The 61519-nt window shown below is 35.7% G+C and overlaps 4 protein-coding genes across 9 annotated transcripts in view; 3 read left to right on the forward strand and 1 right to left on the reverse strand.

The window, feature by feature from the left end:
• Positions 1–493, forward strand: part of LOC101901005 (protein late bloomer) — an 18498-nt gene extending 18005 nt beyond the window's left edge. For both annotated transcript variants that reach the window (XR_009342870.1, XM_059126225.1), the window contains exons 4-5: positions 1–98; positions 168–493. The exon at positions 1–98 is cut by the window's left edge and continues 100 nt beyond it. Coding sequence is in view for 1 of the 2 variants with exons in the window: in XM_059126225.1 (XP_058982208.1) it covers positions 1–98; positions 168–242 (173 nt within the window). In the remaining variant the exon portion in view is untranslated. The remainder of the gene's footprint in view (positions 99–167) is intronic.
• A 4783-nt stretch (positions 494–5276) lies between these two features.
• LOC131804026 (polypeptide N-acetylgalactosaminyltransferase 3-like) lies at positions 5277–39142 on the forward strand. Of its 5 annotated transcripts, none has more exons than XM_059126239.1 (8): positions 5277–5386; positions 7506–8003; positions 13676–13776; positions 18189–18369; positions 34780–34949; positions 35010–35461; positions 35516–36307; positions 38090–39142. In XM_059126239.1, exons 2-8 carry the CDS (start codon positions 7870–7872, stop codon positions 38249–38251), a joined length of 1992 nt encoding a protein of 663 aa, XP_058982222.1. In that variant the 5' UTR covers positions 5277–5386; positions 7506–7869; the 3' UTR covers positions 38252–39142. The 5 variants fall into 5 exon arrangements, with proteins under 5 accessions (XP_058982222.1, XP_058982216.1, XP_058982214.1 ...); XM_059126233.1 differs by having other exon boundaries at positions 5296–5541; XM_059126231.1 differs by having other exon boundaries at positions 5296–5496.
• A 161-nt stretch (positions 39143–39303) lies between these two features.
• Positions 39304–44798, forward strand: LOC101900477 (protein late bloomer). The gene is made up of 5 exons (XM_005179639.4): positions 39304–39461; positions 43712–43885; positions 43947–44102; positions 44161–44352; positions 44439–44798. Exons 1-5 carry the CDS (start codon positions 39402–39404, stop codon positions 44577–44579), a joined length of 723 nt encoding a protein of 240 aa, XP_005179696.1. The 5' UTR covers positions 39304–39401; the 3' UTR covers positions 44580–44798.
• Positions 44799–50891: 6093 nt separating this feature from the next.
• LOC101900832 (protein late bloomer) lies at positions 50892–60029 on the reverse strand. The gene is made up of 5 exons (XM_005179641.4): positions 59737–60029; positions 51615–51788; positions 51388–51543; positions 51124–51321; positions 50892–51057 (listed from the first exon to the last, which is right to left on the reverse strand). Exons 1-5 carry the CDS (start codon positions 59794–59796, stop codon positions 50986–50988), a joined length of 660 nt encoding a protein of 219 aa, XP_005179698.1. The 5' UTR covers positions 59797–60029; the 3' UTR covers positions 50892–50985.
• Between the last annotated feature and the right edge of the window lie 1490 nt (positions 60030–61519).

Consider the following 61519-nt stretch of genomic DNA (forward strand, 5'->3'; position numbering starts at 1 on the left):
ATCTCCTCGATGTGGGTTGCATTGACAAACTTAATGCAATGTTTTCATCCAATCAACGAATTGAAGAAATAAGTGATTGGACTTTGGCCGGTTTGGAGGTAAGACGTAACATTGTCAAATCATTTGTAAATCTAATTAACATTAATCTATTTTCACTTCTTTAATAGGGAGTATCGGCATTGGTTGGTGGAATGCTGGCAATAACATTACAAAATATCGAAAGACGAAAATATTATCACTGAGAAGTGGGTACTCAATCGACGAAACTTAGTTCCTAAAATAAAATTGTATTTATTTTCAAAACACTTTCGAAGATATTTAGGCAAAGCATTTGATTGCAAATCACAACAATGTATATAAAAAATGTAAATTTAAATTATACATATCTAAAACAGTGTATGCCAGAAAATTAGAACAGTATTTTGTAATTATTATATTTTGTATTAATGCTAATTAAAATTTAAATAAAATGTACAGTTTGTTCCATATAAAATTTCTTATCACAAATATTATTTGAAGAGTGGGGGAAAGTTCAGAGTTATCATAGTATTACATTAAATTATATGAGGAGACTGGAAGACTAAGTGCATGAAACAATACTGCCGAAAAAAAGGCTCCTATATCTGTAAGTGTTCTTCCAGCACTCTGGTCCAATTAGGCTGCCAACGAAACGCACTCCTAAATTACAAAAGTTTGGTATTACAGCTCAATTTTTCTCGATCTCTCTGAGAGGGGTTAGTAAGCCATTTTATAATTAGTTGAGGGTACCAAAACTTACTAAGGACAACCCATTATTTGGCAATGCGCTTTTGCTAGTATTTAAAAGTGAAATAGATAGGTTATGACACCATTGATATTTGGTTGAATGTTGTAAAATAAACCCTCATAACATCAAAAAATATAAAATCACAACTTCAACCTGGGCCTTTGATATATATACTTTTTTAATTTTCTCATAAATTGCTGTACACAAAAATTGTATGTTAATATTTACAGCGAAGCAATTTTGGCCGATCTATCCACACACATATGGAGCTATTGAATCAAAGAGATCATGATATTAACCGACAACGCAAATGAGTTGGTCAAACTCAATATGCCTAAAATTATGCTCTAATGTAATTCATTAGAATAGTAAAGCTATTGTCCACTAGATGCCGCCGCCCATAAACAATTTTATTTATATTATTGATTAACCCATTCACAATAGATTTCTAATTGAAAATACTCCAAATCCAGGTGTATTAAATGAGGTGTATGCATTATATGAAAAGCAGAGGCTCTGAAAAAAGTTTGTTTATATCGTAGCCGCTCACATTAATGTAGTAGTATGTCCTATGGCCATGGCACTATAGTATGGTGTTACAACAATCAGACGATATGCCAAAATTTGTATATGTTTTGTTTAGTAACTTTTTTTTTGTTTAAGCGTTTTAACAACCCACCTGCATGCAGCGAACGAAAACAAACGAAACCAATAAGGTACTGCTCCCACGAAGTCACAAACTTTAAAATTATTTTCAATCGTTTTGTACTTCAAACAAACAATACCAAAAACATTTCAATGCAAGAAGTACACAAACAATACGATTGCCTTATTGTACTTCGGCTGTGATTTGCCGAGCTGTATCGTTTGCGAACGAATCGCCGGAAAACGTTTCCAAACGTTTGCTGAGCGAAATGAGGACTGCTATATTTATAGTCGTCATTGTAAATATTGTTTTTTACACTGTTTCCATTGTATTATGGACGTAATAAATAAATAAAAAGACACGAATTTAAATTAATATTAGGTTTTACTTTTTTGTAATGGGTAAATATACAGGGAAACGTTTGCAAACGTTTGCAATGAGTTTTGTACTGTTCCGTTTCCAATGTTGCCTCATCCAGCAGAGTACATTTCAGTTTTGTTTTTGTTTCCACTCATCTACACAAACAGAACAAAATACAAAGGAAGTCCCGTTATCTTAATATCAGCTGTGTTCCGTTTCGTTCTTCAAGAAAATGCGGAACAAAACGATTGCAAACGTTTAGTAAAGTTTATTTTCGTACGCTGCCTGCATGAACAACTGCTGCAAATCCAGAATCTACGTATAAATTATGGGCCGAAATTGTACTCTGTCAACCTAAAACTATTTCGCTCTTTTATTAAGAAGCCAGTCGATGACTTAAGCCATTGAAAAAAGCTCTTAATGTGCTGCACGTTATGGTTTATGTCTATTAGGCTTGCACAGAAATTAAGCACTGACATTTGGACGTCAATTATTTTTCTATGAAAATGTGAAATGAAAACTTTTATAAAAAAAAAGATATGTCAAATGAAAATAGTATAAGGGATATATTTTCATTTCAAGAACAGGAATCCAGGTCCTGGTGACCTCTTTGTAAATAAATGTCTATTGAGTTATATTACTTTTTGTATACCGAGATGCATATGCCCATGGCTCAATACGCAAGGTTGTACAACTTCAGAGACGTGCAAAATATATATTTCTGTTCCATCTACATTTGAAACAATTTCAAATTATTTTCATTTTTATTCAAAATGTTTTGACAAAATAGGGGCACCAAAAAAAGAAAATTATATTTTTGAGGAAGTTTTGTTCTACATTCTGTAATTGTGCCATGGATATTCCCATGGTAGAACAAAGAAGGTTAAGTCATGCAATCACATGTTTACATTTTTTTTTCAAAATTATTCATTTGACAACATCTCATTATCAACATTTATATTTACAAATTCATTGTATACACACAAATCAGAGGTGGTAATATGCTTTCTTTTCAGTGAAATTTAAGAAGGTAAATTACAGAAAATACATCTATGGATATGCTTATTTGAAATGACTTTTACATTTGGTTTGTCCCAAAACTGGAAGAATGTAAAAGTTTTTACTACGATAACCGATTTTCCCTTTATGATATCGGCCAAAATTGCAAAACTAGTAGGTTCTTGCAGGTTCAGGAACAGAGAACAATTTACTAATTTTGCATTTTTTCAATATCCTAAATGAAGGATTTGTTATAGCAGTAAATATTCTTGCAGTTCTGAGATACACCACAGATTAGCTCTGTTCCAGAACCTGCATAAATCTATCAGATTTCCAATTTCTTTTCGAAGAACTCGGTTAACATAGTAAAAAGTTTTACATTCTTGCTGTTCTGGAACATACCAATTGATTCGGGCGTATAGCATATGTCTCGCAACAGATTTTTTTAAGGTGCAACACCCGCAAATACTTCAAAAATACTTGCCCTGATCCATAAAGAAATAAAGGATATCATAAAGAATATATTTTTCATTTTTGAAATTCCGAATCAGAGCAATTGTTGTCGCACATCAAAACAACACGAAATCCAATCAAATGTGTGGTTTTAATGTACATATAAAATTGAATTTTAATATATAAAATGGAATTTCAAAAATTAATACAAAACCAGTAAGGAAAGCTCAAAAGTCGGGCGGGCCGACTATATGATACCCTACACCACTATGCATATTTAGTAGAGCTCTCGTAAAAAGGTTTATACAGGGCATTTCAGAGCTCTATGAGATATTTGGTACAAAATCAAAATCTATCTAATTCTATCTAATTCTATAGCTATCTCTGAACCGGAGTTCTCCAAATTTTACGTATTAGCTTCTAGACTGAATTCGGTCTTATGTACGAAAATTCAGGTGATTTGGGCTGATATTGACCATTTAGTGCACATTTAACCCTAAATCGGATGAAGATATATATGGGAGCTATATCCAAATCTGAATCGATTTCGATAAAATTTAAAACAGCTATTCCTGTGCTCCATCTAATACCTGGTACCAAATATCACGGTTGTGGAATGAATATTACGAATGTATGGGACTAAAACACTAAATCGGATGAAACATATATATGGTTGCTATATCTATATCTGAACCGATTTTCACTAAATTTGATATACTTGCTTCTAGGCTGAATTTGGTCCGATGTACTAAAATTCAGTCCATTTGGACTTATATCGGCCATTTGGTGCACGATTAACCCGAAATCGGATGAAGATATATATGGGAGCTATATCCAAATCTGAACCGATTTCGATAAAATTACAAACAGCTATTTCTGGGCTGTATCTTATATCTGGTACCAAATATCATTCTTGTGGAGTGCATATTACGAATGTGAGAGGCTTAAACACCAAATCGGATAAAACATATATATGGGAGCTATAGCTGTTCCTGAACCGATTTTGTCCAAATTTGTTGTATTTGCTTTAAGGCTAATCTCGGTCACATATGCCAAAATTCGGGCCATTTGGGCTGATATTGGCCATTTGGTGGTTAATTAACCCGAAATCGGATGAAGATATATATGGGAGCTATATCCAAATCTGAACCGATTTCGATAAAATTTAAAACAGCTATTTCTGTGCTCCATCTAATACCTGGTACCAAATATCACGGTTGTGGAGTGCATAGTAGGAATGTTAGGGACTTAAAGATCAAATCGGATGAAAGATATATATGGGAGCTATAGCTATATCTGAACCGATTTTCTCCAAATTTGATATACTTGCTTCTAGGCCGAACTCGGTTGGGTGTGCCAAAATTCAGGTAATTTGGACTGATAGTGAACATTTGGTGCTCATTTAACCCGAAATCGGATGAAGATATATATGGGAGCTATATCTAAATTTGATCCGATGTTCACCAATTTCAATAGGGTTCGTCCTTGGGCCAAAAAAATATTGTTTGGAAAATTTCATCTCAATCGGATAATAACTGCGACCTGCATTTTGTTCACAAGAATACATGGACAGACGGACGGACGGACAGACGGACGGACATGCATAAATCGACTCAGAAAGTGATTCTATGAAGGTTCTCAAAAGTAACTATGGGTCTATCTCGTTTCCTTCTCCATGTTACAAACAAATGCACAAAGACATAATACCCTTACCACTATGCGGTGTAGGGTATAAAAAAGGCTATTGAGCCAATTATAGAACATGAATTTTTTCCGGTGCCATCTTAACTCGATTAAAATCTACGAAAAGTGAAGTTGTACAAAGAGATTGTACACAAAGTTTTATCGTTTGTGGCCGAAGCATACAACTTGACAACTCTCCAGGTTGTACCAACGGTTGTATTGTGTGTAGCTTGCATTACATTCAAAAAAAAATTTGTAATAACGAATAAATTAATAAAGTTATGTTAAAAGTCGCATGTGAACAATGTGCGAGCTACACAAAAATATCGATTATATAAAAAATCGATTATTCGATTTTCTAACGACCAAAATGACGTTTGTTGTCTGAAACTCAAGTCGCATTAGTTATCCCTAGTTGTGAATATTTTGTTTGTTTTGCAAAACAAAAAGAATTATAAATAAAAACCTGGCTAACTTAAGTGCGTGTTCGGTGTGTTTTGTTTATATGCCCTTGTGGCAGAAAATTAAATAATATAAAATGAGTGTTATGGTGGAAGAATTACAAATTTGATTTTATTGCTCATCGAAGGTGTGTTAGTTGTGTGGGTGTTATGAATAAGTTAGAAGAATTAAAGTAAGGAAAGCTCACCGCCTTGCACATATGGGACAACAAATCACTCGAACAGAGGGGGCCTATTTGCCTAACAAATTGTTCTTCTTCTTCTTATTTACTTCAAAGAGATGTTACCAAATTGTCTTCTTCTTGAAATTAAAAACCTGTCTTGAGTGATAGCACGGATGGATAAGGCCGATAAATCAATTTTATTAGGATGGCAATCTCCAAAGTTACCAAGTTCGGTTATAACAAAAATGCTTAATAAAAGTATTGTGTGGAGAAAATTTGATGTTTTTGTAATTAATGATATATATAACATAAATCTGAAAAGAAATAAGTCCTTTCACCCTGTTTCCGCATTTTGTTTATTTATTCAAATAATCAAGCAAACATACCTTGTTGCATACATATTTCTGGCGATTTTCAGGGTACAATATTAAGGTGAAACAGCTCCGTAAAATATTCCGTAGATGTAAAAGGCTTTTCTCATTTGTTTTCATATTTTTCCTCATTTTTAATTGTGTTAAAAAGCACGAAAGACGAATGCATTTTCTTTCAAAAATTTTAAAATTGCTTTTTATTTTCTTGGCTTAATATGTCAACTTTATTTGTTTATGTGTATGTTTTCTTTTCTATAATAAAAAAAATTGTTCTGAAAATATTCAAATTCTGGTGTTTTGAAAATTCTTTTTGGAACGTATGTATCGAATGTATGTAGCGAAATAAATCCTTAGATATATATGGTACATGATTTTGAAAATAATTTTGACCTTTCATTCAGTTTTTAATTATTCAAACACAATGCAACAAGTTGTTTGGATTTTTAATTTTTGATTGTTTTGAAAGTGATTCTGACATTACAAGCCAAACAACCAAACATATTTGCTTTTTTTTTTCAAAGTTAGCCTACCTTGTCCTCATTATACCATAGTTTTTGCACTATTGTGAACTGACTCTCTTTTAATTCAAATCTCGATATGTTTTTTGACAACAAAATTAGCTGTCAGATGGACTTACTGGTCGTTTTATATAGGCCATGCATAGGTGAAATTTTTTCAACAGAAAATGTTCAAATTCTCATTTTGAGGGATAAACAACAAAACATGTATGGCTATGGGATTATTCAACGAATTGGATCCAAAATACAAGTACAATATTTGGTCGGTTCCAGAACCTGCCAGAAGCTACTAGTTTGACAATTTTTTTCGATCCAATAAAAAGAAAATTGGTTATCGTAGTAAAAACTTTAACATTCTTTCAGTTCTGGTCAAATGTTTTATCCTAAAATTGTACAGATTGTTGTCCAATTGAATTTGAAATATTTTCAAATTGTTTTCTTTATACATGTTTTGAAAAAATAGGGACAAAAAAAGAAAAATGTATTTGAGATGTAGCTTTGTTCTACCTTCTGTAATTGTGTCATGGTGTCTATAAAATTATTTTTTAGAAATTGCTAACTTCTTTTGACAGAAGTATGCCACACATTGTCGACATATTGCCAGATCTATGACTCCATGTTTTTGACGTTCAATGCTTTTATTCACTATTATTTCCATAAACCATTTCCTTACTATGTTTGAACGCAAATTGAAACTTATAGTTCGTAACGTTTGCCATAAAATGGCTTTCGCTAACAATGCCGGTACAAGGCGAACATACAAAACCCAAAACAACCCCTTGGAAGAAAACCGAAAATTTGTTTTTTTTTTTTTTAGCATAGAAGGATTGAGTCTTCTATTTCAAATTATATTGCAGAGGCTTATAATTCTATATCAGATTCAGATTTGCATAACCAATTAATAAATTAATTAATTGTAGAATAACATTTTTATGGTCACGTATTTTAATTTTTTCTCGTGTTTTAGGGTAAAAGACATTCGACTCGTACCGTTATAACTCCACTATTAACAGTTTATTTCTCTCTTAATGTTTGGTAACAACTCCTAAAGAAATTATAATTTTTTATTCCCAACCATTTCTAGTTTGTGAAGCAACCTCTCTGGAATAAACATAGAACTACTGCCGGTTATTGAGAGCCACTTACACTCTCATCAATGTTGTGACTGAAGAAACAAAACACACCGAGCGAACCATATCAGTTGTATAAGTGAGCACGACCGTAAGATAGTCTCCCATTCCGCAGTTAACGGTCATTGTAAACACATCTCGCCCAACACTTTGTCGGTCACCGGTTAATTTATTCGTGGCTACGTTTTAAAGTTTTATGCCGCGTTTTAACGGAACGGGTTTGTTGCTTGCCAGTGGTGATCATCGTCGTCGTCGACAAATAATTCGTCCAAAATTACGCCACTATCGACGCGAAGAAGTCTTTTTAAACGTAACATAATGGGTCTACGTTTCCAGCAACTCAAGAAGCTATGGCTATTGTATCTCTTCCTGTTGTTTTTCGCCTTCTTCATGTTTGCCTTCAGCATCAACTTGTATGTGACGAGTATGCAGTCGATTAACCAGGAACAGTTGTAAGTGTCCAAACGGTTTGGAAGAAAAAAAAGAAAACACAAGAATGCATGTAATGCACCAGCAATATCTTTGCTGACCAGCCAATCTATTTACCAAAATATATGCCATATGGCAATCACGCTTGAGTGAACAACAGGGGCATTAAGCCATCACCATGCTATGACAACAGCAACAACGCAACAACAACAAGCGTTAATGCACATTAACAATGGAAATACAAATGTAAATCGTAGACATACTTCCAAGTAATAACAATGGATTCATACCTATAAAGCTTTATGAATTTTGAAAGTGATCAATCTCTCGCACCCAGCCATGGTCAAACGATTGGCACACGCACATATTGTTTATATTTTAAAATCTTTGTGGTTTTGAAATAATGAATTTAATTTTGTAAAAATGTAAATGATTTTTTTAATAATTGGTGATCCAAAAATGGTTAAATTGTTAGAATTTGTGTTGATAGTCGTAAGAATTTCGAAAAGGTCATTAGAACTTGATTTGTTAATTATGTTTTTGACACGAAGAAGAACTTTCCACTCTTCCATTGTAAGATCAATGATTAGTGGTGAATGGTAATTTAAAATTAATTATTCTCATGACTAGTAAATATTATTGTAATTTAAAGTATCATAATTTACTCAAAATCTTAAGAAATCATTGGACTCCAGTGAAGTTATTGTGTTTGGTTGAACGGTTTTAATATTCTACATTGTTTTCCTGGTTGTGATTTATTGAACATGAGACGATGTGAATCATTGTCAGTACCAAGGCAAATACAAGGTCGGGCAAGAAGACTATTTTTGACAACAGCTTGACAATAAAATTAGTACTTCGATATTATTGTGAATATTTTCCTGTTTAAAAATTCAAATAAGGTTCAACTTTTTTATAGATCCCACAGAAATCTATTCAAACTTTAAAATACCTCCTATTTCGATTACCAAATCGAATTAGTTTCCGTTACATGTCAGATATGCTCTGTTTACTTATTTTAATTTAGCCTAAATTCCAATTTCAAATCGATCACTTTGTTCTCTGACCAAATTTTTCTACATCTGGTTTATATCCGTTTAGATTTCATTTTTTGAGAATAAACATTTTTTATATAATAATTTTTTCTGTTATTTTTCTTCCTTGTGTAACATAATGACAAGAAAGAATGTTTCCTTTTTAACATCACCATCAGCAATACACATTGTCCAGGATATCGCATTGGGTATCTTGATATAAACTAAATTTATATCCCAACACTAACTGTTCAGTTTTCGTTAAGGCATTTTGTTGTTCAACGACTTTTACCTTAATTGGCTTTGGTATTATTTTGCGTTCAAGGTCATTTATTGTTTAAAAAAAATATTGTTTACATCTTTTTTTATTAATTTGTTTCGGGCAGCATCCAAAGCCATCTTCAGGGACGTCCATAAATTTGTGGCTTTTATGATGTTAATTGGTGGCTAAATGCATGCTGAAAAGTTTTCGATTGACAAGATCATCAACTTAGTAAATGTTCGTGGTTAATTAGTAGTTTATACGAAAATGTGGTTTCATTTCATATAGATCGAATGCATATCGTAGCCATTTTTAAATATTTTAAATGCAAACCTTTAAAAATAACTTGCTCATAAATATTTAAAGAATGCATTTACAAATTACTGTTTAACAAGTCCCGATTTTCCATTTTCAAACCTTGGAAAATAATTTCCAATTCAATGAATACTAATAAAGGTTAAAAGTAGGAAAATATAAAAATTCTAAAATTTACAAGTGCATTGCATTCCCAATGTGCATTGTTTTCCCATGGAGAGTTTCATCTCCTTCAATTAAGTTTGCATGTCATGCTAAATTAATTACTTTTGTTATTCTAAACGGGAGAGTTTAACGTAAAGCAAGTCATGCCAAGAAATTTGGTTCCGCAGAGATAACATCAACATAGAAATAAAATAGAATTCATTGTTGGAGACATTCTGAAGGCGGGGACAAATATGTATGTAATTATGCACTTATTCATGAACTGCATATTTACACAGTTATATTTAATAGAAGAAGCAAAATCAACTTTTATTTAATAAATGGATTTTTTGTTTTTTATTCTTCGAAATAGCCTATCGTCTATTTTGAAATTTTGATTATTAACATTTTTCGCTCGAAAACCAGTTTGTAGTTGTTTCTTCGTTTTGTTTGTTATTTGTTGATATGCTTTAAATATGCAATACAGGTTAAAAACCTTTAAAGACTTTTGATGATAAAATGAAGGTAGCATGAAGAGAAATCGAGAACAATAAGGCCAAAGTTTGGACATGACTGTCTTACCAAAAATGATCAGCATAGGCAATTTCAATTCAATATTGCAATTTACTACTTGTTTACTTCTTGCTTTGCCACTTTGTAGGCATGTTTGTACGTATATCAAGCGTATGTATGTACATCGGTGCACAAGTTCCTCAATCGTTCAACCATCCATAGAGCCGTTCATTGAGAAACACTGAAAAGTGTATACCTACCTCTGACTTATACAGTTGTATTGCAGTGTTTTGCATTCAATTTGGTCTTCTTCGCTGTTGCGGGCATTATCATTACAATACAGTTAACTTGAGGTAAGGTGTATTCAGTTCCATATGGTCGCACAGTGATTTTCAATGACATTAAAATTTAAAGTAAATTTAATTATTTGAAATTTCGTTTAATAATGCTAACCGCCAAAAATGATACATAATTTGCCGAATCAACATTATTTAATGAAGAATTTTTGTCAGACATTAGTAGTTTTGAATACTTGAAGCAGCTCGAGGTCTTATAAAGGGATGCCAGAGCCACCCTCGAATCCTGTCGTCGTTTTCCTTATAGTTTGACATTAATATGCATAGCAATGATGTCGTACTGTTTAAGTACCCACACTTTTATGGTGCCATGTTTTGGAAAATAGCAGTACCGCCAGATTTTTGTTTCAAATGTTCTGGTTTTAAAATTTCTAACGTAGATGGCTCTGATTAAGAATTGTGTTTTTTGTTGGAAATAACACCCCTGAACCAGAAACGTTATGTTAGCACGTCTGTTTTAAAAATACATTACTCGAACTTCTTCAGAAACAGAACAAAAACGAGGTTGGGATTACTTGAGTACGTTTGCATAGGCAGTGTCATGTGTCATGTGAACCAGTAACCCATATCGGGCAAATGTTTGGCATTGTGCCTGAAAAAACCGATCCTAATTATGCTAAAACTTCTTTCTTTCTTTGTTTTGCTAAGATGACTGACATGTGATTTTGGCTGACATGTGATTTCGCTTTGGAGTCCCTCTGGCTAACAGAAGAATGACTGCTGGTTCGATGTCGGAGAGGGAGGACAAGTCTGGCAGAATTTGCTTACCCAGTAGTCTCTGCCTCACTCCTATAAGAGTTGGGCAGTGGCAGAGTAAGTGCTCCACCGTCTCAGTTTCTTTCTCGTCCTGACAAAGCCTGCAGTATTCAGTGTCAGGGTTTGACAAACGATTTAACCTTTTCCAGAGCATTCCTGCATTCCAGAACTGCCATAGATTTGATTGTAAATGCATTTGGATCCTTCAGGGCTGCTTGACTATAGACTTAGAAGTCACTGGTCCGTCCATTGATTCTATTTGCTAGCAGCTCTTTGGCCTTCCTGAAAGCAAAGATTTCTGCCTGAAAAATGCTACAGTCGTTGTTAGTTTGAAGGATCGTTGGATACTTAGACTTTCCAAGACCCCAGCTCCCGTTCCACTTTCCATCTTTGACCCATCAGTATAGACAGATATACCGTTAAAAGATGGAGTGTCGCGTGTACAGGTGTCTCTGTTAGGTATATGGATATCAAGTAGTTCAAAGCTGTGCCTAGGTGGTATATAATCGCTAGCTTTAGCCTGATTTACTATGCTTCCCACATATTTGGGAATGACGGAGTGTTCAAAGGGCTGACTCGGCCATTGTCCCTGCTCGTTGAGTCGCAGGGCACACCTAGCAGCTTGTTCCCCTACAAATAAACGTAACGGTTTTAAATTGAGTAGGGTGTCTAGTGCGGATTGGTGAACTTTATCAATGCTTTTACTGAACGTGGTTTTCCCTAAGGACTGCCACCAAACAAGCCTCACATAGGTTAGAATTGGTCTGACGACAGACTCATATAACCATTTGATTATGTGAGGCTTGAAGACCTCAGCTTTTTGCTATGGAGTTTTTGAAGGAATAAAGTGCAATTAAGCCCTTCTTCGCTCGCTTCTCGATGTTCCTTTTCCTCTTTCTGGTCTAGGATGGTACCGAGGTATTTGACTTCCGAAGAAAGGCTTAGTATAACACCATCAAGTATTGGTAGCGAAAAGAGTTGCTCCAGTTGCTCAGTTTTGGATGGGTTCACGCCAAGTCCATTGCAGCGTGACCATCTGGAGAATTTAACTAGAGCTCCCTGCATACATCTGAAACAGTTTGCGAGAATTTCGCAGCAATCAGCAAGACCACATCATCGGCGTAAGCCACGACCTTTGTCCCGCCGTGTTCCAGTTCGATTAGAATTTCATTTATCACCAAAAGCAACGATTAATCCTGTCACAGATAAAATTGGCATGATTGACAATTTGGGCATGCTAAGAAATGTGATTCATTAACGAGCACTTTTTAAACGTTATTAATTAACATCGTCAGAAGATTGTGTAGTGTTACAAAAGTGAAAGTTATGCGATTCCGCGACTCTGCTTATCTTCTCCTTGAAGCAACTTACCCAAAAATCCATTTAAAAACATGTAAAAATATTTACCATTGCGGAAGGTTCTAATACCATCTTCCCCGGCATAACCCCTGTATTCCTGTTTCGCATTGCATGCCCAACTGATGCTAGCTGCCGAATTAAAAAAAAAAAAGAAATTCGTGATATTAGTTTTACTTGACATAAAACTTCTTGTAAAAATAATCCAATTTGTTATAAGTTATTTATGTGATCATGAAGTACAAATTTCATGAAATGGTTTTTAATTGAATTGATTCATCCCTTAAATATTTTCGCTGTTGATCGCCTTTGCTAGAATTTTGCGAATGGCTAATAACAAATTCTCGTCATTGTCGATAAACCTGCAATATTACCATAAAGATCCAGGCAAAGTGCTTGGGTGCTTTTGCACTTCTGATTACATTTGCAATATCACACAATCTTAACTGTGGCGGCAGCTCCTCTTTTCTTGATCTCCGGATAACCTATGGACTTACCATGTCCATGGTTAAGGAATTTACGGTGTTAAGAATAATTAGACGCACCAGCCACCATTCGTGTTGCCTGAAACTTCTTTCTTCTTTTGAATTGTGAATGTTGAATGAATTTTCCATTACAAGATCCTACAAACCACTGTGCGTCGTCTTCATGCGAGTGGGAATTTATGTAGTAATTAGGTTTATTAAATATCTTTGCTGATGAATTTTTCATATACAGAATTTTTTGTTGGCTACGCATATATTTTGTCCAGGAAATTTGCAAAATCATATATATTCATGTTTGCCTAACAAACATGCATACATACATCTATAATGGACACAACTGTTTTTTGTACATTTGTTTTTTTTCAGTCTATGTATTAAATGTATATATATTTCACTAGTTTCTTTCTTTTTTTGTTTTGGAATGTTTATTCAACTGGTTTTTTTGGTTTTCTTCTTTCTCTCTTCTCTTTCCAGACAGCCGAAGCCACCGCCAAAAAGACGTTCTGTTTGGCCCATAAAAAATGTTGTGGCGCACTATATAGGCAAAGGTGATATATTTGGCAATATGACCGCTGGTACGTAATCCGAATATGGCATTGTTTATTCTTTACCCAAAGCAAATCCAGTAGACAATACAAATAATAGTGGTGACAACAACACCAACAAACAAACAACAACAAATGAAGACAAGTAGATTTCTATAATTTGCACTTTAAGCTGTCAAAACACACACAAGTAAAAGTAAAAGCCGAAGAAATTGGTATTCTTTAAATAGCCAAGGTGGATGGATTGATGAATGTGTTATGACGCATCTATAAACAATGACAAACAAACAATTAACGCTTATTATCCGTGGAGGAGGAGGGGGACACATACAAAATACCAGTGGATTGATTAGTTAAGAGCCATTCCATGCTAAATTGACCATAAATGAGCGAAATGTGCGAATTCATAGTGAATTAGTTTAATTTTCTTTCAATTTCTATGGGATTACATAGCACCCATTTGCTCTGCGAAATATGGGTGACACTTTATTAACTCAAAAAAGGTTTATGAAATTCCTTTAGCTATTCTTTCTTATCACAACTTGTGAAATAATAAACAAGCCACCATTCAAAAGATATATGAATAAATATCTGTATTTGGTTTGCCACTCAGGAGCGTTAAAATAGCAGTTTTAGAATTATGTTTTAGACAATTGTGGCAAAATACCATTGTGGAGGGTATAAAAAGTTGGGTCCGGTCGAGCTTATTGCTGTTTTTAGTCGTTGATAGCTGGACCGATTTTATGCAATTTTAATGTCCCAGATACAGGGTGAGATAAAAAAACTGCAACAAAGTCAAACGCCATAATTTTTACATTTTTTTCGTTTTTTTTCAATTTTATTGAATGAAATCAAAAAATGTCGGAAACAGCACCAAATTTTAGAATAAGTTTAGATTTGTTCGAATTGGTCGCATTATGGCCTTCAAATGGCCTTTGGTATTTTTTAGTGCCAACCTTGCTTTCAAAAATACTCCAGACACAATAGTCCAACAGATTGGTATCCGAAGATATTGGTGGCCATTGTGCGCTGGAAATGAAGCAAGGAACCTCATTTTGTAACCATTCTTGGGTGGCGCGTGCTGAGTGCGATGGTGCTGAGTCCTGTTGGAGTGTCCAAGGTCTGTGACCAACATGATTGCATGCCCAAGGCTTTAATACACCCTTCGGAATATTTTCGCGATAATATTCGGTATTTATTCTTATATATACGAGCGGAGAGCGACCATCGGCTGTTATGGCGGCCCACGCCATCACCATGGCCGGCGCTTGAGTTCTAGTTGCCAATCAAAGGTGCACATTTTCAGCTGATGTCTTTGGCAAGTAAACACGATCATTTTGTTTGTTTACAAACTGCTGGACACGAATGTTTTCTCATTGGAGAAAACCAAATTCGGCAGTTCACTACTTTCGGCCAAGAGAAGCAACTCTTTAGCTCTTTTGAGTCTATTATCTTTCTGTTGCGGTGTAAGTTCTTGAACTTTTTGGAATTCCAATGGCTTTACCCTGAGCTTATTTTTCAATATTTGCCGAATGGAATAGCCATTTTTCGGCCACTGCGGCGCGGGTTTCGATCAAGACGCTTTTTTCGAACCATTACTGCTGATGTTGCTGTTTTATTCCGTCTACTTTCTTGACGTCGGTCTACGCTACCATTATCACGGTAAGGAACAAACGATTTATCCACATTTAAATGCTGGAATGCTCTAACGATAGCCACTTGTGGCTTTCAAGCCAAGTATTAAGAAATCTCACTATCACGCAAATTGCAATAAAAACAACATTATTTTTAAGAATAATAATGATTTGCAAGTAAATTTCCTGGCAATAAATCTTATGAATTTCTAACGAAATTTCGGTAATGACAATCGCATTTTGCATCATTTCTATTAAATTGCTGTATTATAATTGCAAAAGTTTTATTTAATTAATTTGTTCAAAATATTATTTTTTTATAATTGAATTTATTGTGCCCTGAGTTTTACACAGACAAGGCATTACTCTTTATTATTCGTCAAAATCAAATCATACCCAAATTTATTCAAATTTATTTTAATAAGAAAATAAGGAGAATGGAAAACTGCGGAGCTATTCATTTATATTTGTATGCTTGTTATTGATGATTTTCCTGAAAAATTCCAAGTATTATACTACAACATTTCAATGAAATTTGAAACGTGTGATGAAATTTGTTTAAATAAAATGTTCGCCAAATTATATTGAAATCGGTTCAGATTGGGATATAAATCCCATATATATTTTCGGCCAATTTCATGTATTTGATGCCTCAAACACGCTATGTATCTTTAATTTCAATGAAAATTGGAATGCGTAACGGAATTTAAAACAAACATACGTTTGCCAAATTATATTTGTATATAGCTTCCATATACAGGGTGAGATGAAAAAATTGCAAACAACTTCAGACTACTGTAATTTCTAAGCCACTCGTCCGACAGATGTTAAAATTACTCCAGTGACAGCTCATTATATTGTTTACAAGCGTACAAAAGCATTTTGGTTAGAATTTTCCAGAAAAAAAGTTATTCTTGATGGAATTCAAGCGTGATAGTGTGAGTTCTTTATTTTTGGCTGGAAAACCATTATCCTTTGTGTCTCGTACCATCGCTCGTTGCCGTGATACTGATAGAGTAGCCCAATGATAAGGATGTGGACGGAAGAAAACAGCAACAGCATGAGCAGAAATGGTTCAAAAAAAGCGACTTGATCGAAACCCGAGTCACAGTGGCCGAAAATGGATCGTGAGCTGAACATATCGCAATATTTCATTCGGCAAATATTGAAAAATTAACTCGGGGTAAAGCCATGGAAATTCCAAAAAGTGCAAGAACCGCAACAGCAAGAAAATACACTCAAAAGAGCTAAAGAGTTGCTTCGCTTGGCCGAAAGTGGTGAACTGCCGAATTTGGTTTTCTCCGATGAGAAAACATTCGTTGTCCAGTAGTTTGTAAACAAATACAATTATCGTGTTTACTTGCCAAAGAGGTCAGCTGAAAATGAGCATATTCTGGATGGTGTATTAAAGCCTTGGGCACGCAAACATTTTGGCCGCAGAAGTTGGACATTCCAACAGGACTCAGCACTATCGCACTCAGCACGCGCCACCCAAGAATGGTTACAAAATCTGGTTCCTCGTTTAATTACATCCGTTGGACTATTGTGTCTGGACATTTTAGGAAAGCAAGCAAAATGTCAAATGGTCGATCACCTCAAGCAAGCGCTTTGCCGAGAATGGGCCAAAATACCGCAGAGCAACATTCGGGCAGCAGTTGACAGTTTCATTGGCCGTTTGAAGGCCATAATTCGTGCCAAAGGTGACCAATTCGAACAAATCTAAACTTATTCTAAAATTTGATGCCATTTCCGACCTTTTTTGCTTTCATTCAATAAAATTAAAAAAGGTTAAATTATGGCGTTTGACATTGTTGCAGTTTTTCTTATCTCACCCTGTATATTTTCGACCGATTTCGTTTATTTGATGCACCAAACACGATTTGTATGTTCGATTCCAATGAAATTTGGATGTGTGAAGGGTTTGATCAGAAAATAAATTTGTCAAATTATATTGAAATCGGTACAGATTTGGATATAACCCCCATACATATTTTCTGCCGATTTCACACATTTGATGCACCAAGCACGATTCGTATGTGCGATTCCAATGAACAAATTTGCCGAATTATATTAAAATCGGTTCAGATTTGGATATACCTCCTATATACATTTTCGGTGATTTCCGAATTACGGAATTTGGAGAGGAAATTAATTTGGCAAATTATATTAAAATCGGTTCAAATTTATATATACCTCCTCAAATATTTTCTGCACCAAACACGATATGTATGACCGATAAAACCAAATGGGGTAGCGAAGCGCACCGGGTTCAGCTAGTATTTGTATAAAACAACAGCTAACAGTTATAGACCCTATACTTGGAATCATCATTATCATATCTCGACCAGCTTTGTGTGTCCGCCCGTCCCTGTTTATTTGTAATCATATAAGAAAATAATATTTGGAGATTATTTTCCTAACTTTTTGGTGGCTTCATAGGTTACTATTATAGTTGGAACAACTCAAAATTTAGAACAATGTTATAGTTTCGCCAGGAAAGAGTCAATTTTAACCCTCTATAGATGATTTTGATCTGATCTTTACTAAAACGAAACTGGAAAACATTGCGTCATTTAAATAATTCAGAATAAGCTAAAATTGATTATGTATTGTCCACATGAATTTTGCCGGATTTACAATATAATTCAGTCATTTTAATTTTAATAATTATATACCTGTTTTGGGAATGGAATTATCTTAAATGGTACATCAATTAGTTTTAATATATTATTGAGATTTTATAAACTGTAACTCAATGTCTAATACAAACTTCATTAATTTTCCCCATTTTTTTTTGTTTGCTTCCAGACGACTACAACATTAATCTCTTCAATCCGATATCTGGCGAAGGTGCCGAAGGTCGACCAGTAATTATACCGTCGAGGGATCGTTTCCGCATGCAACGTTTCTTCAGGCTGAATAGCTTCAACGTCTTGGCCAGTGACCGAATACCATTGAATCGGACACTTAAAGATTACCGAACAAAAGAGTAAGTACTTCATGTCATTACCTGAACAATAATCGATTCACGAAATGCAAAACGCCCGGCAGCCAATAAATGTTTACCAAATGTTTTATTTTTTTCGTTTTGAAACAATAACCATGACGGAATGTGTCAATTGTATTGGGATCATCGTATCAAATGATGTTATGAAGACCGTGGAGATATTGTTGATATTTGTTAACTAATTAGTGTTGACTTAATGGTGTGTTTTTGTTTGGAACTTCTGTTGTCAGTACGACCACATACAAACATACACAGTGACATAATGCGAACAGGTAAACACAGATACAACAATTGTAGCATCCATTTGTCCATCCGCTGCCATCCATTGTACGAAGAATTCAATGCAAGTCATTGGCTTCTTTGCCACAGAAACTCATTTAAACACGAGAAGCTAAGTGTGTAAATTTAGTCGGAGTGTTTTGTTACTTCATAGCCATTGTTATTTTGTGCGATAGTGTGGTGTTAATGTTTCAATATTTTATTATTGTTGAAAATAGTTTTGACTATTGTTGATGGTTCATATTTTAAAGTAGCAATGGTAACGTGGTTTTATGCACTATACCCTACACCAAGTAATGTAGGATATAAAACTCATCACATTCGTATTAAAGGTTTATTGGATCAACATTTTGGATTGACTAAACATGTTATTTAATATTTATAAAAAAAATTATTGGATACCATTCATGTTATCTGATAGCCATCGGGTGCCCTTATAGCAGCGTGAAGGTTATACCAGATATTCCAGGCAGATTTTATTTTTATATGAACTCTAACGGAAAGTTTTGTGGATTTGTTGAAGGTTTCTGACAAAAATGCCGGCATTTCACCACCAATGGTACTTCAGGCTAACAAACGTCTGAAATAAATACCTTGGAAATTCTATAGAGAAGTTAGATTTATTGGTCTGATATTGGTCTGATATATGGAAGCAATGTCATATAATATGTTGACCCGTGACACCAATTACAAATAACGGTATTTTTGGTAGATAACGAAATTTGTCGATAAGTTAGCGACGGAAAATACGTAGTCGCTAAGATTTTTTTTCAATCCCGATCGCCATTATGGAGGGTATAAAAACTTCGGCGCGGCCGTACTTAACGCGTTTTTAAGTTTTTAAATAATTTTCTTTGTTAAATTTTAATTGATTTATCGCAACACAAAAACTGTTGACAGAAAGAGAAGAAGAACGAGAATCTACCTTAGTCCCAGGAGTTCAATTTTTGTTTTAGAACATTTGTATGAATGTGTTTTTTCATATTTTCGTGCAAATTCAGAACTAGGCCTTAAAATATTCTCTATACGAGGCAAGTAAGCGATAGCCATAGTCAGGCTGGACAGACCATGCGATAACACATACATTTTTCCATTGGTACAGTTCGTGCACTAAATATACATTTCCAAAAGCAACTCCTTAAATCAACCCTACTTCCAACGTCTTGGTTTTCATACCAATTTTTCACATTTATCCAAATGTAGTATATTATAGCTCTTTTCCTACACTTACTAAAACTTTTGGTTCCTCAATCCTACACAACTTCAAAAACCCTCATTTCAGATTTCCAGCTCAATCTCTTCCCAACCATCTCCAACTCTACACAATAACAGTGAACCCAAAGTTAGGTTAGGTTAAGAGACGCGTGGTTGCCTTTTGGTAACTTCTCCACTCGGAGACCTGCTGGTCCATTGAATTCATTCTAATAAGAAATTGGAAGGAAGAAAGTCTTCTGACTAATTGAACAAGTACTGTAGGGTCAATGTTAGAGAACGAAGACAAATTATGTGACACTTGTTCCCCCACCAATCTGTGTCTTAGGTTAATGAATTCTGGACAGTGGCTGAGCAAATGTTCGATCGTCTCAAGTCAATATCATCGCTGTCCCATTTCGAGGTAATTGCCCACACCTTGCAGTGACCTGTGATGATACCCACCACAAGTTTTAAGCCAGGTTTCGAGAAGGACAGTAGCGACTTTGTTATCCTCTCCGAGAGTGTGGGCTAGATTCTTTTCGAGATGTTGCTTTTTGGCCCATTCCCGGCGAAGCGCTTGCTTGAGATGATCGTGCCAGGATTGCTTTCCAAAATACTCCAGACACAATAGTCCAACGGATTTGTATCAGGATATTTTGGTGGCCATTGTGTGCTGGAAATGAACCGAGGAACCTCATTTTGTAACCATTCTTGGATGGCGCGAGCTGAGTCGATAGTGCTGAGTCCTGTTGGAATGTCCAAGGTCTGCGGGCAAAATATTTGTGTGCCCAAGGCTTTAATACACCCTCCAGAATATTTTTGCTATAATATTCGGCATTCATTCAGATGCCACGGTCGATTTATAAGAGCGGAGATCAACCATCAGCTGTTATGGCGACCCACACCATCACCATGGCCGGCGTTTGAGTTCTGGTGGCCAACCGAAGGTGCACATTTTCAGCTGACCTCTTTGGCAAGTAAACACGATAATTTTGTTTGTTTACAAACTGCTGGACAACGAATGATTTCTCATCGGAGAAAACCAAATTCGGCAGTTCACCACTTTCTGCCAAGCGAAGCAACCTTTTAGCTCTTTTGAGTCTATTTTCTTTCTGTTGCGGTGTAAGTTCTTGCACTTTTTGGAATTCCAATGGCTTTACCCTGAGCTTATTTTTTAATATTTGCCAAATGCAATATTGCGATATGTTCAGCTCACGAGCTATTTTTTGGCCACTGCGACGCGGGTTTCGATCAAGTCGCTTCTTTACTTTTCGAACCATTTCTGCTGATGTTGCTGTTTTCTTCCGTCCACTTCCTTGACGTCGGACTACGCTACCAGTATCACGGTAACGAGCGATGGTATGAGGTACAAAAGATTTATTTATATTTAAATACTGGATGAATGAATTCCATCACGAATAACTTTTTTTCTGGAAAAATTTCACCAAACTGCTGTTTTACCTTTGTAAACAATATAATGAGCTGTCAATGGAATAATTTTAACAGCTGTCGGACGAGTGGCTTAGAATGACAGCAGTCTAAAGTTGGTTGCAGTTTTTTCATCTCACCCTGTATATAGATATGTCGTATTTAATCGGAAACTTGCAATAATGCTATTATCCAAATCTGTGTCTTAAAGGCGAAAATAATTATTTGAATATAATCCATTCTGATATAATGCATTATGAAAAATTCCTGGCTGCTAGTGCTGGTTGGTATGTAATGTTTTATTATGGTATTGGGCACATTCTAGTTGGAGCTTTAAATTTGTCATATGGTGCCCGCTACAACTTTTATTGTGTCCCCGCAAATATTTATGCTTATCTCGATGGTCACGTTATTTATTATAAGTATTGTTTCAGTGTTTAATTCAGGCAATTAAAAACTTGAGTGGAATTTTTTCGGCAGTTGCATTGCAATAGTTGATGGAGTTGCCTAATACCGTGCTTCGAAGTGGAGTTTCGATTTTGTATAAGCGTTAGTTATATTGTCGCACCTTGACATCTCCAAGTCAATGTAACCCACACAAAAAATTTTTAAGGAGGGGCCTAAAAAATGCAGTCTTTATAACATTTTAACAATGCATTTAGTTTTTTATTTATTGCACATTTTTTGACAGCCATGAAAAAAATAAATTTTGTTGCATATGCAGTAAAACATGCAATGGACATTTGTGCCAACATTTTTTTTGTTTTAATGTGGCCTCCATGTATTGGTGACGAAGTTTTAAATAAAAATTTTAAAGACAAGTTCATGACAAAAAAGTTTATTTTAAAATGAAAAAAAGTGAAACTATGGTAGTTTTCGAAAATTTTCTGGCTCACAAATCAATCACATTTTATATTTTTTCATCTTTATTTGAAATGATGGTCTAATTGATAACAAATTGGAGCAGAACTTTCTCTCATGTGCGAGTTATTTGCCAGGTTTTTTTACATTATCACGTGGAATATTTAATTTACTATTTCCCAACGGAATAAATCAATCAAATTAAAAAAGATATCAATCAACATCAGCCATAAAACAATAATGCTTTTCTAGAATTTGCATATCAGAACTATATTGCAGAGAAACAGAAAGCCGTAAATTTCATTTGGCAACTTTTGAAAATTTTAATTCGACAATTCTGGACTCGTCAGTTAATAATTTTTTGTCTGATATTATTTATATATTTTGCTTGTCATTATTTTATATGCAAAAAAAAAATTTGTTTTTAATTTATTTTTACTTGAAATTTATTTGTTGACATATGAAATTTAGTCTGAACAAAAAGATTGCATAACAACAATAAAAAAACGTCCTCTCCCATAAACACTACTATTAAATTAATTTAACATTTGAGTGGGCGGGTATTTTTGTTTTTAAATAATAAATATTCAATTTTGAAGATTCTCATCTTTTTGTTGCAAACACATTGTCGATGCTTCCAGACCAACCAACACCACCTGCTTACTGATCGCTTTTTTGAGATGCATTTTGAAATGAAATAAACCCGGTACAAAACAGGTACACATTTGGAAAAGTGCCAATTAAGATGAATACACAAACGGCCAGCCATTCGAATAGGAAAAATATATCGATTCAAGTTATAACGTATTACGTTATGACGTGTGCACTATAGGCACAAAAATGTTGGGCATTGCAAAATCGAATGCCGGTTAATGGCATTTGATACATTTTTCATTTTTTATACCCTACACCACAATGTGGTCAGGTTATTATGTCTTTGTGCATTTGTTTGTAACAGACAAAAGTAAACGAGGTAGACTTATAGTTCCTTTTGATGTTCAGCATAAAATCACATTCTGCATGTCCGTCCGTCAGTCTGTCCGTCCATGTATTTTTGTAAACAAAGTACAGGTCACATTTATTGACCGATCCAGATGAAATTTTGCACAAGTCATTTGTTTGACAAGGACACATCCTATTGAAATTGGAGATAATCGGTCAAAATTTAGATATTGCTCCCATATATATCTTCGTCCGTTTTGCCTTTTATTGTACACCAAACGTGCAATATCAGCCCGAATAGTATGGAATTTTACATGAAAAGACTGCAACCAACTTTAGACTGCTGTCATTTCCAAGCTACTAGTCCAACGGCTATTAAAATTATTCCAGTGACAGCTCATTATATTGTTTGCAGGCGTACAAAAGCATTTTGGTGAGAATTGTCCAGAAAAATAGTTCTTCGTGATGGAATTTAAGCGTGATAGTGTGATTTCTTTATATTTGGCTGGAAAATCACAAGTGGCTTAGAGCACTCCAGCATATAAATGTGAATAAATCTTTTGTGTCACTTACCATCGCTCGTTACCGTGAGGCTACCAGTAGCGTAGCCCGACGTCAAGGAAGTGAACGGAAGAAAACAGCAACACCAGCAGAAATGGTTCGAAAAGTAAAAAAAGCGACTTGATCGAAACCCGCGTCGCAGTAGCCTATAAATGGCTCGTGAGCTGAACATATCGCAATATTCCATTCGTAAATATTGAAAAATGAGCTCGATGTAAAGCCATTGAAATTTCAAAAAGTGCAAGAACTTACTTAATAGACTCAAAAGAGCTAAAGAGTGGCTTCGCTTCGGCGAAAGTGGTGTACTGCCGAATTTGGTTTTCTCCGATGAGATAACATTTGTTGTCCAGCAGTTTGTAAACAAACAGCTAAAAATGTGCACCTTTAGTTGGCCACCAGAACTTAAGCGTCGGCCATGGTGATGGTGTGGGTCGCCATAATAGCCGATGGTCGCTTTCCACTCGTATTAATCCACCGTGGCATCAAAAAATGCAGAATATTATCGCAAAAATATTCTGGAGGCTGTATTAAAGTCTTAGGCACGCAAACATTTGGCCGCAGACCTTGGACATTCCAACAGGACTCAGCACCATCGCACTCAGCACGCGCAACCCAAGAATGGTTTCAAAATGAGGTTCCTCGCTTCATTTCCAGCGCACAACTGCCACCAAAATCTCCGGATACCAATCCGGTGGACTATTGTGTCTGGAGTATTTTGGAAAGCAAGGTTGGCACTAAAAATATCAAAGTGTCGATCACCTCAAGCAAGCGCTTTGCCGGGAATGGGCCAAAATAAAAATTTTCGGGCAGCGTGCCAAAGGTGACCAATTCGAACAAATCTAAAGTTATTCTAAAAGTTGATTATATTTCCCACATACTTTGCTTTCATTCAAATAATTTAAAAAAATAAATGTAAAAATTATGGCGTTTGACTTTGTGTCAGTTTGTTATCTCACCCTGTATTGTTCACCCGATTTGTTATATTTTTTATTTGTTATATGAAGCTCTATTAAATATGCAAATGGGCAGTAGGGTATCATAAATTCGGCCCGACCGACTTTTAGACTTTCTTTAGTGGTTTTGATTTGTCATAAGACATACAAATGTTGGTGTTTTCGGAGATAGCTAAAACTTAAACACCTTTTGAAATCTATGTTTGCTTCCAGCTAATTACGCATAAATTCTCTCATATTTAGCCGGAATCAGGGCGGAAAAAGATTGATGTAGATATTTTTTGTTTTTTTTTTTTCTATCAAAATCAAGAACTTCATAATTCACCATTTAAAAAGTACAATGCATTACTTAAAAAAAAAAAAACAAATTTGATGAAAATCATAAAAATAAATTAAAGAAATGACCTGTGAATAGCATGTCTGTGTTCAATCTTGTTTTTATTGTCATGTAACCGGTCTGGTCTTGCCTTCAAAGAAAAACAACCACATGGAAATAATTAGTTGTTCCAAAAGTACAATTAAGTCATTTATTTTTGAGGAAATTAAAGTAATTTGAGTAAAAATGCGCAAAGTTAAACATTTTATTCTTTAAGTTTTTTTTTTTTGTTATTATTTTTATATCCTCTTGCTTTATGACCGGGAATATCTTTAAGTACTATGGAATGAATAAAATGTTATTTTTTTTGTTTTCAATTTATTTCAAATATGATTTTAGAATCAGTAAATGATGTAGTGTTAAAGACATATAAAAAAGTTCATTTGGGAAAATGTAAAAAAAGTTTCATTGAAGATCAAAATTGGATTGGATGCCCTCAGCCATAAGGCTACAGGGGGTAGATATCATTCGATAGGCCAAAATACGTCTCACCGAAATAATGGTTTTAGACTCCGGGTATTTTTGGACGAAATCCGTTTCATAACATTTGCTGTCCGTCCTTGGTCCAATCCTTCTGTCACCTAGCTCGTAGAATGAGAAAGGATTTTCAGATTTTGTTCTGATTTTGGAGATGAGTAATATCGGTCCAATCCTTCTGTCACCTAGCACGTAGAATGAGAAAGGATTTTCTGATTTTGTTCAAACTGTGCAAATATTTGTATCAGTGTTAGGTTAGGTGCAAAAATGGACAATATCGGCTTGTTCCTTCTAGTACCATACCCACAAAGGGCTAACATTTAGAATAATCATAACTCTCATAAAATGTAAAATAAGTGTCCGATGGTTTTTAAATTTGGCACATCCCAATTTTTCCATCAATACAAGATTTTGTGTGAAGATAGGATATAAAGGTAGTAAACACAACACTTTGAATTATATGTAAGCGTTCGATTCTTTTCAAACTTCACAGCGGATGGAACCGCCCACTAGTGATTCTCTCTCAATAATTCACCCAAAAAAATAATTAATCGATGTTTTTTAACTTCGCAAAATGCAATATTTCCACCCATATTAGATACATTGTGAATATGGAACTTATCGGTCCTATTCTTCGGGTCCCTCCCCACAAAGGGTCAAAGTTTTGAATAATTATAAATCTCACAACACGTGAAACAAATCACAGATTTTCTTCAAACCTCCACGCGGTCCACTTCTTCTGGCATATCCCCCACAAAAGATAAAAAAATTATATACAATTTAATTGATTGAAATTGGAACATAGTTAATTTTGCACATCCCAATATTTTTATCAGTATAGGATTAATTGTGATAATGGAATACATCGGTCCACTATTTCTAACACATCACCCACAACAGTTCAACATGTTTCAAAAAATACACATCTATATCTATAAAAGAGGAAAATGCTTGTATGTTTGTTTGTAATTTATGGACTTGAAAACCGCTGAACAGATTTTCCTGAACATTTCCATGTATACTGCAACATCGCCTGAAATTCCACATGGAACTGGAGATATAGCATCAAAATCGGAGGTACCTCCCAAAAATTTAGATTTTATATGTATATATTTATTGATCGATTACAGATACAGTCTCCAAATTTGGGATGCGTAACGGAATTTGGAACAAAAATACATTTGCCAAATTATATTGACATCGGTTCTGATTTGGATATAGCTCCCATATATATTTTCGGCCGATTTCAAGCATTTGATGCACCAAACACGCTATGTAACCCTAATTTCAATGAAATTAGAAACGTGTGATGGATTTTATCTAAAAAATTGATTTCTTAAATTATATTGAAATCGGTTTAGATTTGGATATATCTCCCATATACATTTTCGACCGATTTCATGTATTTGGTGCACCAAACACGATATGTATGTCCAATTTTAATGAAATTTAAAATAAGTAACGGAATTGGGAGCAAAAATGAATTTGTCAAATTATATTGAAATCGGTACAGATTTGGATATATCTCCCATATATATTTTCGATCGATTTCATGTATTTGATGCACCAAACACGCTATGTATCTCTAATTTCAATGCAATTTGAAATGTGTAGCGAAAATTAAAACGAATATACATTTGTCAAATTATATTGAAATCAGTTCAGATTTGGATATAGCCTCTATATATATTTTCAACAGATTTTGTTTTTTTGATGCACCAAACATGATATGTGTGTTAGATTCCAATTTAATTGGGAATATGTGACGGGATTTTGATAGGAAAATAAATTAGTCAAATTATATTAAAATCGGTTCAGATTTGGGTATAGCTCTCATACATATTTTCGACCGATTTCATGTATTTTATGCACCATACACGATATGTATATTCGATTCCAAAGAAATTTGGAATATGTGACGGGATTTTGATTAGAAAAAAAATTAGTCATATTAAATTAAAATCGGTTCAGATTTGGTTATAGCTCCCATATATATTTTCCGCCGATTTCACATATTTGATGCACAAAACACGATACGTATTTCCGATTCCAATGAAATTCGGCATGAGTGACTAAATTTGGTACAAAATAAAATTTGACATATTATATTCAAATTCGCTCAGATTTGATTATAGCTCCCATATATATTCTCGGCCGATTTCACATGCACCAATCACGATATATATGACCGATTCCAATGAAATTCCGAATGTGTGGAGGGATTTTGTTACAATAATAAATGTGACAAATTAATTGGAAATTATTTAAGATTTGGATATTGCTCCCATATATATATTCTCGGCCGATTTCACACATTAGACGCACCAATTTCAATGAAAAATGAAAGTTGGGCGGAATTTGGTGTAAAAGTAAATTTTTTAAAATTATATATAAATCGGATCAGATTGTGGAATGATTTTAATAAGAACCATTGGTCCACACCGCCTTAGGCTAACACTAAAAAACAACACAACAATTCACTTGAAAAACGCTTATTACGGGGAAGTATGTTGCTACCTCGAATTCACTAATTGCAATAGAAATGCCATTCAACTTCAAAAGATTGCAGTTTCTTGCACGCTTGGTAATTGCTATGAAATAAATATTGCAATAATTTTTTTTAATTACACCCTACAACACTATGTGTTGGGGGTATTATAAGTTTGATTGGGCCAGAATTTATGTAACACCTCGAAATATTGGTTTCCCATATAGGAAAGTATATATGGATCTTCCTAGCTCGCCGAGCTGAGTCGATCTAGCTATGTTTGTCCGTCCGTTCGTCTGTCCATGTTAATTTGTAATCACGCTACAGGTCGCAATTATGACCCGATCCTTACGAAATTTTGTACGAAGGTGGGGTTAGGGTCAGAATAGAAGCCTATTTCTTTTGGAGATGATCGCCAAATGTTTAGGGGTTGAAATGGACCAAATACTGAAAAAATGTCGGATTTTGCAGTATCTATACAGGTCGCAATTATAGACAAATCGACGGAATTTCGCATGTAGCTAGAGTTTAGGGCTGGGAAGAAGCCTACCAATTTGGGTGGTCATAGGATAATATTTAGCGCGTAAAATAGACCATATATTTTGTGTTGAAAAAATTCAAAATTTTTCATTAAACCGCGATTATTTTAAATCCCGGCGAAATCACAAAGCCATGACAAGGTTACTTCTGACCTTTACATTGATGTTAACATCCAACAAATCGGATATATAGCAAAATATGTGCGATATATACGTCTGTCAAAGAAGATATGCTTGAAAGATCTCTTACATGTCGAGAACGGCTGAACTGATTTCGACAGTTCTCATTAATTCAGAATGGCCTCTTGGCTGGAAAGAAAAAACTTCTAAAAAATTGCATAAAAATATCTCTCTAAAGATGAAAATATTGATTTTGTAATATTTTCTCATATTTTTTCAATTTTGTCATATTTTTGGCATATTTTCATTTGGAATTAATCATTTGGTAATATTTCTACAGCTAACAAAACTAAGTAGTTAGGATATCAGGATATCATATACAGATCGCATTTATGGCCCGATTCTTATGAAATTTTGCATGGGGATAAATTTTGAAATTTTGCATGGGGGTCAGAATAGAAGCCTACTTTTTTGGAGATAATCGCCATATATTTAGGGGTTGAAATGGAGAAAAAACTGCAAAATTGTCAGCAAGTCGTAATTATCGCCCGATCCTCACGCGCATTTGAATGGACGTTACCAGACATTGCAAAAGCCAAATTGTTTTGGATGGCCATCCAAAAATATTCAATGTGTGAAATAGTTTGCCAACTTTTGTAGTGACTATTTGGAGAATTCACAAATACAGGAAAGACGCACTTCTGACTATTTCGTTAAGACTGATTTCGTTGAAGAATATAGTCATATGTCTGTATCTCATATAGATGGGTTTTAGTAAAAAACCAATAATAAATGTTAATCTTTTGCCACTTCTGAGAGATTATAGGTCTTTGGGAAATATTGGTTCCAGATCTCGGAAGACCATTTACGTGCAACATCTACCAATAAATTGGAAATGAGCAAATTAGTTTAAGTTGCTATTATTCGAAAATTAGAGAACCTGAACCTAATGGTTTTCTTTTATTATTTGTCACAATATCTTGTGGAATTCTTTCGAGTATCTCGCCCATATAACCTGTATCATTTATTATAGTGTTGTAGGGTATTCAACGGTCGGCCCCGCTCGACTGTAGCCTTTGCTTACTTGTTTGAAATTTGTTTTTTTTTTAACCAATATATATTCGTAAATAAAACTTTAAGTGTATATAACATCAAAAGGGGTAGCGAAGTGCACCGGGTTCAGCTAGTATATTATATAAAGTCGAGCAGTATTTATATCAGACATAGGCCAGATGCTAACAAACTGGGACAAAAGTCGTTGTCTATGCTGGCGATGTGGTTCTATTGATCGTTGGGAAATTCCTGCAATCAATTTCAGATCTAATGCAAAAAGCTCTTGTTAAACTACCAAGGAGGGCATGCAGTACTGGGCTAGGCGTAAACCCGTCATCAAATCCATCAGCTCGTCCTAAATTCTCCCTACCAATGACAGAAGCCAAATATCTCGGTGATATTCTCGACCACCATTTAAACTGGAAGAGGAATACTTAGAAGCGCGCGAAGAGAGGCTTAAGCGCACTCTGCTCTTGGAAGAACTCTATATCTTTTTTTTATACCCTACACCACAAGGTGGTCAGGGTATTATGTCTTTGTGCATTTGTTTGTAACAGGCAAAAGGAAACGAGATAGACCCATAGTTCCTTTTGATGATCTGCATAGAATCACATTCTGAGTCGATTTATGCATGTCCGTCCGTCCGTCTGTCCGTCCGTCCGTCCGTCCGTCTGTCCGTCCGTCCGTCCGTCCGTCCGTCTGTCCATGTATTTTTGTAAACAAAGTACAGGTCGCATTTATTGCCCGATCCAGATGAAATTTTGCACAGATCATTTGTTTGGCCCAAGGACGAACCCTATTGAAATTGGAGATAATCGGTCAAAATTTAGATATAGCTCCCATATATATCTTCGTCCGATTTGCCTTTTATTGTGCACCAAACGTGTAATATCAGCCCGAATTGTATGGAATTTTGCACATACAACCAAATTAGGCCTGAAAATATGTATGCCAAATTTGATCGAAATCGGTTCAGATATAGCTATAGCTCCCATATATATTGTTCATCCGATTTGTTATTTTTGTCCACCGCTGCCGTAATATGCACTCAGCAACAACAATATTTAGGGAAATATATCAAATACAGCTCAGAAATACATTTGCAAAATTTTATCGACATCGGTTCAGATTTGGATATAGCTCCCATATATAACTTCGGCCGATTTACCTTTTATTGTGCACCAAACGTCTAATATTTGTCCAAATGGGATGGAATTTGGCACATACGACCGAATTGAGTCTAGAAGCTAGCATGTCAAATTTGGTGAAGATCGGTTCAGATATAGCTATAGCCTCCATATATATTATTCATCCGATTTGTTATATTTGTTACCCACAACCGTAATATGCACTCCGTAACAACGATATTCAGGGAAATATATCAAATACAGCTCAGAAATATCTTTGCCAAATTTTATCATGATCGGTTCAGATTTGGATATAGCTCCAATATATATATTTATCCGATTTCAAATTAATTGTGCACCAAATGGTCAATACAAGTCCGAATTTAAAAGATACAAATGCTTCGGCATGTTTAGTCCTTTGAACTTTAAATTATAATTATAATCATAGCGTGTATGATTGAATTCTCCCATAAAAACTTTTAATTGTTATGTGGAGCTCTACTAAATTAGCAAAGTGGTGTAGGGTATCATAAAGTCGGCCCCGCCCGACTTTAAGACTTTCTTTACTGGTTTTTTCATACATATCTGTACTATTCAAGCTTTCATCTCAACTTAAATAATTATCTACTTACACAACCGAGTATTCAAGTGGAATTGTTCAATTTATTCTCTAAAAGCCAAATTAAACAAAAAATCAAAACGACTTTATAGAATCATACATCTGAAACCACTGTAATCATTTCAATTGATTGATTTCACATCAGGTGGATATCTAATTACATGCACTCACCAAAGGTGTAAAAAATGGTTAGTCACGAAAGTTTTAAGCTACTAAAAATCAATTGCGATAGATTATTATAAGTTCATCGTAATCTCAGTAAAAAATACGACAGCAATAATAATTGGTTATTGTCAACACCGTCGATCGGCTTCTATTGTCTACAGTCTTTAGTATCCAGCACCCGTTTGTGTTATGACCCCCATTCGAATACTTGTGTCTGTTTGGATTTGACCAAATTAAATTTATAACAGCTATTCCCCTTTTTTGGATGCAAACATACGAAAACAGGCCAATCAACTATCAAATGAAGCAACCAAAAAACTATTCGTCGAAGGGGTTATTAGGGGAATTCAAATTATTTTATTTAAATTCTTTCAAGATCACATCTCGCACATAATTGGTCATAAATGACTCGCCACTCTGTTGTTGTAGGAAATGACCAAGCTACCTAAATATTTTTTTTACCAAAACTGAACACTTCTTGCACAACTCTTTCAATGAAACTGGTTCAAAATGCACCAAACATTAAACAAAGACTAACTAATCAATCCAAAACCTTTTGTATTTAGTTGTTCGGTTCAAAAATACTGTGTCAATAAATTGTTATTGTTTTTTTCTGGGGACATTAACAAGCTGTTGTGGAATATTTATTTATTACAAGTATTATAAAAAACAAAAGATTACCATAACAATATTTGTTTGTGTTTTAAAAATGATGTCTCGAGATTTATAACCGTTGATGCAATGATGTTTTCAATAATTTATTGTGCACTAAACAGCTTAGATGTTAAAAGAATTTTTATTAAATTAAATCAGGTAGAAGGGGATTATTTAATTTATTTACGTATTAAATAAAATTAAATATAAGCTATAAGCTTCAGAGGTGCTGAATGTTATTGTTTCGTATCAGTATTTATACCCTACACCGCACTGTGGTCAGGGTATTATGTCCATTACTTTGCCCATTTGTTTGTAACACAGAGAAAGAAGCGAGTTAGACCCATCGTTCCTCTTGATGATCTGCTTAGAATCACATTCTGAGTCGATTTATACATGACCGTCCGTCCGTCTGTAAACTCCTTCTGGTACCTCCCCCACAAATGGTCGAATTTTTCAAAAATAAATATATTTTTTGCACAGAAAGAGAAACGATAATCCGATTTTGCTCCAACTTTGCAAATCCTAATATTTGCATCAGTGCTAGGTCTGGTCCGAAAATGGACAATATCGGTTTACTCCTTCAAGTATCTCACTCACAAATGGTCAACATTTTGAATAATTACAACTCTCATAAAATGTGATTTAAGAGTTCGATTGTCTTCAAATTTCACCCATCCCAATCATTTTATTAGCTAAGGTCTGGTGTTAAGATGGAGTATATCGGTCCACTTCTTCTGGTACCTCCCCCACAAATGCTCGAAATTTAAAAAAATATATATATATTCTGCACAGAAAGGGATGCAATAATCTAATTTTGAAAAACATAACACTCACAGAAAGCGAAATAAGGATCCAACTCTCTTCAAATTTCACACATACAATAATGTTTGCTAATACCAGATCTGCTGTGAAGATGCTATATATCTGCGAACACCTTCTGGTACCTAAACCACAAAGGGACGCAATTTTCAATATTTGTATCTGTCATAAATTGCGAAGCAACTCAGCGATTCTTTACAATTGCTATATCCATCTGATATAATTTATTTTTTATATATAATTATTTTTATATATAATAATATTTATATCATATTTATTTAGGTGGGATACGAAATGGACAATATTGACCGATTCTTTCAAAACCCACTCCATAGAGAGTGAAGAGGGCTGAGGGTATACCTCTATCGGCAAAACCAACCGATACTTTTTTACTTGTTTTATGTTTACGGCCAACGAAACCGTCACACGCTGCCCGAATGTTGCTCTGCGGTATTTTGGCCCACTCCCGGCGCAGCGCTTGCTTGAGGTGATCGACACTTTGGTATTTTTTAGTGCCAACCAGGCACAATAGTCCAACAGATTGGTATCCGGGGATTTTGGGTGGCACATGCTGAGTGCGATGGTGCTGAGTCCTGTTGGAATGTCCAAGGTCTGCGGCCAAAATGTTTGCGTGCCCAATGCTTTAATACAACCTCCAGAAAATTATATTCGACATTTATTCTGATGCCACGGTCGATTAATACGAGCGGAAAGCGACCATCGTCTGTTATGGCGGCTCATACCATCACCATGGCCGGCGCTTGAGTTCTGGTGGCCAACTAAAGAAGGAGCACAATTTCAGCTGACCTCTTTGGCAAGTAAACACGATCACTTTGTTTGTGTACAAACTGCTGGACAACGAATGTTTTCTCATTGGAGAAAACCAAATTCGGCAGTTCACCACTTTCGGCCAAGCGAAGCAACTTTTCAGCTCTTTTGAGTCTATTTTCTTTCTGCTGCGGTGTAAGTTCTTGCACTTTATGGAATTTCAATGGCTTTACCCCGAGCTCATTTTTCAATATTTGCGGAATGGAATATTGCGATATGTTCAGCTCACGAGCCATTTTTCGGCCACTGCAACGGGAGTTTGGATTAAATCGCTTCTTTACTTTTCGAACAATTTCTGCTGATGTTGCTGTTTTCTTCAGTCCACTTCTTTGACGTCGGGCTACGCTACCAGTATCACGGTAACGAGCGATGGTACGAGACAAAAAAGCTTTATTCACAGTTAAAGGCTTTAATGATAGCCACTTGTGGTTGTACAGAAATAGCACTATCACGATTGAATTCCATCACAATTATCTTTTTTTCTGGAAAATTGTCACCAAAATGCTTTCTTCAAAATTACTTGGTTTTTAGAGACAAATATCCCTCAATAAAGTGTACGAACATAATTGGAAAATATCACTAAGGCATTAAAATACCTTATGTTAGGATGTACCGTAATATGGGCGCTAAACGAAAGCGAAGACCAATTTAAACAATTTTCGGTCAGAGGAGGTGGTACTCATTTCGAAGTCCAAATGCCAAGTTTTAAAAAAATTATTTAAAAAATTTTATTAAAATCACCTATGGGGTGGTATCCTTTTATATGCAAAATGGTTGAAATTTTCAAATATCATTCTGTTAAAAATTTAAGTTTCACTGGAATTCAATGCAAACCCAATGAATTAAATAATTCTCGGAAAAAAAAAAACATTTTTAATTATATTATTTTTAAAATAACTTTTTCAGATGCCGCGATGAAACATATAATATGGACGAGATGCCAACGGCATCAGTAATAATAGTATTCCACAATGAAGCTTGGTCAGTGCTGCTGCGAACAATAACAAGTGTTATCAATCGTACACCGCGAAGAGTTCTGAAGGAAATTATTTTGGTTGATGATGCTAGCGACAGAAGTAAGTTTAGAAATTAAATATTTTTTTAATATCATCCCTAATTCTTTCCACTATTTCCAGGTTATTTGAAAAAGCAATTGGAAAGTTATGTTAAAGTATTGTCGGTACCGACGCGCATTTATCGCATGGCCGAACGTGGAGGACTTGTGCCAGCCCGATTGATGGGTGCCAAACATGCTCGCGGTGATGTCCTCACCTTCCTCGATGCACACTGTGAATGTTCGAGAGGTTGGATAGAACCGTTATTGCATCGCATAAAAGAATCACGTACCACCGTTATTTGTCCCGTTATCGACATTATATCCGATGACAATTTTAGTTATACCAAAACCTTTGAAAATCACTGGGGTGCATTCAATTGGCAGTTGAGTTTTCGTTGGTTTGCCACGGATCGTCCTTCGCTGAGGAAACATCCCACCAAGCCCATAATGACACCTGGCATGGCGGGTGGTCTATTTGCCATAGATCGTAAATACTTTTACGAAGTTGGAGCCTACGATGAAGAAATGAAGGTTAGAATGGTTATGAATTGAAAAACTTGATTTTAAAATGGTTTTCTTTTTCAGATTTGGGGTGGTGAAAATGTGGAAATGTCCTTCCGCATATGGCAATGTGGTGGCAGCATTGAAATTAGTCCCTGCTCCCATGTGGGTCATGTATTCCGTAGCAGTACCCCATACACTTTCCCCGGTGGCATGAGTGAAGTTCTGGGACAAAACTTAGCCCGTGCTGCTATGGTCTGGATGGATGAATGGCAATATTTTACTCTGCTTTATACCGATGGTCTTTCCATGGCTACGCGCCAAAAAGTCGATGTCACCAAACGCCTGGCTTTAAGAGAAAAACTCCAGTGTAAACCATTCTCATGGTATTTAAACACTGTATGGCCAGATCATTTCTTCCCCGCTCCCGATCGATTCTTTGGCAAAATCATTTGGCTAGATGGCGAAACTGAATGTGCTCAGGCATTCTCGAAGTACATGAAAAATATCCCCGGTCGCCGGATTTCTCGTGAATGGCCACGGGTATTTGACGAGATTGAAAATAATGCCGAAGAATTTATGTCACTCATCGATTTGGATAGAGATAAGTGTTTGAGGCCGGCTAAAGAAGATGCTCCCCGCCAAACGGCACAGCCGGTAACAGTCGGTGACTGCAATGCACATTCGCAAACAATGGATATTTTTGTAATAACACCAACGGGCAAGATAATGACAAACAATAATGTTTGTTTGACATATAGCGAGCCGAAACAGAGCACAATAAAGATGTTGAAGAATCGTAATGCAACCACATCGAATGTCCAGTTGGCATTGTGTGCACATGATTCACGTCAATTATGGGATTACGATATGGATGTAAGTATAATGGGCTTTATGGAGGAGGAATATGAGTCTGTTATTTTTATTTGGTTATGATGACAAGAATTGGTCTGTAGGTGTTTTGATGATTTGTATATTTACCATAGATATCTCCAAATGAGGTGTCGGAATTGCGAATTGAATCTATATTTAGAAAAGAATGGTTATTTCAATGTAATAATATTTTAAGTATTATTTGAACTACAAGTCTCCAAAGCATTCAACATGTATTCGTCCTGGATAGTATTATAAAAATTTTTCAGTTTAAATCCCAAGTGATAACGGTAACAAGTGTTGCAGTAACACCATAAATATAGCTATATTTATATTTAAATTGGATGATGCATTGTCGAAGGGAATACAAAATTCAAAAAGCAAGGTTATTTGTAGTCCGCGTCGCTTAAGGGGGTTTTTTATTTAAAGAAGAAATTTTTGTCGCGGACGCCACTAATAGATTGGTTTTGTTTTTAGCTTTAGGACTCGGCGATCTTTCGCTCAATTGCGATTTACGAAGGAAATAACAATAGAAAGAGCGTCGAAAAGAGTTTTGTTTAAACTTTCGTGTCTAAATACACACTGAGATCATAAGTCGAATGTTCCCCCATAGCTCGTAGTCTTCCCCTTAATAGAGCAGGATATTGGCATAAATGTGTTCGATCGTTTCACTCTCTTCTTCCTCCTCATTGAGCCTGGAGTTATCCCATTTGGGCGTTCTTGATCGGATGTTGCAGTGGCCTGTTACTATCCCCATCGTTATCCGTAACCTGGATTTATTCATGCTTAATACAGACTGAATTCTACGCGAGGAGATAACTTGCCAGATTTGTTTTGATACCTTGCACCGTGGTTCGTTGTATCAACATCTTTTGGGTTTCTCCCTGAAGAGTAGTTATAATGCTCTGTTGAAATGACATAATGATAAAATATTATTCACCACGATAAGCCAAGGCAGCGGCGATAAAACGTCTCCTAGCGGTTTTCCTCTTGTTACCGCTTTCATAATGTATTCCTCCTCAATGGTGGAATTAATGATTCTGCTGCTAAGCATTGCATCAATCCAGAATATTAGTGGTTGTGTCCTTACTCAACTTCAGTTTTAGTATTGAATATAATTTTTTGATTTCCGGTTTTCCGAATCTTCCAACATATTTAAAGCCCTACTACATGTTCTACTATCCATTTCCATTTAGTAATTACTCCAGGAATGTTAGGAACTATTAGCAATCGCAAGTTGCGTAAGGAGTCCTAGCAAAAACAGTTGTTTTACCAAAATTTCGATACTGAACTATGCCAAGAAGGTTGAGATCATCGTAGGAGCAACTGTTAGAATGTATTTAAAAAGATTAGTTTAAAGCCGAACTCACAAACACTGTTACTGATCCTAGAGGTTATTCATATAAACCGTTTTTAATTCTGTTATTAATAGCCATTATGTGACGCAATTGCACAGCATGGATTTTTCATTTATTATCGACAATTAAACCAGAACAAAAAAATCAACATAACTAATTTTTGCACATACATTTTGATACTGACAACTAGGCCGAACTAAAACATTGTCTTCAGTACTCTATTATAAACGATATATTATTACTTTTTGTGGAATTCAAAATAATTATTTCTAAACTGTGTTTGGCCGCATCCATGTGTTTTCTATTTTTTTTTTTTTATGTTCAGGAGCTTGGTTATAGTACAACAGAACAGCGATGAATATTTGTTTATATCAAAAAATTGCTTTTAAAATTCAATAATTTTATATTGTTTTTTTTTTTATTCCAGACTCAACATATCACTCACAGAGAAAACAAATTATGCCTAACACTGAAATCTGCTCAGTCAGCACGAACCCACAAATCCGAAAAGGTTGTATTGGCCATCGAATGTGATTTTAAGGACATAACCCAAAAATGGGGTCTTATACCACTGCCATGGAAAATGTAAGAACCTCAATGGGTGGAAACAGAAAATAGAAACTAAACCTTTGTAAATAAGTATAGATGCAAATGAATTTTAGAAACAAATGCAATTAATTATTGTGCAATTAGAGAATAGATACTTTTTATATTTTTAAGTAATACCATTATCCCACAACACTTATTCAAATTTTGAAACACCGACGAATACTAAATGTGATATTTTTTAATTTGAATTTTTTACATAAATAGAATGTACTAAACAATGTGAATGATTGATCGAAAATTTAAATCATCTGTCAAAAAAGGCAATTTCATAAAATTAGTGAATAATTTCCACCGTCGTCGTACTTATGTGAATACGAAAAAGTAAAAAATTAAATAAACAAGTAGAAAAAAATAATCAATACAATAACTAATTTTAATAAAAATATCAAAAGTTTTTAACAAACAACATTTTCAATTATTTACAAAAAAATATCCTTTTAACAACGATAAATAAATTATCACAATCAATCAATTCTAGTTCCTCTATAACAAACGTGAATCCATATATTATTTATTGCAATCATTTAATTTTTAAATCTAACACGTGGGCTTAGAAATCTGGACGATTTATTTCCTTTCAGTTAATTTTCTCAGCTTATGTGTTCGGACTACATTCTTATTAGTTAATCAGGAACTTTTCATGAATGTTGTTCAGATTATAAATTTGAAGAAATCGCTTGAAATTGTCTTTTTCCTTAAAAAATGCCCATCTGAAAATTGCTTAGTTTTAATATTAATTCAAACTATTTTTAGTAAATAGTTTTTTTATACTATTCGAAACTATGTAATAAAAATTCCTTTTAAGTATAACATCCTAAACTTAAGTTGTATTTTATAATTTAATAAATAAAAAGTCTAATGAACTCAATAATGAATGGTGTGTATGCATTTTGGAATCATATTTATTTACTCCGTAATCATCATAGAGGTCGAGACGTACTTTCTTCTTTCGTTCGTTATCACTTCTTTTACTTTTTGCACTGTTATCTCAAAATCCGCATTGTCACTGCTGCTATGATTGGCTAGTCTGTTCGGTAATTAAGAAAACATGTCGAAACGTTCCTACGGCTGTGGAACACAAGACTTTAGTTATTCTTGTGCCCCAGTCCAAGTATCCAGAGATTTTGAAAATGGGAGCATTTTTTAATACGGTTAAGGGATTTGTTTTTGTATTCAATATAATTTGTGTGGTGAGTTTGTAATATCGTACGAATTTCCAAGCACAAAATACGTCGGGTGCACAAGTATAAATTACATCTAACTTTACAGATAAGTAGGTTTTGAATAAAGAATTATTAAAAGATTGATGGCGGAGCCAAGCGATAAGATATTGTTATACGAAAGTAATTTTGACTATCTTCGTGGATTTTTTTAGAACTTTAAAATATTCGGGGCAAACACAAATATTTTTCAGAAATGTTTTTGATACATTGAAACCGTTCACCAGGGCTGAGGAGTTGAGCTACTTTCAGCCGGACTTCAACGTCAGTGCTATATTGATGATTCTGAAACCGTAAACCTAATTTTTTATTCAGTGGACGATGGATTTTCTGGGAGTATTAAGATTTGAGCACACCTCAAGATACACTGGACACCCTACTTTGCTTAAGCCCACTAAACGTACTCGTAGAGAAACAGGCAATTAGGTGTGCACTTAGACTAAACCAATGGCGCAGTCAATTCTTTGGACATTTTGCGATCCTAAGGTGTGAAAGGAATGTGGGAGAGGAAGCCAACACTAGTGATTATATCTCACCACGGTTGTGCTTTGACCCACCTGACATTCACATTCCTGATAGGGACCTGCGGCATAGCTGTCTATACCGACGGTTCAAAGATGGAATGTGGAACGGACGCTGGTGTCTTCTGTGATATTCTTAATGTTCGTGAATCCTACAAGCTTAGAAACGACTGTAGTTTATTCCAGGCGGAAATTCTTGCAGTCAAAAAAGCCATAGACCTGTTGGTCACGAGGAACAACGAGGATAGCAGTCCGGTGACTATACAAGTCTAAGGTTGTTTTGGACTGCAGGAGATTTTTGGAAAATGTCGGATTGTCCATCTAGCTTTGCTGGGTTCCTGGTCATTATAATATTCCAGGCATCGAGACTGCAGACGAATTGGCTAGGCTCCGAATCCACTACTATTGAAGTTGAGAACTCGATCAAACCACCCCTACGCCACTTCCTACAGGTAATTAATAAACACTACTCGGAGATAATTCAACAAAAATGGCTGGACGACGGGATGCAACATCTCCACACTCCCGGAGGAGGGAACAAAGTCGTTGCTGTCATTGTCTAAACCAGACTTAAAACTTGTGGTGGGTATTATCACAGGTCACTGCAAGGAGAGGGTAATGACCTTGAAATGGGGCAGCGATGATATTGACTACTGTAGAAACAGTCAAGACGAAGAGGAAATTGAGAAGATCAAACACAGGTTGGTTGGACAAGTATCACATGATTTGATTCTACCAATTACCCCTTTGTTCTCTAACATTTACCCCTTTGTTCTCTAAACTTACCCATTCAGTTAGCCAGAAGATTTAAGTGGCTAAAGACGACACGGCAAGATCTCTAGCCGTGAATCATCTCATAACTATTTATTAGACCACTAACACCTTACTTTTTTCTACTATTCTTTCATTCTTCCAATTTATTATTAGGATGAACACAATGGGCCAGCAGGTCTCCGAGTGGAGCGGTTGCCAAAAATGCAACCGAGCGTCCCTTAAACTTAACCTAAGATTTGATACAGATTTTAACTGACAACCGATGTGGTCAACTTGTGATTCAGAGGTTTAAAAAAACGAAGCTTCCACAAATTACTTTTTTCTTTTACATAAAAAGCCAGTTTAGGACTTATGACAGAAATCCTGTTTTGTTTTCGATTCGGGCGCCACGATTATGGTTTGTAAATCATCTGTCTTTCTCATCACCTCGAGGCCTGAATAAACTCTCGACTTAGCTGATCATACTGTGTAGCTGTAATACATACTCAGATATTGTCTATAAGAAGTTTTCTGAGAGGCTTTGATTCAAACTGTCTTAGAGATCTCGTTGGAATAACAGGCGTAAATTCTTTCTAATTTCCTAACGAACTAAGGTTTATTTTTATATTTATATTTATCCGTGAATGTGTAAATTCATGTCGTTATTTACGAATTTGATGATATAAAATCTGTAGTTTTTACGGATTATAACAAAAAGTGGACTTGCATTGAATACTGTTTGGGAGGAATAAAACTACACACTGGGAACCCGGTATAACAATTGGGACCAAACCCTGTGAAATACCGAAACTCAGGAATACAGGGATTTTACCTAAATGTGGACCGATATAACCCATTAAAAACAGCAAATGTCTAAGGAGTACATCAGTACAAATATCAAAAAATTTATTTAGTTGTCTTCAAAGTTGTTACCTCAATTTTGACTTTGACAGATAGACGGACAGAGGGGCGGATATCTGTAAATTGATTTATAAATATTTGCTAATCACGAATATTGGTTGTTTATGAGATCTCCGACGAATATTTTGTCGTGTTGCAGGCTGAATGACAAAGTAAATGCCCCCTATTTAACTTTTGAAGGTATAAAAAATAAATCTCATAGAAAGCGAATCCTTCCCATTTTACTTGGTGCGTCCCCTGTCAATTTGTTATTAATAAGAGAAGATTTCTTTTAAAGTTCATAGATAGAGTGGAATAATGATACAGGGACGCCATAAGGAAGACCTAGAGGCTTATACAAAAAATCGTAGACTGGATGTATGTCACAGTTGTCTTACCTGTTCTGATATATGGGTGCCTTGTCTGGTGGCATACGATTTATTTCAGGATACTTATGTCCAAATTAACCACAGAGCAAAGAGCTGCGCTCTCAAGAGCATCCCTCAACCACACTAAATTAACTGCTAAATATAAATAAGTGAAGGTAATAGAGGTAGCGATTACATGTCCTGCGATAACCGAGACGCCTCGGCTGATACTAAACCTCCTCTGAGTGGTCTAGACATTTGCACAAACGGCCCCAATATGGATGAAGGGACCGGTGCTGGAGTAAATAGGGAGGAATCCCTAAGCCAATGATTAAACACTCAATGACAATTGCAGTGTTTTTCAGACAGAACAATCAGAACGCAGCTGAAATGGTAAGAGAAAATTACAATAGCATAACAGGACAAATGCCAATATATGTTGATAGGCTAGATCGAATCATTAAATCGAGAGCTTTGTTAGGTTAAAGGACATATCGACATAGTGGAGAATTAAGCGTCTGAGGTGGTTTCCAGTTGTTTTTGTTGTAGCAGTAGCACACGTGAGTGTTTGCATTCTGCTAATCTGGTTCAAGCTCCAGGTTAAAAAATTCGGCTACTTTAACGGGCTGTAGCCAGAGATCTCTTGGCATGAGTTGGGTAGGTTAAGTTGAGCAATTAAAGAGGTGCAGCGTATTGTGCGGGCCTGTATCACACGCCGGGCAGACGTCACGCATATCTTCTTTAATTCGTGCCCAATACGAACGTGTCCATACTGAACGTAATTGCGCCAAAACTACACTGGTTTGTCTAGGCAGCTGGCGTTCTTCAGCTGCAATGGATGGGGGTTGGGCTCCGAGGACGGCATTCATCCTGTAACTGCTGATAGCATCTGCGACTGCATGGGTATGAATGCCACTCAGACCTGCCCGATAGGCTTCTTTATCTAGAGATTCTCTCGTATAGCGTTGGATCTCCTTCTATAGATCGTGTATGTCTCTCCTGCCCCGCCTGGTTGGGGGAGTTGTATCCACCATATGATGGTTGGGATGACTCTCACGGTAACACCCAAGCAAGTACTGCAACGAAAGCATATGATTATGCTGACGAAAGTGAAGGTGGTTTCCAGTAATTTGTTCTGCCGATTGATGAGACTGTTAAACGGCAAATTTTAATTTCGAGAGGAAAAACAAGTTTTCTTTCATCACTTAGTAGGTCTGATCTAAGAATCGTGGTAGGTACTGACCGACCACTACAGTATTAGATATCTGATCTCGAATGAGACAACAGTGTTTCTGACTAGTGGAGACTATGTGAAGATGAAAATTAGTATGTAATCCAGCAAGAGACCTGGGTAATTTGGCAGGCGAGTGATAGACATAGATACCATCGTCAGTTACATGTTTGCCACGGGCATTACTTGGCCAGACAGACCACCCTGCTGACTGTACCTCTTTCTATAAATCCTTTCTTCACTTTTTCGCTTTTTTTATTCCCAAGAACTTGATTGTTCCTTAATATAATCATATTGAATAATCATACATTGCATCCAAAAAAAAAAAAAAAAAAATAATAAGAAAATTGGATGTTAGGTGTCACAGTTGTCGGCCAAACCGATTGGTACGTTTCAACTTGTTTTACTTATATGTGAGGGCTAAATCAAATAATAATTTTTTTTCAGATAATAGACGTTGCTAATTTAGTAATCGATGGATTGGGTGTGAAATACTCTGCTCCTGGGAGTGATGGCCATGCTTTTTTCATTCTGGGAATTCTGTTATGTGGTTTGCTAATTATGACCACCGTCATCGGCTGTTACGGAGTGTGTAGTGAAATTTTGGGAGTAAATGTAATCGTACGTTTAAGAAAAGAAATTCATTCATTGTCAAATATCTTAAAATGAGAGTTTTTTGTAGTATTCCATTTTTATGCTGTCCCTGCTTATTATAGAATATCTTGAGATTCGTTCTTTTCAACCGCACGGCATTTACTTTCATACCTTGCAAAGTTTGGAAACGGCATGGCGTGTTGTTGGAATAAATCCAGAGCCCATGGATGATATACAAAGACGGGTATGAAACAACAGATCATTCGCTTAATTGAATATACCATAATTTTTTATATTTTCAGCTACACTGTTGTGGCCTGTTCAGTGGCCAAGATTACGCCTTTAAACATATGTCCATACCCGACAGTTGCCTAAGTGTTGAAGGCAGTTCCGTGACGACACATCAGATAGGCTGTTTGGATGCTCACTGGAAGTCCCACATTAATATGACGCGACGACAACAATGTTTCTATTGGGCTTTGTTGGCCGCAGAAGTAAACCCGTTAAACTTTACACAAGTTTCGAAATGTTTTTTAATTATTCCATTTTATTATTATTTTGAACTACCACTCTCTTTCAGTCATTTACACTGCTGTATTCGATTGTTTTTTGTGTCCTTATACACCGGAGAAGACATCACCGATCCGCGAATAATCTCGACGATGTTCGCGAAGTTATCATTCAACAGAACAATATTGGTTCTCGACAACGTTTGCTGTGATCAAATGATTGTCGTTTGGACTCAATGGCATCATGACCGGTGTCATCATTGATTTAATCTTCTCTTCTAGATCCATTTTCCGCAAACGATGAATTAGTAGATATATGATACCGGCTATAACACCATGCAATATCTGATGGAGAAAAAATGTAAATTTTAGATAAATAAGTGGATACTACTCAATATATTTATGAAAAATATGTATATATAACAAGTTAACTTTTAATATCCTCCACCTTTCTTTTAAGGAACTTGAAAAATTTCCAAAAAATCCGTAGAAAAATACAGCTCAAAGAAAAATCTTTATATGGGGACTATACGATCCATTACGAATTTTAAACCCGAAATTTGAAACAAAATTAGCCCCACCTCCATGCTGAATTTCGTGAGGATCGGGCCATAGTTGCGACCTGTAGAGCGATTACAAATTAACATGGACAGACGGACATACATAACTAGATCGACTTAGCTCGAAGAGATAGAAAGATTCTTCCCAATCAAACTTATAATACCCCATACCCAATAGTGTTGTAGAGTATAAGGAGTGAAGGAAAGGAATTTCAAATTTTCCAAAAAAAATATCGACGAAAAATACTGATGAAATTACAAAAGAACGTAATATAGGGAGTTAACGTTATTTTGGAGCATATACGAAGACGTGCACCTGCACAGGGTGAGATAAAAAACTGCAAAAAAGTCAAACACTATAAGCAAAAAATGTCGGAAATAGCATCAAATTTTGGAATAAGTTTAGAGTTATGGCCTTCAAACGGCCAATGAAACGCTGAACGAATGTTGCTCTGCGGTATTTGCGTGCCTAAGGCTTTAATATCCCCTCCAGAATATTTTCGCCATAATATTCGGCATTTATTCTGATGCCACGGTCGATTAATACGAGCGGAGAGCGACCATCGGCTGTTATGGTGGCCCACACTGTCACCATGTCCGGCGCTTTAGTTCTAGTGGGCAACCGAAGGTGCACATGCTGGACAAAGAATTTTTTCTCATCGGAGAAAACCAAATCCGGCAGTTCACCACTTTCGGGCAAGCGAAGCAACTTTTTAGCTCTTTTGAGTCTATCTTCTTTCAGTTGCGGTATAAGTTTTTGAACTTTTTGGAATTTCAATGGTAAAGCTCATTTTTTAATATTTGCCGAATGGAATATTGCGATATGTCCAGCTCACGAACCATTTTTCGATCAAGTCGCTTTGTTACTTTTCGAACCATTTCTGTTTCGAGCCATTCTGCTGATGTACGCTACCAGTATCACGTGAACGAGCGATGTTACGAGACACAAAAGATTTATTCACATTTAAATGCTGGAGTGCTCCAACGATAGGCACTTGTGGTTTTCCAGCCGAATATTAAGAAATCACACTATCACGCTTGAATTCCATCACGAATAACTTTTTTTCTATATACAATATAATCAGCTGTCACTGGAATAATTTTAACAGCTGTCGGACGAGTGGCTTAGAAATGACAGCAGTCTGAAGTTGGTTGTAGTTTTTTTTATCTCACCCTGTATATCCAATAATTGTCATAGGACATTACGATATTCAAATACGAAACTTGAAATAATTTCCGTTGAGAAATGTGACACAAATCATCAAAATACCGAATGTCTGGAGGTACAGTTATATGGGACTATACCAAAATGTGGATCTATTTGGACAGTTCTATACAACGATGTCTCTTATATACTGGGAAATATGTAGCGGTAGCAAGATATAGTTCCACAGGCAGACAGGCGGGCATGGCAAAATCGACATAGAATTTCATCCTGATCAAGACTAATATATACTTTGGGGTGCCTAAAATGTATATTTTAAGGTGTTATAGGCGGGATGACAAACATGATATACCCTTCATACTGTGTATGGTGGAAGGCAAAAAAAAGGAATAAAATCGGTAGGATTTTGCCGCTATCTTACACATTATTTTAGCAAGACGTAATGGCGTAAGATCTCTTCTTATTACTGCAAGTTATTCCCAATTTTAATACTTACCATCTGAATTAATGTGTAAACACAAAACACTTGGGTCGTGTAAATCCACAAAACTGTTAGCGTCATTATTTCGCAGAGGAATCCAGTGGCGATCTATAAATATAAATCAATTCTAAAATTTTTCCATTTTTAACCATTCAATCGTTTCCTTACTATTTCTAGTAGAATTGTACACTCAATAAATGCGGCAGCACAGCAAATGCCCGACATAGCCATACCGACTAAATTCATAGCCATACTTTCTACTTCTGGAGAATTTTTATAATTCAAAATCGTCACCACGATATGAATGATGGCACCCAACTTGAAAATTCACTTATTTCAGTTATTATTTTGAGTCGATGTTAATTGCTCTGTTCCAGAACCTGCAAGAAGCTACTGGCTTAAACATTTGTTTCGATAATATAAAGGAAAATTGGTTATCGTGTTTTATCATCCTTGCAGTTCTGGAACAAACCAAATGCATTTCTGGAACAAACCAAATGTCGAATACTCACTATATTAAAACAGTTGACAATAATTAAAACCCATTTGATGGTAGAATTTGAAAATATCATTTTGTTTTTGGGATTTGCTTATTTATCCGAAACGATTGCCGCCGCTAGAACTTCTCTTCAGGAATGAATAATTATTATGACTTATTTGAATTTAATATATTTTTATGGTGTTGATACGAATTGCGGTTTCACGTACAGTAGCGGATAAAATATACGTAATCGACATAAAAAATGTGGTTTAGAACGCAATGAAATACTGGGTAGCACTCCTCTAAATCTGAATGAAGTATAAATATTCTGAAGACTGTTTAAGTCTGGAGTATTCCCTCCATTGGCATATTACTCCGTATTATGCTTTTCTAAACCGAAACTGACAGCTTTGCAATATTTGCTGATTGCTAAAACTACCAAAACTTCATCCCGGCGAATTTAACTGTTCTTTATACTTTATTTCTAAATTGTGATTTCCAATGCCGATATAATTTAGGTAGTGAAAACGAAATGTGTTTCCAACAAATTGTGTATTTTAAATTTTTTCGGTATTACTTATTCAAAATGGCTTTACAAGTAACAGCTTTCAATATTTGACAAGTAGGAATCGCAAAAAGACACAAGCTTCATGTAAACTGGGATATTTCAATAAAAAACGTAGTGTCTTTTATTGAAAGATCCCGGTTTACATTACTCTTCGGAACAGTGGAGGATAGTGGAGAAAAACTCTCCACATATATGTTAAAGAATTTGTCTTAACGTTGAGGAAATTCTGTCAGCTAGGCTAAAATTGGTCTTCAAGAATGGAAAGTTTCCGTGCTAAACCTATATCTGGAATTGATGTTAGAAAGAGACTTCAGCACAGAAGACTGTGGTAACACATTTAGCGAGGGAGCTTTATATCGGAGATCTTCAGACAGAAGGGGTGGGACATATCCCGTGGAGGACGAATCGGTGAATTGGCCGCCCGTGACGACGATGAAGAAAGGAATCAACTTTATACAGGAATCGTGTAATGCCTTAAATGAAGTAAGACTATGAAGGTTGCCTTGATATCACAGAAAAATGAAAAGGAAGATGCCCTCAAACTTATCACGGATGTGAAGGGGAAAGTCAAGAATGCTCTTTGGATAGCCGAGGAAAGTAAAGACAAATAACCAAGAGACAGAACGCAAGGGCAAGGCTTTGAACTTACTGATGAGTTGCCTTGTTTAAGAATTGCTCGACTTGCAGCTGAAATCGAACGAGACGGGTTGGCTGCAAATCTAGAAGCTGGAGAAGAAAAATATAGAAGGATCTCTTTGTTGGAGGCTGATGTATTGCAACTAAAAAAGATTTACTCACATCGCAGAAGACATCAAAAACATCCAAAATCGAGGCTGAGGAACAAAGATATGATGGTTGAAGAGGTTCTTATGGAAGACCCAATCGTCGAAAAAGAAGCAAGCTTTAAAAAAGTAAATGAAGAGGTCCCTAGAAAAGTGGAAACCGGGAGATTTGAAGAATCGAAGTGGAAAAGAAAAGAAGATGTTCTATTCATGTAAAAACGGAACACGACCTAAGTCAAACATGGACTGTTTGTCAGCGAGATGACGACTAAGAAGGATAGCAAACTGCGTCGCTGGAATAAAAAAATGATGCAGAAAGCTCAAGTTGTGATGAAGGTGCCAAGTCGAAGTGGTGGATCGAGTGAAATACAAGCCGGAGTGACAGGAAAATTTTGAATGCTGGAACGATAAATTGTTCAAGGTCTGTATGACGGCGCTGCCAGAGAACGATGACAACTTTGGCTACAGAAGGAAGACGACACATAAAAAGGAAATTGAAGCCGGCAGACAAAGGGGTGGGACGTTCAAGAGAAACCAGCTGGAAAGATGGAGAAGTTTTCTGGATCCTATAAATTAACTTCTTTTCTCTTAAAATATCAATTCTCTTAGATCTATTTAATTTTTTATATTTTTATTATATTTTATATGTATTTTTGCCCCTGCCAAGAATTGTTACGGATAAGTGAAGCGTGAACTACTATTGTAGTAAAAATAGTCAAACGGAGCGTATATTATTTCGCGGTGCGTATATTATTTCTTTGGAATTTGCATTTTCCATCACATTTGGAATACAGATATGGACCTGATGTTTATAAAGTTGTATCTTTGCTGAAAAATCATCTTGATTGATAAGGCTCGTTTTCGCCTCGTTGATATAGCAACAATCAAAATTATCACAGGTTTATGGTTCATCGGGGTCATTGGACCCAACTATTTCGAAAATGATGATCATCAGTTACGTAGATTTCATTTGATACATCGTAATGTTATTGTCAAACATAAATTTCGGAGATGGACAATATCGGCCCACTCCTTCCGGTATCTCTCCACAAAAGGTCTAAATTTTTACAGATAATAATTTACTACATAGAACAAGAAAGGATCATCAAATTAAGTGCAAACTTTGCAAATCCCAATATTTGTATAAGTGCTATATCAGATGTGTAAATGCATAATATCGGCATAATATCGGTACCTCCCCCACACCGGGTAAACATTTTGAATAATTAAAACTTTCATAAAATATAAGCATCTCCAATTCACACATCTCAATATTTTGTTAACACAAGATCTGGTGTAAAGATGGGTTATATCGGTCCACTTCTTGTGATATCTCCCACATAAAGGGGTAAACATTTTTAATAACCATGAAGCTCATAAAACGCGAAAACGAGCACACGATACTTTTCAAAATCGGCAGATTCCATTATTTTTATTAACACAAGATGTGATCAAAATTAGCCACCGAAATCTTGTGATTTAACATTTGCAGCTTCTTCCTTTGGGGCCATGCAAGAGAACAAGGGAACGCTTTAACAGCCCAGCGGCAATTAAGGCATCAACAATTATATTGCCCCCAGATATTGGTACGGCCAGATAATCGATATTTTGAAGATGAAGATCGAAGATCTGTCAGAGAAAGCTTTGGATAATTCTGGGGAAAATGTAGCCAAAATCAACAAATTAGCGAATATTAGGATGCATACGAAGACGTGGAATTATATCCACTGTACTCTCTGGCAGATAGTTGGCTACAGAGGTTATTTATACCTTACAGCACTATGTGTTGGGGCTATTACAAGTTTGATTTGGTCAAAATTATGTAATACCTCGAAATATTGGGCTAATACTAAGTAATATGTATATAGATCTTTCTATCTCGCCAAACTGAGTCGATCTAGCTAGGTATGTCCGTCTTTTTTGCGATCATCTTCAAAAACAATACGCCCCAATCTGACCCGAACTCGATCGGGTCATAATTGTGATCTGTAGAGTGATTACAAATGAACATGGACAGACGGACACACATAGTTAGATCGATAGCTCCTCCCAATATGAAGATCGACATCCCACATCGCGGAACAATACTTCAAGGTGTTCTAAACATTTGGCCCAATCGACTTATAATACCCGCCCCATATTGAGTAAAATTCCAGAAATGAAATTCTTCCAGATATTTTGATGAGGTACATTTTGACCGTAAGGCTTAATGTAGGATACATCCTCACAAAAATGCCAGGTTTCGTATCCAGTGATGAATTGTTAAGGCATATCACTCGAATTAATCCCAAAATTACAGGTATTTCAGCCAAAAAATGACTATGTAATATTTCCCATGGTGAATTACTTATTTATTTTCGATTAAATTACTTGTAGTAAAGTTAAGATGATAGTCTGGGATTGGGTATTTAAAGTCCCCTTCAAAGCGGACTACTAAAGAATCCATCAAAAATTCAACATCATGTTTTCTTTTGAATAATAATTGCATTGTTTGGCACAAACACACATACATAAATATATTTCTAGTCTAACTAAATTTAAAAAGGATTAATTCTAAAATTTCTTTAATAAATTGGAAGATTTAATAATTGTAACGACGAGTATCAGCTGTCAAATTGAATATCAGAACTATGGCGAGAGTAATGCCAAAACCCTGAAAAGAACGATTAGAAAAAAATTGAAATTTTCCAGATGATAAAAGTACTTCAACAATACCTACCTCAAATCCCATTAAGCCGACATGGGTCCATTTCTCTGTTCGATATATATTCATATACGCCTCCAACACCGCCGGCAAACAACCCTTGCCGTGGGGATAAAATTCCCTTTTGTTGTTGTGGAAAAAGTAACAACTGTCCGGAACTGTCATACTGTTGTGGTGGTAATCCAGATAGCCAGTTTTTCCGCAACACTCATACTGCAAATGAATGTAAGCAAGATTAATTCGTTTATGACAACATAAATTTTCATTCGAGGAACCTACCGTTTCCTGCAAAATATCCATGTAACCCTGTTCGTGTGTCTCCGCTATCCAATAGTAATTGACCATGTTTGTCGTCGAAACACGAACCCGTTCTTCGTCGTAACGCCACAGACACCAGACGTGGGAAGCTATCAAAGCCAATAAAGTAACAATGAACTAGGTTGTCCACATTGGTTAATACGTCCTTATACTCGGCAAATACTTTGGATTTCATGGCGAATACTTACGCTCACCAACATCTTGACGGAGCCATTGACGGCAGCACAGCATCCAACGAAAGCCGATATCACCAATACGGCGCTAATGCCAATGTGTACAAGTTTCTCTGTGAAATCGGGAGTTCCAAAGGAATACTTTTGCAATTCAAAAACACTGGCGACCGCCGCCAATATCCCAAGTACCTGAAATTATGCAGAAACATTAGATGGAAATATGTTAACAACATTGGGGTATATTAGATTTTTTATTCCGTTTCCAACACCTCGAAATATTGAATTATAGGTCGATTTAAAGATGTTCTATCATGTGGTAGCTGTATGAGCCGAATAACCCATTCAAAGGTAATGTCAACAAACTACTTTCTGCATTATCAGTAGGATAAAAATAATAAGTTTTTCTTAAAAAACACGAAGTAATATAACATACAATCTTCATTATCAAGTAATTAGCAACAATTCCTAAGGTTGTGCACTGTCTGGCAAAATGGACGCTAAAAATACTTTTTTCCATTTATTATTCTATTTTAACTCGGGTTCAGTTAAAATTATTGGATTGGTAAATTGATTGTAGTTACAGCTGGCAGACATGTGTAAGACAATTCATTATTTTATCCTAACTCATTATTTTTGATTAGAAATTGTTGATGGGAAGCAGAGCTTTTTAATTGGCATAATTTCTAGACTGCTTGGTGGACTATGTTGGGACTTCAAATATTGAATATTCGGAATATTTTCACGACAAATCTTCAATATTCATTCCTTATGTCGAATAGCGCCATATATTGGTATCTTCGGGTTTGAATTATTTTCAATGATTAAAACAATTTACGATTGAAGTCCTAGAAGTCACATATATTATTCAATTCCATTTAGACTCAGGTCTTGTCATGGCCCCAATGAAATGCGACTAATATTTTGAGTTCTGAGTTCGTCGTCGTATGAACTGTACTCCAAAAATATTTCGTATTTTCAGAATTGGAACGTGCGTCTTGTAAACCTATGTCCAATTTAAAGAACTTGTTTGTAACATGGAAAAGGAAGGGAGATAGACCCATAGTTACTCTTGAGGATCTTCACAGAATCATTTTCTGAGTCGATTTATATATGTCAGTCCGTATTTTTGTGAACAAAATGAAGGTCGTATTTATTATCCGATTAAGATGAAATTTCCCAAATAATAAGTGCGAGATAAAAAACTGCAACAAAGTCAAACGCCATAACTTTTACTTTTTTTAATTTTATTGAATAAAAGCAAACAATGTCGGAAATAGCATCAAGTTTTAGAATAAGATAGATTTGTTCGAATTGGCCACCTTTGATCGACACTATGGTATTTTTTAGTGCCAACCTTGCCTTCCAAAATACTCCAGACACAATAGTCCAACGGATTGGTATCCGGAGATTTTGGTTTTCATTGTGCGCTGGAAATGAAGCGAGAAACCTCATTTTGTAACAATTCTTGGGTGGCGCGTCTGATTCCTGTTGGAATGTCCAAGGTATGCGGCCAAAATGTTTGCGTGTCCAATGCTTTAATACACCCTCCAGAATATTTTCGCGATAATATTCGGCATTTATTCTGATGAAGCCATGTCGATTAATACGTTATGGCGGCCCACACCATCACCATGGCCGGCGCTTGAGTTCTGGTGGCCAACCGAAGGTGCACATTTTCAGATGACGTCTTTGGCAAGTAAACACGATCATTTTGTTTGTTTACAAACTGCTGGACAACGAATGTTTTCTCATCGGAAAAAACCAAATTCGGCAGTTTACCACTTTCGGCCAAGCGATGCAACTCTTTAGCTCTTTTGAGTTTATTTTCTTTCTGTTGCACTTTTTTAAATTTCAATGGCTCATTTCTGCTCATTTTGCAATATTTGCCGAATGGAATATTGCGATATGTTCAGCCCACAAGCCAATTTTCGACCACTGCGACGAGGGTTTCGATCAAGTCGCTTCTTTACTTTTTGAACCATTTCTGCTGATGTTGCTGTTTTTTTCGTCCATTTCTTTGTCGTCGGGCTACGCTACCAGTATCACGATAACGAGCGATGGTGCGAGACACAAAAGTTACATTTAAATGCAGGAGTGCTCTAACGATAGCCACTTGTGGTTTTCCAGCCAAATATAAAGAAATCACAGCATCACGCTTGAGTTCCATCACGTATAACTTTTTTCTGGAAAATTCTCACCAAAATGCTTTTGTACGCTTGTAAACAATATAATGAGCTGTCATTGGAATAATTTTAACAGCTGCGGACGAATGGCTTAGAAATTACAGCATTCTGAAGTTGGTTGCAGTTTTTTCATCTCACTTTGTATATATGTTTCATTTGTGTTTAAGTCCCTCACCAAAACAGCGCCATCTATCAGATACAGCAAATAGATACATATGCAAAATTTTACAGAGAACGGTTCAGATTTGGATATAGCTCCCATATATACCTACATCCGATTACACGTTTATTGTGCCTAAAAAGTGTAATATCAGTTTAAATAGGATAGATTTTGATTAATATTGTTTCAGATACAAATGCCTTCGTCAGATTTGATAGAATATGATAGAAGTCTGTCAGATATTAGTTTTATTTCCACTTTACATTATAATTGCTTTAATGATTATAGTTGCTATGATTAAACTCTCATAAATTTCCCATAAAAAAGTTTATTTGTTATATGTAGCTCTACTCTATATGGGAAGTTGTGTAAGGTATCATAAAGTAGACCCAGACTTTGGTCTTTCTTTACTGGTTTCAATATAGTTCTTATCAAAGTCATATCATGCACTATACAGCAATGTTATTTATACTAGAGGTGCAAAAGCCTCTATCTAACGTCTATTTTGTTGAAAATCGATTCAGAGTTGGATATAGTTTCCAAATTGTGACTACTCCAAAGCCATGATACGCATTCAAACAAGATTCGTGGTTGGCATGATCTACTTAACATAAATTCCCAATATAAACTATTTTGTTACGTGAGCTCTACTAAATACGCAAAGTGGTGTATATAGTCGGTCCCGCCCGACTTTTGACCTTTCCTTACTGGTTAATGTTTATTACACTTAGCAATCCATTTTTTCTAAATTACAAGAAAATCTCAGTAGAGTATTAAAAAAGAGAAAAAAAGAAAAGTCACTTAGTTCAGTGTTCTTATATATTAAACTAGCTGAACCCGGTGCGCTTCGCTACCCCTTTTGATTTTATATGCATTCAAAATTTTATTTACGAATATATGTTGGATAAAGAAAACCAAATTTAAAAATTAACAAAAAAAAAATATTGCACTAATTTAATGCGTTAATAAACAAAATCATTGCACAAGCAGTAACATGACATACATACACGAAGGGTTTGTCCTTTGGATTTATTTATTTCATAGCAAATACCAAGCGTGCAGGAAACTGCAATTTTTTTAAATAGAGTGGCATTTCTATTGCAATTAGTGAATCCGAGATAGCAACATACTTCGCCGTAATAAGCGTATTTCAAACAAATTGTTGTGTTGTTTTTTAGTGTTAGCCGAAGGCGTTGTGGGTCAGTGGTTCTTAAAATCATATCCCAATCTGATCCGATTTAAATATAATTTTAAAAAAATTACTTTTACACCAAACTCCGCCACACCTTTCATATTTCATTGAAATTGGTGCGTCAAATATGTGAAATCGGCCGAGAATGTATATATATGGGAGCTATATCCAAATCTTAACTAATTTCCAATTAATTTATCACATTTATTATTATAACCAAATTCCGCCACACATTCTGAATTTCATTGGAATCGGTCATATATATCGTGTTTGGTGCATAATATGTATGAAATCGGCCGAAATATATATGTTAGCTATACCCAAACCTCAACTGATGTCAATATAATTTGGCAATTTTTGCTGGTGCCAGATTTTGTCTCTCTCGCTTTGGTTGCATCGAATATGTGAAATCGGCTGAGTATATATATGGGAGTTATAATCACATCTGAGCGTATTTGAATATAATTTGTCAAATTTATTTTTGTACCAAATTTAGCCACTCATGCCGAATTTCGTTGGAATCGGAAATACGTATCGTGTTTTGTGCATCAAATATGTGAAATCGGCGGAAAATATATATAGGAGCTATATCCAAATCTGAACCGATTTTAATATAATTTGACTAATTTATTTTCTAATCAAAATCCCGTTACATTTTCCAAATTTCTTTGGAATCGAACATACATATCGTGTATGGTGCATAAAATACATGAAATCGGTCGAAAATATATATGAGAGCTATATCCAAATCTGAACCGATTTTAATATAATTTGACAAATGTATATTTGTTTTAATTTCCGCTACACATTCCAAATTTCAGTTACTTATTTTAAATTTCATTACAATTGGAAATACATGTCGTGTTTGGTCCACCAAATACATGAAATCGGCCGAAAATGTATATGGGAGATATACCCAAATCTGAACCGATTTCAATATAATTTGGGAAATCAATTTTTTTAGATAAAATCTATCACACGTTTCAAATTTCATTGAAATTGGGGATACATAGCGTGTTTGGTGCATCAAATTCTTGAAATCGGCCGAAAATATATATGGGAGCTATATCCAAATCTGAACCGATTTCAATATAATTTGACAAATTTATTTTCGGATTAAATCCCGTCACACATTCCAAATTTCATATTGTGTTTGAGGCATCAAATGAACGAAATCGGTCGAAAATATATATGGGAGCTATATCCAAATCTGAACCGATTACAATATAATTTGGCAAACTTATTTTAGTTCCTAATTACGTTACGTATTCCAAATTTGGAGACTGTATCTTCAACCAAACAATAGATATGGGCATATAAAATCTAAATTTTTGGGAGGTACCTCCGATTCTGATGCTATATCTCCAGTTCCAAGTGGATATTTAAAAATGTATATAGCCTATGTTACTTTCAGGCGATGTTGCAGTATATATGGAAATTTTCAGGAAAATCTATTCAGCGGTTTTCGATTCCATAAATTTCAAACAAACATACAAACATTTTCCTCTTTTTTCTTATATATTAAATATGCAAATACACGTGTGTATATTCATCACAGAATTAACATTTAACACATTTTAATGCCAAGGTATTTCTCTCAGGACGAAAATGAAAAAAGAACCAACTGTTCTTTTGGCTAATTAATTTCCGTATTAAGTTTCTCTACGAAGTAACATAGAATTAACAATTGCTGCATATTGGGGATTGGGAATACACACATAGCCTTTTTAGCTAATTAAATACATACACTCCTATGTCTGAATATGACGGAAGAAATAACAAAAATGTTATTTGAAAAACTTCATTCGTCAACAGGTGGGTCTAGGCTGACTAATGCATGAGTTTGTAGCGCTTGCCAAAAGAAGTTTGAAATTGAGTTATGCGCATATGACAAGGGAAATAGTGAGGACCTAAGGATGGAAATTAGGTATTGAAAGCTAATAAATTAATTAAAGAGTTACTAATGGAAAGACCAAATCAGAACATATCGCAATGTTCCATTCGGAAAATATTGAAAAATGAGCTCGGGGTAAAGCCATTCCAAAAAGTGCAAGAACTTACACCGCAACAGAGAGAAAATAGACAGAAAAGAGCTAAAGAGTTGTTTCGCTTGGCCGAAAGTGGTGAATTGCCAAAATTTGGTTTCGTTGTACAGCAATTTGTACAAACAAAATGATCCTGTTTACTTGCCAAAGAGGTCAGCTGAAAATGGGCACCTTCGGTTGGCCACCAGAACTCAAGCGCCGGCCGTAGTGATGGTGTGGGCTGCCATAACAGCCGATGGTCGCTCTCCGCTTGTATAAGTCGATCGTGAAATCAGAATAAATGCCGAATATTATCGAGAAAATATTGAAAATATTAAAGCCTTGGGCACGCAAACATTGTGGCCGCAGACCTTGGACATTCCAACAGGACCAACAGCACCATCGCACTCGGCACGCGCCACCCAAGAATGGTTACAAAATGAGGTTCCTCACTTCATTTCCGTCGCACAATGGCCACCTAAATCTCCGGATACCAATCCGTTGAACTGTTGTGTCTGGAGTATTTTGGAAACAAGGTTGGCATTAAAAAATTCCAAAGTTTCGTACACTTCAGACATTGTTTGCTTTCATTCAATAAAATTTAAAAAAAAGTAAAAATTATGGCGTTTGACTTTGTTGCAGTTTTTTTACCTTACCTTGTATATGGGAGCAATGCTCGAATCTAAGTCGATAACCACTAACTTCAATAGGGCTCGCCTTGGGCCAAAAATTCAATGGAGATCACCAAAGTGTGTGTGTGCACACACAAAGACAGACGGGTACCGCCAAACCGACTTAGAATTTTACGCTGATTAAGAATATATATACAGGGTTGCCCATATTCGACGGACCCATGACTCTTTGGGCCCATTCCAATCGACGAGGCTTGTCCGCAGGCAACATTCTTTGCGACAATTGAATTTTGTACGGGAACAAATGCAAATCAATGCGAATAATACGTTGTAAAGTGGACCGAGCCATGCACAACTGCTGAGAACGGCGTTTTTGGGATGTTCTTGGGGACCTCTCAACACTGGCTCGTACGGCAGCGATATTCTCGGCCGATCGGCTTGGTCGACTTTTATATGGCCTCTTCGGATTAGAAAGAGCCTTGCCAGTCGAAAATGGTGCAGACGAAAATGGAGTCGAAAAGGCGTACTTCTCACATTTTTTAATGTTTTAAAAGCACGTTGAGTTTTCACAATTGACTTCTTCTGTTGAATCTAAATTTCAACTATTTCAGAGCGCTCGCGTGGCGTGTATTGGTTCATGGTAAAAATCTGCTTGGACTGACGCTTCAAACGCGGTATGTCATTAAGCGATGTGACATCTCTGTCAAAAGTTATGGCGTTGCCAGATGGGTCCGTCGAATATGGGCAACCCTGTACTTTGTTGGGTCTGACATCAGTATTTCAAGGAGTTACAAACGTAATGACAAAGTTAATATACCCTCCATAGTATGGTGGAGAATATATATGAACTTTGACATTCCGAGAGTCAAAAGTAAATGCTATCTTTCAGCAGATTCGGTTCGAATATGTGCGAAAAACTCGTACATTAACATAAATTAGGAGGTACCTTAAATAGGATTTTAGAGATATTGCTTGGTAACAACTCTAAGAAAATGAAATTTAATTCAAATATGGAATGTTCGCTAACATAAAGGGACATATTTCTTTAAAAAGTTTTGATTCCTTTCGGGTTATGAGACTTGGTAGAACTTTTCACTTTCTTAATTGGCCTTTAAACATTTTGTGATATCTAGTTATTTCTAGGTCTATATTCCACTAGTTTATTTCTTTAATTTACATTTATTTGTATTGATTCATGCCTTTATTTGAAACACTTTTCTTTTGTTCAGTTACAAACATTTGTTTACCCATCAGATATTTTGTTTATATATGAATATCATTATTTTTTTGCGAAAAAAATATACCAATTATCAGTTTGAAATAAAGAGCTCCAATGTCAATCAAAAACACATGGCTTTCCCAATTATTATCAGACGTATGCACTAAAATATTTCAAGGTATTTATTATTTTTCAAAATTTACCACGTGTCAAAAGTTTGCGCGTCGAACCAAAATCATTTCTCTCTCGCACAATGAATTTTCAAAATTTCCATCAATTAGCAATGAAAACGAAATTTGTTTTTGATGAAAAAGTAGCTGTTTGGAAAAAATAATATTCGAAATGAGGCAATAAACAAAATGCGATTTGTTTATGTTTTTCATTCTCCCATTTTCGTATTTTTTCACCCATACACGGGCCGTGAAAATGTTTTTTTCAGAAGTATGGCATAATCATCTTTACATACGTACTTTCATATGTACGTATGTTTGTGCGAATATGATTTTAATATGGTTGTGACATAAATTTTAATTTATATTTTCTCTAAAATTAGACAATAGTTTTCCACACACTCGCACGCACACACATCCATTGCATTCTAATTTCCCAAAATTTCTCATCAATTTATTGTTCATTATTCGAATGCCGTTATCAGATTTGGTTCATTTGATTTGCAGTATCATTGATTCATTGGTTTGGGAGGGGAGATGAGATGAGGAACACTTACAACACTCATTGTATTGAAGACGATGACCGTCCACTGCAGACAGGTGCGACTCAAATGCATTTTGATCAATTAATCGGCAATACGATCGGATCGCGGGCGGAAGGGAACAACTGCGAAGATGCTTTTCAATGAATTGTGGTTAATTTGTTTCGCGAAATTCTTTGGTTATATATGTACGTATGTTCGTTCGAAACGGACGAATGCTGTACGCGCCGGCCAACGTACGTCTTGACGGCAAACGAGCGAATATTTAAATGAATCAACTCAGGCGGAGAAAATGCGAAAACACCAAAATGTGAATTGGCGTTTTTCTTCTGTTTTTGCTGTGGTCATCTATTGCTCTCTGCGGCGTGTGTGTGTCCGCGGCTTTTCTGAAATATGCCAAGATTTTCCAAAAATACCACACTCACATTAACCATAATTAACCACACTCACAGCCATTACATTTGTGTTGGTTTCAATTTGTATTCTGTATTCTTACATTAGAACCAATCGTATGACTGGCTGGCCAAGTGGATAATGAGTGACGACACCGGCTGACGCGTCGGGCGAATGAACCAACTGTCGGTTGTAGTATTTTCCTTTAGATATCCACATGAATGATTCGCACACTTCTTGACTTTGTACATGTACTAGAGAATGGTTCATATAAACAGAGAGGGAGAGAGAGAGATAATAGCATTGGGACATAGGAAATTTGTTGCCTAATGTGGTGAATACGAATTTGTTTCATTGCACAGTGACAAGGGTTATGGGTTTTGTAAGTTTTTGGGGATCGGAAGTATCATAATTAACGAGGTTAAAAAATGGAGGATTCATCGGAGTCAAAAAGGTAATATTTTAGATCTTAACGGTGGGAAGTTAAGGAACTTAAGTTAATGACAATTGACCTAACAATTACATAATGCAAAATTTTATCCCATTCAATTGAAACGAGTAAAAAGCAGTGAGCTCGGCCGGGCCGAACTTTGAATACCCTGCCCCATTTGGGATGAATTAGTAAATTTTCAAAAAAAAAAAAAAAAAATAAATAAATAAATAAATAAAATCCATTAAAAATTCTGTTAAAATCTTAAAAATACCGAATATAGGAAGGTGCCGATATATTGGGGATATACGATACTGTGGACCTATATAGACAATTCTATTTCAGGTGATAAAGTACTCACACGGAACTCCATGTGTGCAATTTCAGACAATTCCATTGAAAAATGTGGCTAAAATCATCATTCGAACTTGACCTGCTGCAGACAAAAGACAGATCTGTTCAAAATTTTAGATTCCTATCTTAATTCGTTTTGACTGTAGCGTGATTACAACAGACGGACTGAAATCGTCTTAAAATTTTACGCTGATCAAGAATATATATACTTTGTTGGGTCTAAAATTATTATTTCGATGAGTTACAAACGGAATGACCAACTTAATATACCCTCCATACTATGTATGGTGGAGGGTATAAAGAGATAACTAAGGCGTTTGAAATAATTACAGCCATCATTTTTTGGCCGATACCGTTGTATGAGACAATAATATAATATGTAAGTTTACAGTCCTCCCAACTTTATAACTCTCAGAATATGTTGTTTTACAATGGTGCTGATTGTGTGTGTGGAGCAGGGATGGAAAATCCAGTATAATGGTACTTTGTACACCCTCAGCCATATGGGTATATATCATTTAGTACGGCCAAAACGTGCCTCATCGAAATAACAGTTTTAGACCCTAGGACCAAACGCTTTTCAGGACATTTGTAGTCGATCTAGGGATGTCCGTCCGTCTG

This window comes from Musca domestica, unplaced genomic scaffold (genome assembly GCF_030504385.1).
Source record: "Musca domestica strain aabys unplaced genomic scaffold, Musca_domestica.polishedcontigs.V.1.1 10, whole genome shotgun sequence".
NCBI lineage: Eukaryota > Metazoa > Arthropoda > Insecta > Diptera > Muscidae > Musca > Musca domestica.

Bases quoted from the DNA above. Each gene is read 5' to 3' on its own strand.
- LOC131804026 (XM_059126239.1), top strand. From the start codon at position 7,870: ATGGGTCTACGTTTCCAGCAACTCAAGAAGCTATGGCTATTGTATCTC. The intron at 8,004-13,675 runs GTAAGTGTCCAA...TTCTCTTTCCAG, and splicing joins TCGATTAACCAGGAACAGTT to ACAGCCGAAGCCACCGCCAA. The intron at 18,370-34,779 runs GTAAGTACTTCA...TAACTTTTTCAG, and splicing joins AAAGATTACCGAACAAAAGA to ATGCCGCGATGAAACATATA.
- LOC101900477 (XM_005179639.4), top strand. From the start codon at position 39,402: ATGGGAGCATTTTTTAATACGGTTAAGGGATTTGTTTTTGTATTCAAT. The intron at 39,462-43,711 runs GTGAGTTTGTAA...ATTTTTTTTCAG, and splicing joins TATTCAATATAATTTGTGTG to ATAATAGACGTTGCTAATTT. The intron at 44,353-44,438 runs GTAAACCCGTTA...ACTCTCTTTCAG, and splicing joins GGGCTTTGTTGGCCGCAGAA to TCATTTACACTGCTGTATTC.
- LOC101900832 (XM_005179641.4), bottom strand. From the start codon at position 59,796: ATGCATTTGAGTCGCACCTGTCTGCAGTGGACGGTCATCGTCTTCAAT. The intron at 51,544-51,614 runs GTAAGTATTCGC...TGGACAACCTAG, and splicing joins CCGTCAAGATGTTGGTGAGC to TTCATTGTTACTTTATTGGC. The intron at 51,322-51,387 runs GTAGGTTCCTCG...ATTCATTTGCAG, and splicing joins TGGATATTTTGCAGGAAACG to TATGAGTGTTGCGGAAAAAC.